Source organism: Paroedura picta, chromosome 4 (genome assembly GCF_049243985.1).
Source record: "Paroedura picta isolate Pp20150507F chromosome 4, Ppicta_v3.0, whole genome shotgun sequence".
Lineage (NCBI taxonomy): Eukaryota > Metazoa > Chordata > Lepidosauria > Squamata > Gekkonidae > Paroedura > Paroedura picta.
In genome coordinates, this window is record NC_135372.1 from 24,733,852 (window position 1) to 24,805,940 (window position 72,089).

Below are 72,089 nucleotides of genomic sequence, written 5' to 3' on the forward strand. Positions count from 1 at the left end.
GATAAAAAATATTTCTACATCCCATGGCCTTTCCCAACCATTTAAAGTTTTCTCTTACAGGTCTAATACTTCTGAAAAACCAATACAACGCCCAGCCGGAACAATATATAAAGCTAAACGAACCGTTCACTTGGTACTTATCCGTAAGAAAATCCCTATTAATTTATCTGTTTTTACAAGGAAGTAAAATGTCAAAAAAAATATTTCTACATCCTATGGCCTTTCCCAACCATTTAAATTTTTCTCTTACAGGTCTAACACTTCCGAAAAACCAATACAACGCCCACCCGGAACAATATATAAAGATAAACGAACCGTTCACTGGGGACTTATCCGTACGAAAATCCCTATTGATTTACCTGTTTTTACAAGGAAATAAAATGTGAAAAAAATATTTCCACATCCCATGGCGTTTCCCAACCATTTAAATTTTTCTCTTACAGGTCTAACACTTCCAAAAAACCAATACAACGCCCACCCGGAACAATATATAAAGCTAAATGAACCGTTCACTGGGCACTTATCCGTACGAAAATCCCTATTGTTTTACCTGTTTTTACAAGGAAATAAAATGTGAAAAAAATATTTCTACATCCCATGGCCTTTCCCAACCATTTAAATTTTTCTCTTACAATTCTAACACTTCCGAAAAACCAATACAACGCCCACCCGGAACAATATATAAAGCTAAACGAACCGTTCACTGGGCACTTATCCTTACGAAAATCCCTATTAATTTACCTGTTTTTACAAGGAAATAAAATGTGAAAAAATATTTCTACGTCCCATGGCCTTTCCCAACCATTTAAATTTTTCTCTTACAGGTCTAACACTTCTGAAAAACCAATACAACGCCCACCCGGAACAATATATAAAGCTAAACGAACCGTTCACTGGGTACATATCTGTAAGAAAATCCCTATTGATTTACCAGTTTTTACAAGGAAATAAAATGTGAAAAAATATTTCTACATCCCATGGCCTTTCCCAACCATTTAAATTTTTCTCTTACAGGTCTAATACTTCCGAAAAACCAATACAACGACCACCCGGAACAACATCTAAAGCTAAACTAACCGTTCACTGGGTACATATCTGTAAGAAAATCCCTATTGATTTACCAGTTTTTACAAGGAAATAAAATGTGAAAAAAATATTTCTACATCCCATGGCCTTTCCCAAACATTTAAATTTTTCTCTTACAGGTCTAATACTTCTGAAAAACCAATACAACGCCCACCCGGAACAATATCTAAAACTAAACAAACCGTTCACTGGGTACTTATCCGTAAGAAAATCCCTATTGATTTACCTGTTTTTACAAGGAAATAAAATGAGAAAAAATATTTCTACATCCCATGGCCTTTCCCAACCATTTAAACTTTTCTCTTACAGGTCTAATACTTCCGAAAAACCAATACAACGCCCACCCGGAACAATATATAAAGCTAAATGAACCGTTCACTTGGCACTTATCCGTACGAAAATCCCTATTGTTTTACCTGTTTTTACAAGGAAATAAAATGTGAAAAAAATATTTCTACATCCCATGGCCTTTCCCAACCATTTAAATTTTTCTCTTACAGGTCTAACACTTCCGAAAAACCAATACAACGCCCACCCGGAACAATATATAAAGCTAAACGAACCGTTCACTGGGCACTTATCCTTACGAAAATCCCTTTTAATTTACCTGTTTTTACAAGGAAATAAAATGTGAAAAAATATTTCTACATCCCATGGCCTTTCCCAACCATTTAAATTTTTCTCTTACAGGTCTAACACTTCCGAAAAACCAATACAACGCCCACCCGGAACAATATATAAAGCTAAACGAACCGTTCACTGGGTACTTACACGTACGAAAATCCCTATTGATTTACCTGATTTTACAAGGAAATAAAATGTGAAAAAATATTTCTACATCCCATGGCCTTTCCCAACCATTTAAATTTTTCTCTTACAGGTCTAACACTTCCGAAAAACCAATACAACGCCCACCCGGAACAATATCTAAAGCTAAACTAACCGTTCACTGGGCACTTATCCGTACGAAAATCCCTATTGTTTTACCTGTTTTTACAAGGAAATAAAATGTGAAAAAAATATTTCTACTTCCCATGGCCTTTCCCAACCATTTAAATTTTTCTCTTACAATTCTAACACTTCCGAAAAACCAATACAACGCCCACCCGGAACAATATATAAAGCTAAACGAACCGTTCACTGGGCACTTATCCTTACGAAAATCCCTATTAATTTACCTGTTTTTACAAGGAAATAAAATGTGAAAAAATATTTCTACATCCCATGGCCTTTCCCAACCATTTAAATTTTTCTCTTACAGGTCTAACACTTCTGAAAAACCAATACAACGCCCACCCGGAACAATATATAAAGCTAAACGAACCGTTCACTGGGTACTTACACGTACGAAAATCCCTATTGATTTACCTGATTTTACAAGGAAATAAAATGTGAAAAAAATATTTCTACATCCCATGGCCTTTCCCAACCATTTAAACTTTTCTCTTACAGGTCTAATACTTCCGAAAAACCAATACAACGACCACCCGGAACAATATCTAAAGCTAAACTAACCGTTCACTGGGTACATATCTGTAAGAAAATCCCTATTGATTTACCAGTTTTTACAAGGAAATAAAATGTGAAAAAATATTTCTACATCCCATGGCCTTTCCCAACCATTTAAATTTTTCTCTTACAGGTCTAATACTTCCGAAAAACCAATACAACGACCACCCGGAACAACATCTAAAGCTAAACTAACCGTTCACTGGGTACATATCTGTAAGAAAATCCCTATTGATTTACCAGTTTTTACAAGGAAATAAAATGTGAAAAAAATATTTCTACATCCCATGGCCTTTCCCAACCATTTAAATTTTTCTCTTACAGGTCTAATACTTCCGAAAAACCAATACAACGCCCACCCGGAACAATATCTAAAACTAAACAAACCGTTCACTGGGTACTTATCCGTAAGAAAATCCCTATTGATTTACCTGTTTTTACAAGGAAATAAAATGAGAAAAAATATTTCTACATCCCATGGCCTTTCCCAACCATTTAAACTTTTCTCTTACAGGTCTAATACTTCCGAAAAACCAATACAACGACCACCCGGAACAATATCTAAAGCTAAACGAACCGTTCACTGGGTACTTACACGTACGAAAATCCCTATTGATTTACCTGATTTTACAAGGAAATAAAATGTGAAAAAAATATTTCTACATCCCATGGCCTTTCCCAACCATTTAAATTTTTCTCTTACAGGTCTAACACTTCCGAAAAACCAATACAAAGCCCACCCGGAACAATATATAAAGCTAAACGAACCGTTCACTGGGCACTTATCCTTACGAAAATCCCTATTAATTTACCTGTTTTTACAAGGAAATAAAATGTGAAAAAATATTTCTACATCCCATGGCCTTTCCCAACCATTTAAATTTTTCTCTTACAGGTCTAACACTTCCGAAAAACCAATACAACGCCCACCCGGAACAATATATAAAGCTAAACGAACCGTTCACTGGGTACTTACACGTACGAAAATCCCTATTGATTTACCTGATTTTACAAGGAAATAAAATGTGAAAAAATATTTCTACATCCCATGGCCTTTCCCAACCATTTAAATTTTTCTCTTACAGGTCTAACACTTCCGAAAAACCAATACCACGCCCACCCGGAACAATATCTAAAGCTAAACTAACCGTTCACTGGGTACATATCTGTAAGAAAATCCCTATTGATTTACCAGTTTTTACAAGGAAATAAAATGTGAAAAAATATTTCTACATCCCATGGCCTTTCCCAACCATTTAAATTTTTCTCTTACAGGTCTAATACTTCCGAAAAACCAATACAACGACCACCCGGAACAATATCTAAAGCTAAACGAACCGTTCACTGGATACTTATGCGTACGAAAATCCCTATTGTTTTACCTGTTTTTACAAGGAAATAAAATGTGAAAAAAAAATTTCTACATCCCATGGCCTTTCCCAACCGTTTAAATTTTTCTCTTACAGGTCTAACAATACCAAAAAACCAATACAACGCCCACCTGGAACAATATATAAAGCTAAACGAACCGTTCACTGGGCACTTATCCTTATGAAAATTCCTATTGATTTACCTGTTTTTACAAGGAAATAAAATGTGAAAAAAATATTTCTACATCCCATGGCCTTTCCCAACCATTTAAATTTTTCTCTTACAGGTTTAACACTTCCGAAAAACCCATACAACGCCCACCCGGAACAATATATAAAGCTAAACGAACCGTTCACTGGGTACTTACACGTACGAAAATCCCTATTGATTTACCTGATTTTACAAGGAAATAAAATGTGAAAAAAATATTTCTACATCCCATGGCCTTTCCCAACCATTTAAATTTTTCTCTTACAGGTCTAACACTTCCGAAAAACCAATACAACGACCACCCGGAACAATATCTAAAGCTAAACGAACCGTTCACTGGGTACTTATCCGTAAGAAAATCCCTATTGATTTACCTGATTTTACAAGGAAATAAAATGTGAAAAAAATATTTCTACATCCCATGGCCTTTCCCAACCATTTAAATTTTTCTCTTACAGGTCTAACACTTCCGAAAAACCAATACAACGACCACCCGGAACAATATCTAAAGCTAAACGAACCGTTCACTGGGTACTTATCCGTACGAAAATCCCTATTGATTTACCAGTTTTTACAAGGAAATAAAATGTGAAAAAATATTTCTACATCCCATGGCCTTTCCCAACCATTTAAATTTTTTTCTTACAGGTCTAATACTTCCGAAAAACCAATACAACGCCCACCCGGAACAATATATAAAGCTAAACGAACCGTTCACTGGGTACTTACACGTACGAATATCCCTATTGATTTACCTGATTTTACAAGGAAATAAAATGTGAAAAAAATATTTCTACATCCCATGGCCTTTCCCAACCATTTAAATTTTTCTCTTACAGGTCTAACACTTCCGAAAAACCAATACAATGCCCTCCCGGAACAATATATAAAGCTAAACGAACCGTTCACTGGGCACTTATCCATACGAAAATCCCTATTGATTTACCTGATTTTACAAGAAAATAAAATGTAAAAAAATATTTCTACATCCCATGGCCTTTCCCAACCATTTAATTTTTTCTCTTACAGGTCTAACACTTCTGAAAAACCAATACAACGACGACCCGGAACAATATCTAAAACTAAACAAACCGTTCACTGGGTACTTACACGTACGAAAATCCCTATTGATTTACCTGATTTTACAAGGAAATAAAATGTGAAAAAAATATTTCTACATTCCATGGCCTTTCCCAACCATTTAAATTTTTCTCTTACAGGTCTAACACTTCCGAAAAACCAATACAATGCCCTCCCGGAACAATATATAAAGCTAAACGAACCGTTCACTGGGCACTTATCCATACGAAAATCCCTATTGATTTACCTGATTTTACAAGGAAATAAAATGTAAAAAAAATATTTCTACATCCCATGGCCTTTCCCAACCATTTAATTTTTTCTCTTACAGGTCTAACACTTCTGAAAAACCAATACAACGACAACCCGGAACAATATCTAAAACTAAACAAACCGTTCACTGGGTACTTATCCGTAAGAAAATCCCTATTGATCTACCTGTTTTTACAAGGAAATAAAATGAGAAAAAATATTTCTACATCCCATGGCCTTTCCCAACCATTTAAAGTTTTCTCTTACAGGTCTAATACTTCCGAAAAACCAATACGACCACCCGGAACCAAACGACCACCCGGAACAATATCTAAAGCTAAACGAACCGTTCACTGGGTACTTACACGTACGAAAATCCCTATTGATTTACCTGATTTTACAAGGAAATAAAATGTGAAAAAATATTTCTACATCCCATGGCCTTTCCCAACCATTTAAATTTTTCTCTTACAGGGCTAACTCTTCCGAAAAACCAATACAACGCCCAGCCGGAACAATATATAAAGCTAAACGAACCGTTCACTTGGTACTTATCCGTAAGAAAATCCCTATTGATTTATCTGTTTTTACAAGGAAGTAAAATGTCAAAAAAAATATTTCTACATCCCATGGCCTTTCCCAACCATTTAAATTTTTCTCTTACAGGTCTAACACTTCCGAAAACCCAGTACAACGCCCCCGCGGAACAATATATAAAGCTAAACGAACTGTTCACTGGGTACTTAACCGTACGAAAATCCCTATTGATTTACCTGTTTTAACTAGGAAATAAAATGTGAAAAAAAAATTTCTACATCCCATGGCCTTTCCCAACCGTTTAAATTTTTCTCTTACAGGTCTAACAATACCAAAAAACCAATACAACGCCCACCTGGAACAATATATAAAGCTAAACGAACCGTTCACTGGGCACTTATCCTTATGAAAATTCCTATTGATTTACCTGATTTTACAAGGAAATAAAATGTGAAAAAAATATTTCTACATCCCATGGCCTTTCCCAACCATTAAAATTTTTCTCTTACAGGTTTAACACTTCCGAAAAACCCATACAACGCCCACCCGGAACAATATATAAAGCTAAACGAACCGTTCACTGGGTACTTACACGTACGAAAATCCCTATTGATTTACCTGATTTTACAAGGAAATAAAATGTGAAAAAAATATTTCTACATCCCATGGCCTTTCCCAACCATTTAAATTTTTCTCTTACAGGTCTAACACTTCCGAAAAACCAATACAACGACCACCCGGAACAATATCTAAAGCTAAACGAACCGTTCACTGGGTACTTATCCGTAAGAAAATCCCTATTGATTTACCTGATTTTACAAGGAAATAAAATGTGAAAAAAATATTTCTACATCCCATGGCCTTTCCCAACCATTTAAATTTTTCTCTTACAGGTCTAACACTTCCGAAAAACCAATACAACGACCACCCGGAACAATATCTAAAGCTAAACGAACCGTTCACTGGGTACTTATCCGTACGAAAATCCCTATTGATTTACCAGTTTTTACAAGGAAATAAAATGTGAAAAAATATTTCTACATCCCATGGCCTTTCCCAACCATTTAAATTTTTTTCTTACAGGTCTAATACTTCCGAAAAACCAATACAACGCCCACCCGGAACAATATATAAAGCTAAACGAACCGTTCACTGGGTACTTACACGTACGAAAATCCCTATTGATTTACCTGATTTTACAAGGAAATAAAATGTGAAAAAAATATTTCTACATCCCATGGCCTTTCCCAACCGTTTAAATTTTTCTCTTACAGGTCTAACAATACCAAAAAACCAATACAACGCCCACCTGGAACAATATATAAAGCTAAACGAACCGTTCACTGGGCACTTATCCTTATGAAAATTCCTATTGATTTACCTGTTTTTACAAGGAAATAAAATGTGAAAAAAATATTTCTACATCCCATGGCCTTTCCCAACCATTAAAATTTTTCTCTTACAGGTTTAACACTTCCGAAAAACCCATACAACGCCCACCCGGAACAATATATAAAGCTAAACGAACCGTTCACTGGGTACTTACACGTACGAAAATCCCTATTGATTTACCTGATTTTACAAGGAAATAAAATGTGAAAAAAATATTTCTACATCCCATGGCCTTTCCCAACCATTTAAATTTTTCTCTTACAGGTCTAACACTTCCGAAAAACCAATACAACGACCACCCGGAACAATATCTAAAGCTAAACGAACCGTTCACTGGGTACTTATCCGTAAGAAAATCCCTATTGATTTACCTGATTTTACAAGGAAATAAAATGTGAAAAAAATATTTCTACATCCCATGGCCTTTCCCAACCATTTAAATTTTTCTCTTACAGGTCTAACACTTCCGAAAAACCAATACAACGACCACCCGGAACAATATCTAAAGCTAAACGAACCGTTCACTGGGTACTTATCCGTACGAAAATCCCTATTGATTTACCAGTTTTTACAAGGAAATAAAATGTGAAAAAATATTTCTACATCCCATGGCCTTTCCCAACCATTTAAATTTTTTTCTTACAGGTCTAATACTTCCGAAAAACCAATACAACGCCCACCCGGAACAATATATAAAGCTAAACGAACCGTTCACTGGGTACTTACACGTACGAAAATCCCTATTGATTTACCTGATTTTACAAGGAAATAAAATGTGAAAAAAATATTTCTACATCCCATGGCCTTTCCCAACCATTTAAATTTTTCTCTTACAGGTCTAACACTTCCGAAAAACCAATACAATGCCCTCCCGGAACAATATATAAAGCTAAACGAACCGTTCACTGGGCACTTATCCATACGAAAATCCCTATTGATTTACCTGATTTTACAAGGAAATAAAATGTAAAAAAAATATTTCTACATCCCATGGCCTTTCCCAACCATTTAATTTTTTCTCTTACAGGTCTAACACTTCTGAAAAACCAATACAACGACGACCCGGAACAATATCTAAAACTAAACAAACCGTTCACTGGGTACTTACACGTACGAAAATCCCTATTGATTTACCTGATTTTACAAGGAAATAAAATGTGAAAAAAATATTTCTACATTCCATGGCCTTTCCCAACCATTTAAATTTTTCTCTTACAGGTCTAACACTTCCGAAAAACCAATACAATGCCCTCCCGGAACAATATATAAAGCTAAACGAACCGTTCACTGGGCACTTATCCATACGAAAATCCCTATTGATTTACCTGATTTTACAAGGAAATAAAATGTAAAAAAAATATTTCTACATCCCATGGCCTTTCCCAACCATTTAATTTTTTCTCTTACAGGTCTAACACTTCTGAAAAACCAATACAACGACAACCCGGAACAATATCTAAAACTAAACAAACCGTTCACTGGGTACTTATCCGTAAGAAAATCCCTATTGATTTACCTGTTTTTACAAGGAAATAAAATGAGAAAAAATATTTCTACATCCCATGGCCTTTCCCAACCATTTAAAATTTTCTCTTACAGGTCTAATACTTCCGAAAAACCAATACGACCACCCGGAACCAAACGACCACCCGGAACAATATCTAAAGCTAAACGAACCGTTCACTGGGTACTTACACGTACGAAAATCCCTATTGATTTACCTGATTTTACAAGGAAATAAAATGTGAAAAAATATTTCTACATACCATGGCCTTTCCCAACCATTTAAATTTTTCTCTTACAGGGCTAACTCTTCCGAAAAACCAATACAACGCCCAGCCGGAACAATATATAAAGCTAAACGAACCGTTCACTTGGTACTTATCCGTAAGAAAATCCCTATTGATTTATCTGTTTTTACAAGGAAGTAAAATGTCAAAAAAAATATTTCTACATCCCATGGCCTTTCCCAACCATTTAAATTTTTCTCTTACAGGTCTAACACTTCCGAAAACCCAGTACAACGCCCCCGCGGAACAATATATAAAGCTAAACGAACCGTTCACTGGGTACTTAACCGTACGAAAATCCCTATTGATTTACCTGTTTTAACTAGGAAATAAAATGTGAAAAAAATATTTCTACATCCCATGGCCTTTCCCAACCATTTAAATTTTTCTCTTACAGGTCTAACACTTCCGAAAAACCAATACAACGCCCACCCGGAACAATATATAAAGCTAAACGAACCGTTCACTGGGCACTTATCCTTACGAAAATCCCTATTAATTTACCTGTTTTTACAAGGAAATAAAATGTGAAAAAATATTTCTACATCCCATGGCCTTTCCCAACCATTTAAATTTTTCTCTTACAGGTCTAACACTTCCGAAAAACCAATACAACGCCCACCCGGAACAATATATAAAGCTAAACGAACCGTTCACTGGGTACTTACACGTACGAAAATCCCTATTGATTTACCTGATTTTACAAGGAAATAAAATGTGAAAAAAATATTTCTACATCCCATGGCCTTTCCCAACCATTTAAACGTTTCTCTTACAGTTCTAATACTTCCGAAAAACCAATACAACGACCACCCGGAACAATATCTAAAGCTAAACTAACCGTTCACTGGGTACATATCTGTAAGAAAATCCCTATTGATTTACCAGTTTTTACAAGGAAATAAAATGTGAAAAAATATTTCTACATCCCATGGCCTTTCCCAAACATTTAAATTTTTCTCTTACAGGTCTAATACTTCCGAAAAACCAATACAACGACCACCCGGAACAATATCTAAAGCTAAACTAACCGTTCACTGGGTACATATCTGTAAGAAAATCCCTATTGATTTACCAGTTTTTACAAGGAAATAAAATGTGAAAAAAATATTTCTACATCCCATGGCCTTTCCCAACCATTTAAATTTTTCTCTTACAGGTCTAATACTTCCGAAAAACCAATACAACGCCCACCCGGAACAATATCTAAAACTAAACAAACCGTTCACTGGGTACTTATCCGTAAGAAAATCCCTATTGATTTACCTGTTTTTACAAGGAAATAAAATGAGAAAAAATATTTCTACATCCCATGGCCTTTCCCAACCATTTAAATTTTTCTCTTACAGGTCTAACACTTCCGAAAAACCAATACAACGCCCACCCGGAACAATATATAAAGCTAAACGAACCGTTCACTGGATACTTATGCGTACGAAAATCCCTATTGTTTTACCTGTTTTTACAAGGAAATAAAATGTGAAAAAAAAATTTCTACATCCCATGGCCTTTCCCAACCATTTAAATTTTTCTCTTACAGGTCTAACAATACCAAAAAACCAATACAACGCCCACCTGGAACAATATATAAAGCTAAACGAACCGTTCACTGGGCACTTATCCTTATGAAAATTCCTATTGATTTACCTGTTTTTACAAGGAAATAAAATGTGAAAAAAATATTTCTACATCCCATGGCCTTTCCCAACCATTAAAATTTTTCTCTTACAGGTTTAACACTTCCGAAAAACCCATACAACGCCCACCCGGAACAATATATAAAGCTAAACGAACCGTTCACTGGGTACTTACACGTACGAAAATCCCTATTGATTTACCTGATTTTACAAGGAAATAAAATGTGAAAAAAATATTTCTACATCCCATGGCCTTTCCCAACCATTTAAATTTTTCTCTTACAGGTCTAACACTTCCGAAAAACCAATACAACGACCACCCGGAACAATATCTAAAGCTAAACGAACCGTTCACTGGGTACTTATCCGTAAGAAAATCCCTATTGATTTACCTGATTTTACAAGGAAATAAAATGTGAAAAAAATATTTCTACATCCCATGGCCTTTCCCAACCATTTAAATTTTTCTCTTACAGGTCTAACACTACCGAAAAACCAATACAACGACCACCCGGAACAATATCTAAAGCTAAACGAACCGTTCACTGGGTACTTATCCGTACGAAAATCCCTATTGATTTACCAGTTTTTACAAGGAAATAAAATGTGAAAAAATATTTCTACATCCCATGGCCTTTCCCAACCATTTAAATTGTTCTCTTACAGGTCTAATACTTCTGAAAAACCAATACAACGCCACCCGGAACAATATATAAAGCTAAACGAACCGTTCACTGGGTACTTACACGTACGAAAATCCCTATTGATTTACCTGATTTTACAAGGAAATAAAATGTGAAAAAAATATTTCTACATCCCATGGCCTTTCCCAACCATTTAAATTTTTCTCTTACAGGTCTAACTCTTCCGAAAAACCAATACAATGCCCTCCCGGAACAATATATAAAGCTAAACGAACCGTTCACTGGGCACTTATCCATACGAAAATCCCTATTGATTTACCTGATTTTACAAGGAAATAAAATGTAAAAAAAATATTTCTACATCCCATGGCCTTTCCCAACCATTTAATTTTTTCTCTTACAGGTCTAACACTTCTGAAAAACCAATACAACGATGACCCGGAACCATATCTAAAACTAAACAAACCGTTCACTGGGTACTTATCCGTAAGAAAATCCCTATTGATTTACCTGTTTTTACAAGGAAATAAAATGAGAAAAAATATTTCTACATCCCATGGCCTTTCCCAACCATTTAAAGTTTTCTCTTACAGGTCTAATACTTCCGAAAAACCAATACAACGCCCAGCTGGAACAATATATAAAGCTAAACGAACCGTACACTTGGTACTTATCCGTAAGAAAATCCCTATTGATTTATCTGTTTTTACAAGGAAGTAAAATGTAAAAAAAAATATTTCTACATCCTATGGCCTTTCCCAACCATTTAAATTTTTCTCTTACAGGTCTAACACTTCCGAAAAACCAATACAACGCCCACCCGGAACAATATATAAAGCTAAACGAACCGTTCACTGGAGACTTATCCGTACGAAAATCCCTATTGATTTACCTGTTTTTACAAGGAAATAAAATGTGAAAAAAATATTTCTACATCCCATGGCCTTTCCCAACCATTTAAATTTTTCTCTTACAGGTCTAACACTTCCAAAAAACCAATACAACGCCCACCCGGAACAATATATAAAACTAAATGAACCGTTCACTGGGCACTTATCCGTACGAAAATCCCTATTGTTTTACCTGTTTTTACAAGGAAATAAAATGTGAAAAAAATATTTCTACATCCCATGGCCTTTCCCAACCATTTAAATTTTTCTCTTACAGGTCTAACACTTCCGAAAAACCAATACAACGCCCACCCGGAACAATATATAAAGCTAAACGAACCGTTCACTGGGCACTTATCCTTACGAAAATCCCTATTAATTTACCTGTTTTTACAAGGAAATAAAATGTGAAAAAATATTTCTACATCCCATGGCCTTTCCCAACCATTTAAATTTTTCTCTTACAGGTCTAACACTTCCGAAAAACCAATACAACGCCCACCCGGAACAATATATAAAGCTAAACGAACCGTTCACTCGGTACTTACACGTACGAAAATCCCTATTGATTTACCTGATTTTACAAGGAAATAAAATGTGAAAAAAATATTTCTACATCCCATGGCCTTTCCCAACCATTTAAACTTTTCTCTTACAGGTCTAATACTTCCGAAAAACCAATACAACGACCACCCGGAACAATATCTAAAGCTAAACTAACCGTTCACTGGGTATATATCTGTAAGAAAATCCCTATTTATTTACCAGTTTTTACAAGGAAATAAAATGTGAAAAAATATTTCTACATCCCATGGCCTTTCCCAACCATTTAAATTTTTCTCTTACAGGTCTAATACTTCCGAAAAACCAATACAACGCCCACCCGGAACAATATCTAAAACTAAACAAACGGTTCACTGGGTACTTATCCGTAAGAAAATCCCTATTGATTTACCTGTTTTTACAAGGAAATAAAATGAGAAAAAATATTTCTACATCCCATGGCCTTTCCCAACCATTTAAATTTTTCTCTTACAGGTTTAACACTTCCGAAAAACCCATACAACGCCCACCCAGAACAATATATAAAGCTAAACGAACCGTTCACTGGGTACTTACACGTACGAAAATCCCTATTGATTTACCTGATTTTACAAGGAAATAAAATGTGAAAAAAATATTTCTACATCCCATGGCCTTTCCCAACCATTTAAATTTTTCTCTTACAGGTCTAACACTTCCGAAAAACCAATACAACGACCACCCGGAACAATATCTAAAGCTAAACGAACCGTTCACTGGGTACTTATCCGTAAGAAAATCCCTATTGATTTACCTGATTTTACAAGGAAATAAAATGTGAAAAAAATATTTCTACATCCCATGGCCTTTCCCAACCATTTAAATTTTTCTCTTACAGGTCTAACACTTTCGAAAAACCAATACAACGACCACCCGGAACAATATCTAAATCTAAACGAACCGTTCACTGGGTACTTATCCGTACGAAAATCCCTATTGATTTACCAGTTTTTACAAGGAAATAAAATGTGAAAAAATATTTCTACATCCCATGGCCTTTCCCAACCATTTAAATTTTTCTCTTACAGGTCTAATACTTCCGAAAAACCAATACAACGCCCACCCGGAACAATATATAAAGCTAAACGAACCGTTCACTGGGTACTTACACGTACGAAAATCCCTATTGATTTACCTGATTTTACAAGGAAATAAAATGTGAAAAAAATATTTCTACATCCCATGGCCTTTCCCAACCATTTAAATTTTTCTCTTACAGGTCTAATACTTCCGAAAAACCAATACAACGCCCACCCGGAACAATATCTAAAACTAAACAAACTGTTCACTGGGTACTTATCCGTAAGAAAATCCCTATTGATTTACCTGTTTTTACAAGGAAATAAAATGAGAAAAAATATTTCTACATCCCATGGCCTTTCCCAACCATTTAAATTTTTCTCTTACAGGTTTAACACTTCCGAAAAACCCATACAACGCCCACCCGGAACAATATATAAAGCTAAACGAACCGTTCACTGGGTACTTACACGTACGAAAATCCCTATTGATTTACCTGATTTTACAAGGAAATAAAATGTGAAAAAAATATTTCTACATCCCATGGCCTTTCCCAACCATTTAAATTTTTCTCTTACAGGTCTAACACTTCCGAAAAACCAATACAACGACCACCCGGAACAATATCTAAAGCTAAACGAACCGTTCACTGGGTACTTATCCGTAAGAAAATCCCTATTGATTTACCTGATTTTACAAGGAAATAAAATGTGAAAAAAATATTTCTACATCCCATGGCCTTTCCCAACCATTTAAATTTTTCTCTTACAGGTCTAACACTTCCGAAAAACCAATACAACGACCACCCGGAACAATATCTAAAGCTAAACGAACCGTTCACTGGGTACTTATCCGTACGAAAATCCCTATTGATTTACCAGTTTTTACAAGGAAATAAAATGTGAAAAAATATTTCTACATCCCATGGCCTTTCCCAACCATTTAAATTTTTCTCTTACAGGTCTAATACTTCCGAAAAACCAATACAACGCCCACCCGGAACAATATATAAAGCTAAACGAACCGTTCACTGGGTACTTACACGTACGAAAATCCCTATTGATTTACCTGATTTTACAAGGAAATAAAATGTGAAAAAAATATTTCTACATCCCATGGCCTTTCCCAACCATTTAAATTTTTCTCTTACAGGTCTAACACTTCCGAAAAACCAATACAATGCCCTCCCGGAACAATATATAAAGCTAAACGAACCGTTCACTGGGCACTTATCCATACGAAAATCCCTATTGATTTACCTGATTTTACAAGGAAATAAAATGTAAAAAAAATATTTCTACATCCCATGGCCTTTCCCAACCATTTAATTTTTTCTCTTACAGGTCTAACACTTCTGAAAAACCAATACAACGACGACCCGGAACAATATCTAAAACTAAACAAACCGTTCACTGGGTACTTATCCGTAAGAAAATCCCTATTGATTTACCTGTTTTTACAAGGAAATAAAATGAGAAAAAATATTTCTACATCCCATGGCCTTTCCCAACCATTTAAAGTTTTCTCTTACAGGTCTAATACTTCCGAAAAACCAATACAACGCCCAGCTGGAACAATATATAAAGCTAAACGAACCGTACACTTGGTACTTATCCGTAAGAAAATCCCTATTGATTTATCTGTTTTTACAAGGAAGTAAAATGTCAAAAAAAATATTTCTACATCCTATGGACTTTCCCAACCATTTAAATTTTTCTCTTACAGGTCTAACACTTCCGAAAAACCAATACAACGCCCACCCGGAACAATATATAAAGCTAAACGAACCGTTCACTGGGGACTTATCCGTACGAAAATCCCTATTGATTTACCTGTTTTTACAAGGAAATAAAATGTGAAAAAAATATTTCTACATCCCATGGCCTTTCCCAACCATTTAAATTTTTCTCTTACAGGTCTAACACTTCCAAAAAACCAATACAACGCCCACCCGGAACAATATATAAAGCTAAACGAACCGTTCACTGGGCACTTATCCGTACGAAAATCCCTATTGTTTTACCTGTTTTTACAAGGAAATAAAATGTGAAAAAAATATTTCTACATCCCATGGCCTTTCCCAACCATTTAAATTTTTCTCTTACAGGTCTAACACTTCCGAAAAACCAATACAACGCCCACCCGGAACAATATATAAAGCTAAACGAACCGTTCACTGGGCACTTATCCTTACGAAAATCCCTATTAATTTACCTGTTTTTACAAGGAAATAAAATGTGAAAAAATATTTCTATATCCCATGGCCTTTCCCAACCATTTAAATTTTTCTCTTACAGGTCTAACACTTCCGAAAAACCAATACAACGCCCACCCGGAACAATATATAAAGCTAAACGAACCGTTCACTGGGTACTTACACGTACGAAAATCCCTATTGATTTACCTGATTTTACAAGGAAATAAAATGTGAAAAAAATATTTCTACATCCCATGGCCTTTCCCAACCATTTAAACTTTTCTCTTACAGGTCTAATACTTCCGAAAAACCAATACAACGACCACCCGGAACAATATCTAAAGCTAAACTAACCGTTCACTGGGTATATATCTGTAAGAAAATCCCTATTGATTTACCAGTTTTTACAAGGAAATAAAATGAGAAAATATATTTCTACATCCCATGGCCTTTCCCAACCATTTAAATTTTTCTCTTACAGGTTTAACACTTCCGAAAAACCCATACAACGCCCACCCGGAACAATATATAAAGCTAAACGAACCGTTCACTGGGTACTTACACGTACGAAAATCCCTATTGATTTACCTGATTTTACAAGGAAATAAAATGTGAAAAAAATATTTCTACATCCCATGGCCTTTCCCAACCATTTAAATTTTTCTCTTACAGGTCTAACACTTCCGAAAAACCAATACAACGACCACCCGGAACAATATCTAAAGCTAAACGAACCGTTCACTGGGTACTTATCCGTAAGAAAATCCCTATTGATTTACCTGATTTTACAAGGAAATAAAATGTGAAAAAAATATTTCTACATCCCATGGCCTTTCCCAACCATTTAAATTTTTCTCTTACAGGTCTAACACTTCCGAAAAACCAATACAACGACCACCCGGAACAATATCTAAAGCTAAACGAACCGTTCACTGGGTACTTATCCGTACGAAAATCCCTATTGATTTACCAGTTTTTACAAGGAAATAAAATGTGAAAAAATATTTCTACATCCCATGGCCTTTCCCAACCATTTAAATTTTTCTCTTACAGGTCTAATACTTCCGAAAAACCAATACAACGCCCACCCGGAACAATATATAAAGCTAAACGAACCGTTCACTGGGTACTTACACGTACGAAAATCCCTATTGATTTACCTGATTTTACAAGGAAATAAAATGTGAAAAAAATATTTCTACATCCCATGGCCTTTCCCAACCATTTAAATTTTTCTCTTACAGGTCTAACACTTCCGAAAAACCAATACAATGCCCTCCCGGAACAATATATAAAGCTAAACGAACCGTTCACTGGGCACTTATCCATACGAAAATCCCTATTGATTTACCTGATTTTACAAGGAAATAAAATGTAAAAAAAATATTTCTACATCCCATGGCCTTTCCCAACCATTTAATTTTTTCTCTTACAGGTCTAACACTTCTGAAAAACCAATACAACGACGACCCGGAACAATATCTAAAACTAAACAAACCGTTCACTGGGTACTTATCCGTAAGAAAATCCCTATTGATTTACCTGTTTTTACAAGGAAATAAAATGAGAAAAAATATTTCTACATCCCATGGCCTTTCCCAACCATTTAAAGTTTTCTCTTACAGGTCTAATACTTCCGAAAAACCAATACAACGCCCAGCTGGAACAATATATAAAGCTAAACGAACCGTACACTTGGTACTTATCCGTAAGAAAATCCCTATTGATTTATCTGTTTTTACAAGGAAGTAAAATGTCAAAAAAAATATTTCTACATCCTATGGACTTTCCCAACCATTTAAATTTTTCTCTTACAGGTCTAACACTTCCGAAAAACCAATACAACGCCCACCCGGAACAATATATAAAGCTAAACGAACCGTTCACTGGGGACTTATCCGTACGAAAATCCCTATTGATTTACCTGTTTTTACAAGGAAATAAAATGTGAAAAAAATATTTCTACATCCCATGGCCTTTCCCAACCATTTAAATTTTTCTCTTACAGGTCTAACACTTCCAAAAAACCAATACAACGCCCACCCGGAACAATATATAAAGCTAAACGAACCGTTCACTGGGCACTTATCCGTACGAAAATCCCTATTGTTTTACCTGTTTTTACAAGGAAATAAAATGTGAAAAAAATATTTCTACATCCCATGGCCTTTCCCAACCATTTAAATTTTTCTCTTACAGGTCTAACACTTCCGAAAAACCAATACAACGCCCACCCGGAACAATATATAAAGCTAAACGAACCGTTCACTGGGCACTTATCCTTACGAAAATCCCTATTAATTTACCTGTTTTTACAAGGAAATAAAATGTGAAAAAATATTTCTACATCCCATGGCCTTTCCCAACCATTTAAATTTTTCTCTTACAGGTCTAACACTTCCGAAAAACCAATACAACGCCCACCCGGAACAATATATAAAGCTAAACGAACCGTTCACTGGGTACTTACACGTACGAAAATCCCTATTGATTTACCTGATTTTACAAGGAAATAAAATGTGAAAAAAATATTTCTACATCCCATGGCCTTTCCCAACCATTTAAACTTTTCTCTTACAGGTCTAATACTTCCGAAAAACCAATACAACGACCACCCGGAACAATATCTAAAGCTAAACTAACCGTTCACTGGGTATATATCTGTAAGAAAATCCCTATTGATTTACCAGTTTTTACAAGGAAATAAAATGTGAAAAAATATTTCTACATCCCATGGCCTTTCCCAACCATTTAAATTTTTCTCTTACAGGTCTAATACTTCCGAAAAACCAATACAACGCCCACCCGGAACAATATCTAAAACTAAACAAACCGTTCACTGGGTACTTATCCGTAAGAAAATCACTATTGATTTACCTGTTTTTACAAGGAAATAAAATGAGAAAAAATATTTCTACATCCCATGGCCTTTCCCAACCATTTAAATTTTTCTCTTACAGGTCTAACACTTCCGAGAAACCAATACAACGCCCACCCGGAACAATATATGAAGCTAAACGAACCGTTCACTGGGTACTTAGCCGTACGAAAATCCCTATTGATTTACCTGTTTTTACAAGGAAATAAAATGTGAAAAAAATATTTCTACATCCCATGGCCTTTCCCAACCATTTAAATTTTTCTCTTACAAGTCTAACACTTCCGAAAAACCAATACAACGCCCACCCGGAACAATATATAAAGCTAAACGAACCGTTCACTGGGTACTTACACGTACGAAAATCCCTATTGATTTACCTGATTTTACAAGGAAATAAAATGTGAAAAAAATATTTCTACATCCCATGGCCTTTCCCAACCATTTAAACTTTTCTCTTACAGGTCTAATACTTCCGAAAAACCAATACAACGACCACCCGGAACAATATCTAAAGCTAAACTAACCGTTCACTGGGTATATATCTGTAAGAAAATCCCTATTGATTTACCAGTTTTTACAAGGAAATAAAATGTGAAAAAATATTTCTACATCCCATGGCCTTTCCCAACCATTTAAATTTTTCTCTTACAGGTCTAATACTTCCGAAAAACCAATACAACGCCCACCCGGAACAATATCTAAAACTAAACAAACCGTTCACTGGGTACTTATCCGTAAGAAAATCACTATTGATTTACCTGTTTTTACAAGGAAATAAAATGAGAAAAAATATTTCTACATCCCATGGCCTTTCCCAACCATTTAAATTTTTCTCTTACAGGTCTAACACTTCCGAGAAACCAATACAACGCCCACCCGGAACAATATATGAAGCTAAACGAACCGTTCACTGGGTACTTAGCCGTACGAAAATCCCTATTGATTTACCTGTTTTTACAAGGAAATAAAATGTGAAAAAAATATTTCTACATCCCATGGCCTTTCCCAACCATTTAAATTTTTCTCTTACAAGTCTAACACTTCCGAAAAACCAATACAACGCCCACCCGGAACAATATATAAAGCTAAACGAACCGTTCACTGGGCACTTATCCGTACGAAAATCCCTATCGATTTACTTGATTTTACAAGGAAATAAAATGTGAAAAAAATATTTCTACATCCCATGGCCTTTCCCAACCATTTAAACTTTTCTCTTACAGGTCTAATACTTCCGAAAAACCAATACAACGACCACCCGGAACAATATCTAAAGCTAAACTAACCGTTCACTGGGTATATATCTGTAAGAAAATCCCTATTGATTTACCAGTTTTTACAAGGAAATAAAATGTGAAAAAATATTTCTACATCCCATGGCCTTTCCCAACCATTTAAATTTTTCTCTTACAGGTCTAATACTTCCGAAAAACCAATACAATGCCCACCCGGAACAATATCTAAAACTAAACAAACCGTTCACTGGGTACTTATCCGTAAGAAAATCCCTATTGATTTACCTGTTTTTACAAGGAAATAAAATGAGAAAAAATATTTCTACATCCCATGGCCTTTCCCAACCATTTAAATTTTTCTCTTACAGGTCTAACACTTCCGAGAAACCAATACAACGCCCACCCGGAACAATATATGAAGCTAAACGAACCGTTCACTGGGTACTTAGCCGTACGAAAATCCCTATTGATTTACCTGTTTTTACAAGGAAATAAAATGTGAAAAAAATATTTCTACATCCCATGGCCTTTCCCAACCATTTAAATTTTTCTTTTACAAGTCTAACACTTCCGAAAAACCAATACAACGCCCACCCGGAACAATATATAAAGCTAAACGAACCATTCACTGGGCACTTATCCGTACGAAAATCCCTATCGATTTACTTGATTTTACAAGGAAATAAAATGTGAAAAAAATATTTCTACATCCCATGGCCTTTCCCAACCATTTAAATTTTTCTCTTACAGGTCTAACACTTCCGAAAAACCAATACAACGCCCACCCGGAACAATATATAAAGCTAAACGAACCGTTCACTGGGTACTTATCCGTACGAAAATCCCTATTGTTTTACCTGTTTTTACAAGGAAATAAAATGTGAAAAAAATATTTCTACATCCCATGGCCTTTCCAAACCATTTAAATTTTTCTCTTATAGGTCTGACACTTCCGAAAAACCAATACAACGCCCTCCCAGAACAATTTATAAAGCTAAACGAACCGTTCACAGGGCACTTATCCGTACGAAAATCCCTATTGATTTACCTGATTTTACAAGGAAATAAAATGTGAAAAAATATTTCTACATCCCATGGCCTTTCCCAACCATTTAAAGTTTTCTCTTACAGGTCTAATACTTCCGAAAAACCAATACAACGCCCAGCTGGAACAATATATAAAGCTAAACGAACCGTACACTTGGTACTTATCCGTAAGAAAATCCCTTTTGATTTATCTGTTTTTACAAGGAAGTAAAATGTCAAAAAAAATATTTCTACATCCTATGGCCTTTCCCAACCATTTAAATTTTTCTCTTACAGGTCTAACACTTCTGAAAAACCAATACAACGCCCACACGGAACAATATATAAAGCTAAACGAACCGTTCACTGGGGACTTATCCGTACGAAAATCCCTATTGATTTACCTGTTTTTACAAGGAAATAAAATGTGAAAAAAATATTTCTACATCCCATGGCCTTTCCCAACCATTTAAATTTTTCTCTTACAGGTCTAACACTTCCAAAAAACCAATACAACGCCCACCCGGAACAATATATAAAGCTAAACGAACCGTTCACTGGGCACTTATCCGTACGAAAATCCCTATTGTTTTACCTGTTTTTACAAGGAAATAAAATGTGAAAAAAATATTTCTACATCCCATGGCCTTTCCCAACCATTTAAATTTTTCTCTTACAGGTCTAACACTTCCGAAAAACCAATACAACGACCACCCGGAACAATATCTAAAGCTAAACTAACCGTTCACTGGGTATATATCTGTAAGAAAATCCCTATTGATTTACCAGTTTTTACAAGGAAATAAAATGTGAAAAAATATTTCTACATCCCATGGCCTTTCCCAACCATTTAAATTTTTCTCTTACAGGTCTAACACTTCCGAAAAACCAATACAACGACCACCCGGAACAATATCTAAAGCTAAACTAACCGTTCACTGGGTATATATCTGTAAGAAAATCCCTATTGATTTACCAGTTTTTACAAGGAAATAAAATGTGAAAAAATATTTCTACATCCCATGGCCTTTCCCAACCATTTAAATTTTTCTCTTACAGGTCTAATACTTCCGAAAAACCATTACAACGCCCACCCGGAACAATATCTAAAACTAAACAAACCGTTCACTGGGTACTTATCCGTAAGAAAATCCCTATTGATTTACCTGTTTTTACAAGGAAATAAAATGAGAAAAAATATTTCTACATCCCATGGCCTTTCCCAACCATTTAAATTTTTCTCTTACAGGTCTAACACTTCCGAGAAACCAATACAACGCCCACCCGGAACAATATATGAAGCTAAACGAACCGTTCACTGGGTACTTAGCCGTACGAAAATCCCTATTGATTTACCTGTTTTTACAAGGAAATAAAATGTGAAAAAAATATTTCTACATCCCATGGCCTTTCCCAACCATTTAAATTTTTCTCTTACAAGTCTAACACTTCCGAAAAACCAATACAACGCCCACCCGGAACAATATACAAAGCTAAACGAACCGTTCACTGGGCACTTATCCGTACGAAAATCCCTATCGATTTACTTGATTTTACAAGGAAATAAAATGTGAAAAAAATATTTCTACATCCCATGGCCTTTCCCAACCATTTAAATTTTTCTCTTACAGGTCTAACACTTCCGAAAAACCAATACAACGCCCACCCGGAACAATATATAAAGCTAAACGAACCGTTCACTGGGTACTTATCCGTACGAAAATCCCTATTGTTTTACCTGTTTTTACAAGGAAATAAAATGTGAAAAAAATATTTCTACATCCCATGGCCTTTCCAAACCATTTAAATTTTTCTCTTATAGGTCTAACACTTCCGAAAAACCAATACAACGCCCTCCCAGAACAATTTATAAAGCTAAACGAACCGTTCACTGGGCACTTATCCGTACGAAAATCCCTATTGATTTACCTGATTTTACAAGGAAATAAAATGTGAAAAAAATATTTCTACATCCCATGGCCTTTCCCAACCATTTAAATTTTTCTTTTACAGGTCTAACACTTCCGAAAAACCAATACAACGACCACCCGGAACAATATCTAAAGCTAAACGAACCGTTCACTGGGTACTTATCCGTAAGAAAATCCCTATTGATTTACCAGTTTTTACAAGGAAATAAAATGTGAAAAAATATTTCTACATCCCATGGCCTTTCCCAACCATTTAAATTTTTCTCTTACAGGTCTAATACTTCCGAAAAACCAATACAACGCCCACCCGGAACAATATATAAATCTAAACGAACCGTTCACTGGGTACTTACACGTACGAAAATCCCTATTGATTTACCTGATTTTACAAGGAAATAAAATTTGAAAAAAATATTTCTACATCCCATGGCCTTTCCCAACCATTTAAATTTTTCTCTTACAGGTCTAACACTTCCGAAAAACCAATACAATGCCCTCCCGGAACAATATATAAAGCTAAACGAACCGTTCACTGGGCACTTATCCATACGAAAATCCCTATTGATTTACCTGATTTTACAAGGAAATAAAATGTGAAAAAAATATTTCTACATCCCATGGCCTTTCCCAACCATTTAATTTTTTCTCTTACAGGTCTAACACTTCTGAAAAACCAATACAAGGACGACCCGGAACAATATCTAAAACTAAACAAACCGTTCACTGGGTACTTATCCGTAAGAATATCCCTATTGATTTACCTGTTTTTACAAGGAAATAAAATGAGAAAAAATATTTCTACATCCCATGGCCTTTCCCAACCATTTAAAGTTTTCTCTTACAGGTCTAATACTTCCGAAAAACCAATACAACGCCCACCCGGAACAATATATAAAGCTAAACGAAACGTTCACTGGGTACTTACACGTACGAAAATCCCTATTGATTTACCTGTTTTTACAAGGAAATAAAATGTGAAAAAAATATTTCTACATCCCATGGCCTTTCCCAACCATTTAAATTTTTCTCTTACAGGTCTAACACTTCCGAAAAACCAATACAACGCCCACCCGGAACAATATATAAAGCTAAACGAACCGTTCACTGGGCACTTATCCTTACGAATATCCCTATTAATTTACCTGTTTTTACAAGGAAATAAAATGTGAAAAAAATATTTCTACATCCCATGGCCTTTCCCAACCATTTAAATTTTTCTCTTACAGGTCTAACACTTCCGAAAAACCAATACAACGCCCACCCGGAACAATATATAAAGCTAAACGAACCGTTCACTGGGTACTTACACGTACGAAAATCCCTATTGATTTACCTGATTTTACAAGGAAATAAAATGTGAAAAAAATATTTCTACATCCCATGGCCTTTCCCAACCATTTAAACTTTTCTCTTACAGGTCTAATACTTCCGAAAAACCAATACAACGCCCACCCGGAACAATATATAAAGCTAAATGAACCGTTCACTGGGCACTTATCCGTACGAAAATCCCTATTGATTTACCTGATTTTACAAGGAAATAAAATGTGAAAAAAATATTTCTACATCCCATGGCCTTTCCCAACCATTTAAATTTTTCTCTTACAGGTCTAACACTTCCGAAAAACCAATACAACGACCACCCGGAACAATATCTAAAGCTAAACGAACCGTTCACTGGGTACTTATCCGTAAGAAAATCCCTATTGATTTACCAGTTTTTACAAGGAAATAAAATGTGAAAAAATATTTCTACATCCCATGGCCTTTCCCAACCATTTAAATTTTTCTCTTACAGGTCTAATACTTCCGAAAAACCAATACAACGCCCACCCGTAACAATATATTAAGCTAAACGAACCGTTCACTGGGTACTTACACGTACGAAAATCCCTATTGATTTACCTGATTTTACAAGGAAATAAAATGTGAAAAAAATATTTCTACATCCCATGGCCTTTCCCAACCATTTAAATTTTTCTCTTACAGGTCTAACACTTCCGAAAAACCAAAACAACGCCCACCTGGAACAATATATAAAGCTAAACGAACCGTTCACTGGGTACTTACACGTACGAAAATCCCTATTGATTTACCTGTTTTAACAAGGAAATAAAATGTGAAAAAAATATTTCTACATCCCATGGCCTTTCCCAACCATTTAATTTTTTCTCTTACAGGTCTAACACTTCTGAAAAACCAATACAACGACGACCCGGAACAATATCTAAAACTAAACAAACCGTTCACTGGGTACTTATCCGTAAGAATATCCCTATTGATTTACCTGTTTTTACAAGGAAATAAAATGAGAAAAAATATTTCTACATCCCATGGCCTTTCCCAACCATTTAAAGTTTTCTCTTACAGGTCTAATACTTCCGAAAAACCAATACAACGCCCACCCGGAACAATATATAAAGCTAAACAAACCGTTCACTGGGTACTTACACGTACGAAAATCCCTATTGATTTACCTGTTTTTACAAGGAAATAAAATGTGAAAAAAATATTTCTACATCCCATGGCCTTTCCCAACCATTTAAATTTTTCTCTTACAGGTCTAACACTTCCAAAAAACCAATACAACGCCCACCCTGAACAATATATAAAGCTAAACAAACCGTTCACTGGGCACTTATCCGTACGAAAATCCCTATTGATTTACCTGTTTTTACAAGGAAATAAAATGTGAAAAAAATATTTCTACATCCCATGGCCTTTCCCAACCATTTAAATTTTTCTCTTACAATTCTAACACTTCTGAAAAACCAATACAACGCCCACCCGGAACAATATATAAAGCTAAACGAACCGTTCACTTGGTACTTATCCGTAAGAAAATCCCTATTGATTTACCTGATTTTACAAGGAAATAAAATGTGAAAAAAATATTTCTACATCCCATGGCCTTTCCCAACCATTTAAATTTTTCTCTTACAGGTCTAACACTTCCGAAAAACCAATACAACGCCCACCCGGAACAATATATAAAGCTAAACGAACCGTTCACTGGGGACTTATCCGTACGAAAATCCCTATTGATTTACCTGTTTTTACAAGGAAATAAAATGTGAAAAAAATATTTCTACATCCCATGGCTTTTCCCAACCGTTTAAATTTTTCTCTTACATGTCTAACACTTCTGAAAAACCAATACAACGCCCACCCGGAACAATATATAAAGCTAAACGAACCGTTCACTGGGTACTTGCACGTACGAAAATCCCTATTGATTTACCTGTTTTTACAAGGAAATAAAATGAGAAAAAATATTTCTACATCCCATGGCCTTTCCCAACCATTTAAATTTTTCTCTTACAGGTCTAACACTTCCGAAAAACCAATACAACGCCCACCCGGAACAATATATAAAGCTAAACGAACCGTTCACTGGGGACTTATCCGTACGAAAATCCCTATTGATTTACGTGTTTTTACAAGGAAATAAAATGTGAAAAAAATATTTCTACATCCCATGGCTTTTCCCAACCGTTTAAATTTTTCTCTTACAGGTCTAACACTTCCGAAAAACCAATACAACGCCCACCCTGAACAATATATAAAGCTAAACAAACCGTTCACTGGGCACTTATCCTTACGAAAATCCCTATTGATTTACCTGTTTTTACAAGGAAATAAAATGTGAAAAAAATATTTCTACATCCCATGGCCTTTCCCAACCATTTAAATTTTTCTCTTACAAGTCTAACACTTCCGAAAAACCAATACAACGCCCACCCGGAACAATATATAAAGCTAAACGAACCGTTCACTGGGCACTTATCCGTACGAAAATCCCTATTGATTTACCTGATTTTACAAGGAAATAAAATGTGAAAAAAATATTTCTACATCCCATGGCCTTTCCCAACCATTTAAATTTTTCTCTTACAGGTCTAATACTTCCGAAAAACCAATACAACGCCCACCCGGAACAATATATAAAGCTAAACGGACCGTTCACTGGGCACTTATCCGTACGAAAATCCCTATTGATTTACCTGATTTTACAAGGAAATAAAATGTGAAAAAAATATTTCTACATCCCATGGCCTTTCCCAACCATTTAAATTTTTCTCTTACAGGTCTAACACTTCCAAAAAACCAATACAACGCCCACCCGAAACAATATATAAAGATAAACAAACCGTTCACTGGGCACTTATCCGTACGAAAATCCCTATTGATTTACCTGTTTTTACAAGGAAATAAAATGTGAAAAAAATATTTCTATATCCCATGGCCTTTCCCAACCATTTAAATTTTTCTCTTACAGGTCTAACACTTCCAAAAAACCAATACAACGCCCACCCGGAACAATATATAAAGCTAAATGAACCGTTCACTGGGCACTTATCCGTAAGAAAATCCCTATTGATTTATCTGTTTTTACAAGGAAGTAAAATGTGAAAATAATATTTCTACATTCCATGGCCTTTCCCAACCATTTAAATTTTTCTCTTACAGGTCTAACACTTCCGAAAAACCAATACAACGCCCACCCGGAACAATATATAAAGCTAAACGAACCGTTCACTGGGCACTTATCCGTAAGAAAATCCCTATTGATTTATCTGTTTTTACAAGGAAGTAAAATGTGAAAATAATATTTCTACATTCCATGGCCTTTCCCAACCATTTAAATTTTTCTCTTACAGGTCTAACACTTCCGAAAAACCAATACAACGCCCACCCGGAACAATATATAAAGCTAAACGAACCGTTCACTGGGGACTTATCCGTACGAAAATCCCTATTGATTTACCTGTTTTTACAAGGAAATAAAATGTGAAAAAAATATTTCTACATCCCATGGCTTTTCCCAACCGTTTAAATTTTTCTCTTACAGGTCTAACACTTCCGAAAAACCAATACAACGCCCACCCGGAACAATATATAAAGCTAAACGAACCGTTCACTGGGTACTTACACGTACGAAAATCCCTATTGATTTACCTGTTTTTACAAGGAAATAAAATGAGAAAAAATATTTCTACATCCCATGGCCTTTCCCAACCATTTAAATTTTTCTCTTACAGGTCTAACACTTCCGAAAAACCAATACAACGCCCACCCGGAACAATATATAAAGCTAAACGAACCGTTCACTGGGGACTTATCCGTACGAAAATCCCTATTGATTTACCTGTTTTTACAAGGAAATAAAATGTGAAAAAATATTTCTACATCCCATGGCCTTTCCCAACCATTTAAATTTTTCTCTTACAGGTCTAATACCTCCGAAAAACTAATACAACGCCCACCCGGAACAATATCTAAAACTAAACAAACCGTTCACTGGGTACTTATCCGTAAGAAAATCCCTATTGATTTACCTGTTTTTACAAGGAAATAAAATGAAAAAAATATTTCTACATCCCATGGCCTTTCCCAACCATTTAAATTTTTCTCTTACAGGTCTAACACTTCCGAAAAACCAAAACAACGCCCACCCGGAACAATATATAAAGCTAAACGAACCGTTCACTGGGCACTTATCCGTACGAAAATCCCTATTGATTTACCTGTTTTAACAAGGAAATAAAATGTGAAAAAAATATTTCTACATCCCATGGCCTTTCCCAACCATTTAAATTTTTCTCTTACAGGGCTAACACTTCCGAAAAACCAATACAACACCCACCCGGAACAATATATAAAGCTAAACGAACCGTTCACTTGGTACTTATCCGTAAGAAAATCCCTATTGATTTACCTGTTTTTACAAGGAAATAAAATGTGAAAAAAATATTTCTACATCCCATGGCTTTTCCCAACCGTTTAAATTTTTCTCTTACAGGTCTAACACTTCCGAAAAACCAATACAACGCCCACCCGGAACAATATATAAAGCTAAACGAACCGTTCACTGGGCACTTATCCGTACGAAAATCCCTATTGATTTACCTGATTTTACAAGGAAATAAAATGTGAAAAAAATATTTCTACATCCCATGGCCTTTCCCAACCATTTAAATTTTTCTCTTACAATTCTAACACTTCTGAAAAACCAATACAACGCCCACCCGGAACAATATATAAAGCTAAACGAACCGTTCACTGGGCACTTATCCGTACGAAAATCCCTATTGATTTACCTGATTTTACAAGGAAATAAAATGTGAAAAAAATATTTCTACATCCCATGGCCTTTCCCAACCATTTAAATTTTTCTCTTACAGGTCTAATACTTCCGAAAAACCAATACAACGCCCACCCGGAACAATATATAAAGCTAAACGAACCGTTCACTGGGTACTTATCCGTACGAAAATCCCTATTTATTTACCTGATTTTACAAGGAAATAAAATGTGAAAAAAATATTTCTACATCCCTTGGCCTTTCCCAACCATATAAATGTTTCTCTTACAGGTCTAACCCTTCCAAAAAACCAATACAACGCCCACCCTGAAAAATATATAAAGCTAAACAAACCGTTCACTGGGCACTTATCCGTACGAAAATCCCTATTGATTTACCTGTTTTTACAAGGAAATAAAATGTGAAAAAAATATTTCTACATCCCATGGCCTTTCCCAACCATTTAAATTTTTCTCTTACAATTCTAACACTTCTGAAAAACCAATACAACGCCCACCCGGAACAATATATAAAGCTAAACGAACCGTTCACTGGGCACTTATCCGTACGAAAATCCCTATTGATTTACCTGATTTTACAAGGAAATAAAATGTGAAAAAAATATTTCTACATCCCATGGCCTTTCCCAACCATTTAAATTTTTCTCTTACAGGTCTAACACTTCCGAAAAACCAATACAACGCCCACCCGGAACAATATATAAAGCTAAACGAACCGTTCACTGGGTACTTATCCGTACGAAAATCCCTATTGTTTTACCTGTTTTTACAAGGAAATAAAATGTGAAAAAAATATTTCTACATCCCATGGCCTTTCCCAACCATTTAAATTTTTCTCTTACAGGGCTAACACTTCCGAAAAACCAATACAACACCCACCCGGAACAATATATAAAGCTAAACGAACCGTTCACTTGGTACTTATCCGTAAGAAAATCCCTATTGATTTATCTGTTTTTACAAGGAAGTAAAATGTGAAAATAATATTTCTACATTCCATGGCCTTTCCCAACCATTTAAATTTTTCTCTTACAGGTCTAACACTTCCGAAAAACCAATACAACGCCCACCCGGAACAATATATAAAGCTAAACGAACCGTTCACTGGGGACTTATCCGTACGAAAATCCCTATTGATTTACCTGTTTTTACAAGGAAATAAAATGTGAAAAAAATATTTCTACATCCCATGGCTTTTCCCAACCGTTTAAATTTTTCTCTTACAGGTCTAACACTTCCGAAAAACCAATACAACGCCCACCCGGAACAATATATAAAGCTAAACGAACCGTTCACTGGGTACTTACACGTACGAAAATCCCTATTGATTTACCTGTTTTAACAAGGAAATAAAATGAGAAAAAATATTTCTACATCCCATGGCCTTTCCCAACCATTTAAATTTTTCTCTTACAGGTCTAACACTTCCGAAAAACCAATACAACGCCCACCCGGAACAATATATAAAGCTAAACGAACCGTTCACTGGGGACTTATCCGTACGAAAATCCCTATTGATTTACCTGTTTTTACAAGGAAATAAAATGAGAAAAAATATTTCTACATCCCATGGCCTTTCCCAACCATTTAAATTTTTCTCTTACAGGTCTAACACTTCCGAAAAACCAATACAACGCCCACCCGGAACAATATATAAAGCTAAACGAACCGTTCACTGGGGACTTATCCGTACGAAAATCCCTATTGATTTACGTGTTTTTACAAGGAAATAAAATGTGAAAAAAATATTTCTACATCCCATGGCTTTTCCCAACCGTTTAAATTTTTCTCTTACAGGTCTAACACTTCCGAAAAACCAATACAACGCCCACCCTGAACAATATATAAAGCTAAACGAACCGTTCACTGGGCACTTATCCGTACGAAAATCCCTATTGATTTACCTGTTTTTACAAGGAAATAAAATGTGAAAAAAATATTTCTACATCCCATGGCCTTTCCCAACCATTTAAATTTTTCTCTTACAAGTCTAACACTTCCGAAAAACCAATACAACGCCCACCCGGAACAATATATAAATCTAAACGAACCGTTCACTGGGCACTTATCCGTACGAAAATCCCTATTGATTTACCTGATTTTACAAGGAAATAAAATGTGAAAAAAATATTTCTACATCCCATGGCCTTTCCCAACCATTTAAATTTTTCTCTTACAGGTCTAACACTTCCGAAAAACCAATACAACGCCCTCCCAGAACAATATATAAAGCTAAACGAACCGTTCACTGGGCACTTATCCGTACGAAAATCCCTATTGATTTACCTGATTTTACAAGGAAATAAAATGTGAAAAAAATATTTCTACATCCCATGGCCTTTCCCAACCATTTAAATTTTTCTCTTACAGGTCTAACACTTCCAAAAAACCAATACAACGCCCACCCGAAACAATATATAAAGATAAACAAACCGTTCACTGGGCACTTATCCGTACGAAAATCCCTATTGATTTACCTGTTTTTACAAGGAAATAAAATGTGAAAAAAATATTTCTACATCCCATGGCCTTTCCCAACCATTTAAATTTTTCTCTTACAGGTCTAACACTTCCAAAAAACCAATACAACGCCCACCCGGAACAATATATAAAGCTAAATGAACCGTTCACTGGGCACTTATCCGTACGAAAATCCCTATTGTTTTACCTGTTTTTACAAGGAAATAAAATGTGAAAAAAATATTTCTACATCCCATGGCCTTTCCCAACCGTTTAAATTTTTCTCTTACAGGTCTAACACTTCCGAAAAACCAATACAACGCCCACCCGGAACAATATATAAAGCTAAACGAACCGTTCACTGGGCACTTATCCTTACGAAAATCCCTATTAATTTACCTGTTTTTACAAGGAAATAAAATGTGAAAAAAATATTTCTACATCCCATGGCCTTTCCCAACCATTTAAATTTTTCTCTTACAGGTCTAACACTTCCGAAAAACCAATACAACGCCCACCCGGAACAATATCTAAAGCTAAACGAACCGTTCACTGGGTACATATCTGTAAGAAAATCCCTATTGATTTACCAGTTTTTACAAGGAAATAAAATGTGAAAAAATATTTCTACATCCCATGGCCTTTCCCAACCATTTAAATTTTTCTCTTACAGGTCTAATACTTCCGAAAAACTAATACAACGCCCACCCGGAACAATATCTAAAACTAAACAAACCGTTCACTGGGTACTTATCCGTAAGAAAATCCCTATTGATTTACCTGTTTTTACAAGGAAATAAAATGAAAAAAATATTTCTACATCCCATGGCCTTTCCCAACCATTTAAATTTTTCTCTTACAGGTCTAACACTTCCGAAAAACCAATACAACGCCCACCCGGAACAATATATAAAGCTAAACGAACCGTTCACTGGGTACTTATCCGTACGAAAATCCCTATTGTTTTACCTGTTTTTACAAGGAAATAAAATGTGAAAAAAATATTTCTACATCCCATGGCCTTTCCCAACCATTTAAATTTTTCTCTTACAGGGCTAACACTTCCGAAAAACCAATACAACACCCACCCGGAACAATATATAAAGCTAAACGAACCGTTCACTTGGTACTTATCCGTAAGAAAATCCCTATTGATTTATCTGTTTTTACAAGGAAGTAAAATGTGAAAATAATATTTCTACATTCCATGGCCTTTCCCAACCATTTAAATTTTTCTCTTACAGGTCTAACACTTCCGAAAAACCAATACAACGCCCACCCGGAACAATATATAAAGCTAAACGAACCGTTCACTGGGGACTTATCCGTACGAAAATCCCTATTGATTTACCTGTTTTTACAAGGAAATAAAATGTGAAAAAAATATTTCTACATCCCATGGCTTTTCCCAACCGTTTAAATTTTTCTCTTACAGGTCTAACACTTCCGAAAAACCAATACAACGCCCACCCGGAACAATATATAAAGCTAAACGAACCGTTCACTGGGTACTTACACGTACGAAAATCCCTATTGATTTACCTGTTTTTACAAGGAAATAAAATGAGAAAAAATATTTCTACATCCCATGGCCTTTCCCAACCATTTAAATTTTTCTCTTACAGGTCTAACACTTCCGAAAAACCAATACAACGCCCACCCGGAACAATATATAAAGCTAAACGAACCGTTCACTGGGGACTTATCCGTACGAAAATCCCTATTGATTTACCTGTTTTTACAAGGAAATAAAATGAGAAAAAATATTTCTACATCCCATGGCCTTTCCCAACCATTTAAATTTTTCTCTTACAGGTCTAACACTTCCGAAAAACCAATACAACGCCCACCCGGAACAATATATAAAGCTAAACGAACCGTTCACTGGGGACTTATCCGTACGAAAATCCCTATTGATTTACGTGTTTTTACAAGGAAATAAAATGTGAAAAAAATATTTCTACATCCCATGGCCTTTCCCAACCATTTAAATTTTTCTCTTACAAGTCTAACACTTCCGAAAAACCAATACAACGCCCACCCGGAACAATATATAAAGCTAAACGAACCGTTCACTGGGCACTTATCCGTACGAAAATCCCTATTGATTTACCTGATTTTACAAGGAAATAAAATGTGAAAAAAATATTTCTACATCCCATGGCCTTTCCCAACCATTTAAATTTTTCTCTTACAGGTCTAACACTTCCGAAAAACCAATACAACGCCCTCCCAGAACAATATATAAAGCTAAACGAACCGTTCACTGGGCACTTATCCGTACGAAAATCCCTATTGATTTACCTGATTTTACAAGGAAATAAAATGTGAAAAAAATATTTCTACATCCCATGGCCTTTCCCAACCATTTAAATTTTTCTCTTACAGGTCTAACACTTCCAAAAAACCAATACAACGCCCACCCGAAACAATATATAAAGATAAACAAACCGTTCACTGGGCACTTATCCGTACGAAAATCCCTATTGATTTACCTGTTTTTACAAGGAAATAAAATGTGAAAAAAATATTTCTACATCCCATGGCCTTTCCCAACCATTTAAATTTTTCTCTTACAGGTCTAACACTTCCAAAAAACCAATACAACGCCCACCCGGAACAATATATAAAGCTAAATGAACCGTTCACTGGGCACTTATCCGTACGAAAATCCCTATTGTTTTACCTGTTTTTACAAGGAAATAAAATGTGAAAAAAATATTTCTACATCCCATGGCCTTTCCCAACCATTTAAATTTTTCTCTTACAGGTCTAACACTTCCGAAAAACCAATACAACGCCCACCCGGAACAATATATAAAGCTAAACGAACCGTTCACTGGGCACTTATCCTTACGAAAATCCCTATTAATTTACCTGTTTTTACAAGGAAATAAAATGTGAAAAAAATATTTCTACATCCCATGGCCTTTCCCAACCATTTAAATTTTTCTCTTACAGGTCTAACACTTCCGAAAAACCAATACAACGCCCACCCGGAACAATATCTAAAGCTAAACGAACCGTTCACTGGGTACATATCTGTAAGAAAATCCCTATTGATTTACCAGTTTTTACAAGGAAATAAAATGTGAAAAAATATTTCTACATCCCATGGCCTTTCCCAACCATTTAAATTTTTCTCTTACAGGTCTAATACTTCCGAAAAACTAATACAACGCCCACCCGGAACAATATCTAAAACTAAACAAACCGTTCACTGGGTACTTATCCGTAAGAAAATCCCTATTGATTTACCTGTTTTTACAAGGAAATAAAATGAAAAAAATATTTCTACATCCCATGGCCTTTCCCAACCATTTAAATTTTTCTCTTACAGGTCTAACACTTCCGAAAAACCAAAACAACGCCCACCCGGAACAATATATAAAGCTAAACGAACCGTTCACTGGGCACTTATCCGTACGAAAATCCCTATTGATTTACCTGTTTTAACAAGGAAATAAAATGTGAAAAAAATATTTCTACATCCCATGGCCTTTCCCAACCATTTAAATTTTTCTCTTACAGGGCTAACACTTCCGAAAAACCAATACAACACCCACCCGGAACAATATATAAAGCTAAACGAACCGTTCACTTGGTACTTATCCGTAAGAAAATCCCTATTGATTTATCTGTTTTTACAAGGAAGTAAAATGTGAAAATAATATTTCTACATTCCATGGCCTTTCCCAACCATTTAAATTTTTCTCTTACAGGTCTAACACTTCCGAAAAACCAATACAACGCCCACCCGGAACAATATATAAAGCTAAACGAACCGTTCACTGGGGACTTATCCGTACGAAAATCCCTATTGATTTACCTGTTTTTACAAGGAAATAAAATGTGAAAAAAATATTTCTACATCCCATGGCTTTTCCCAACCGTTTAAATTTTTCTCTTACAGGTCTAACACTTCCGAAAAACCAATACAACGCCCACCCGGAACAATATATAAAGCTAAACGAACCGTTCACTGGGCACTTATCCGTACGAAAATCCCTATTGTTTTACCTGTTTTTACAAGGAAATAAAATGTGAAAAAAATATTTCTACATCCCATGGCCTTTCCAAACCATTTAAATTTTTCTCTTATAGGTCTAACACTTCCGAAAAACCAATACAACGCCCTCCCAGAACAATTTATAAAGCTAAACGAACCGTTCACTGGGCACTTATCCGTACGAAAATCCCTATTGATTTACCTGATTTTACAAGGAAATAAAATGTGAAAAAAATATTTCTACATCCCGTGGCCTTTCCCAACCATATAAATGTTTCTCTTACAGGTCTAACCCTTCCAAAAAACCAATACAACGCCCACCCTGAACAATATATAAAGCTAAACAAACCGTTCACTGGGCACTTATCCGTACGAAAATCCCTATTGATTTACCTGTTTTTACAAGGAAATAAAATGTGAAAAAAATATTTCTACATCCCATGGCCTTTCCCAACCATTTAAATTTTTCTCTTACAATTCTAACACTTCTGAAAAACCAATACAACGCCCACCCGGAACAATATATAAAGCTAAACGAACCGTTCACTGGGCACTTATCCGTACGAAAATCCCTATTGATTTACCTGATTTTACAAGGAAATAAAATGTGAAAAAAATATTTCTACATCCCATGGCCTTTCCCAACCATTTAAATTTTTCTCTTACAGGGCTAACACTTCCGAAAAACCAATACAACGCCCACCCGGAACAATATATAAAGCTAAACGAACCGTTCACTGGGTACTTATCCGTACGAAAATCCCTATTGTTTTACCTGTTTTTACAAGGAAATAAAATGTGAAAAAAATATTTCTACATCCCATGGCCTTTCCAAACCATTTAAATTTTTCTCTTATAGGTCTAACACTTCCGAAAAACCAATACAACGCCCTCCCAGAACAATTTATAAAGCTAAACGAACCGTTCACTGGGCACTTATCCGTACGAAAATCCCTATTGTTTTACCTGTTTTTACAAGGAAATAAAATGTGAAAAAAATATTTCTACATCCCATGGCCTTTCCCAACCATTTAAATTTTTCTCTTACAGGTCTAATACTTCCGAAAAACCTATACAACGCCCACCCGGAACAATATATAAAGCTAAACGAACCGTTCACTGGGTACTTATCCGTACGAAAATCCCTATTTATTTACCTGATTTTACAAGGAAATAAAATGTGAAAAAAATATTTCTACATCCCTTGGCCTTTCCCAACCATATAAATGTTTCTCTTACAGGTCTAACCCTTCCAAAAAACCAATACAACGCCCACCCTGAAAAATATATAAAGCTAAACAAACCGTTCACTGGGCACTTATCCGTACGAAAATCCCTATTGATTTACCTGTTTTTACAAGGAAATAAAATGTGAAAAAAATATTTCTACATCCCATGGCCTTTCCCAACCATTTAAATTTTTCTCTTACAGGTCTAACACTTCCGAAAAACCAATACAACGCCCACCCGGAACAATATATAAAGCTAAACGAACCGTTCACTGGGTACTTATCCGTACGAAAATCCCTATTGTTTTACCTGTTTTTACAAGGAAATAAAATGTGAAAAAAATATTTCTACATCCCATGGCCTTTCCAAACCATTTAAATTTTTCTCTTATAGGTCTAACACTTCCGAAAAACCAATACAACGCCCTCCCAGAACAATTTATAAAGCTAAACGAACCGTTCACTGGGCACTTATCCGTACGAAAATCCCTATTGTTTTACCTGTTTTTACAAGGAAATAAAATGTGAAAAAAATATTTCTACATCCCATGGCCTTTCCCAACCATTTAAATTTTTCTCTTACAGGTCTAATACTTCCGAAAAACCAATACAACGCCCACCCGGAACAATATATAAAGCTAAACGAACCGTTCACTGGGTACTTATCCGTACGAAAATCCCTATTGATTTACCTGTTTTAACTAGGAAATAAAATGTGAACAAAATATTTCTACATCCCATGGCCTTTCCCAACCATTTAAATTTTTCTCTTACAGGTCTAACACTTCCGAAAAACCAATACAATGCCCACCCGGAACAACATATAAAGCTAAACGAACCGTTCACTTGGCACTTATCCGTACGAAAATCCCTATTGTTTTACCTGTTTTTACAAGGAAATAAAATGTGAAAAAAATATTTCTACATCCCATGGCCTTTCCCAACCATTTAAATTTTTCTCTTACAGGTCTAACACTTCCGAAAAACGAATACAACGCCCACCCGGAACAATATATAAAGCTAAACGAACCGTTCACTGGATACTTATGCGTACGAAAATCCCTATTGATTTACCTCTTTTTACAAGGAAATAAAATATGAAAAAAATATTTCTACATCCCATGGCCTTTCCCAACCATTTAAATTTTTCTCTTACAGGTCTAACACTTCTTGAAAACCAATACAACGCCCACCCGGAACAATATATAAAGCTAAACGAACCGTTCACTGGGCACTTATCCGTACGAAAATCCCTATAGTTTTACCTGTTTTTACAAGGAAATAAAATGTGAAAAAAATATTTCTACATCCCATGGCCTTTCCCAACCATTTAAATTTTTCTCTTACAGGTCTAAAATACCGAAAAACCAATACAACGACCACCCGGAACAATATATGAAGCTAAACGAACCGTTCACTGGGTACTTAGCAGTACGAAAATCCCTATTGATTTACCTGATTTTACAAGGAAATAAAATGTGAAAAAATATTTCTACATCCCATGGCCTTTCCCAACCATTTAAATTTTTCTCTTACAGGGCTAACACTTCCGAAAAAACAATACAACGCCCACCCGGAACAACATATAAAGCTAAACGAACCGTTCACTTGGCACTTATCCGTACGAAAATCCCTATTGTTTTACCTGTTTTTACAAGGAAATAAAATATGAAAAAAATATTTCTACATCCCATGGCCTTTCCCAACCATTTAAATTTTTCTCTTACAGGTCTAACACTTCTTGAAAACCAATACAACGCCCACCCGGAACAATATATAAAGCTAAACGAACCGTTCACTGGGCACTTATCCGTACGAAAATCCCTATAGTTTTACCTGTTTTTACAAGGAAATAAAATGTGAAAAAAATATTTCTACATCCCATGGCCTTTCCCAACCATTAAAATTTTTCTCTTACAGGTCTAAAATACCGAAAAACCAATACAACGACCACCCGGAACAATATATGAAGCTAAACGAACCGTTCACTGGGTACTTAGCAGTACGAAAATCCCTATTGATTTACCTGATTTTACAAGGAAATAAAATGTGAAAAAATATTTCTACATCCCATGGCCTTTCCCAACCATTTAAATTTTTCTCTTACAGGGCTAACACTTCCGAAAAAACAATACAACGCCCACCCGGAACAACATATAAAGCTAAACGAACCGTTCACTTGGCACTTATCCGTACGAAAATCCCTATTGTTTTACCTGTTTTTACAAGGAAATAAAATGTGAAAAAAATATTTCTACATCCCATGGCCTTTCCCAACCATTTAAATTTTTCTCTTACAGGTCTAACACTTCCGAAAAACGAATACAACGCCCACCCGGAACAATATATAAAGCTAAACGAACCGTTCACTGGATACTTATGCGTACGAAAATCCCTATTGATTTACCTCTTTTTACAAGGAAATAAAATATGAAAAAAATATTTCTACATCCCATGGCCTTTCCCAACCATTTAAATTTTTCTCTTACAGGTCTAACACTTCTGAAAAACCAATACAACGCCCACCCGGAACAATATATAAAGCTAAACGAACCGTTCACTGGGCACTTATCCGTACGAAAATCCCTATAGTTTTACCTGTTTTTACAAGGAAATAAAATGTGAAAAAATATTTCTACATCCCATGGCCTTTCCCAACCATTTAAATTTTTCTCTTACAGGTCTAACACTTCCGAAAAACCAATACAATGCCCACCCGGAACAATATATAAAGCTAAACGAACCGTTCACTGGGCACTTATCCGTACGAAAATCCCTATAGTTTTACCTGTTTTTACAAGGAAATAAAATGTGAAAAAAATATTTCTACATCCCATGGCCTTTCCCAACCATTTAAATTTTTCTCTTACAGGTCTAACACTACCGAAAAACCAATACAACGCCCACCTGGAACAATATATAAAGCTACACGAACCGTTCACTGGGCACTTATCCTTACGAAAATTCCTATTGATTTACCTGTTTTTACAAGGAAATAAAATGTGAAAAAAATATTTCTACATCCCATGGCCTTTCCCAACCATTTAAATTTTTCTCTTACAGGTCTAACACTTCCGAAAAACCAATACAACGACCACCCGGAACAATATCTAAAGCTAAACGAACCGTTCACTGGGTACTTACACGTACGAAAATCCCTATTGATTTACCTGTTTTTACAAGGAAATAAAATGTGAAAAAAATATTTCTACATCCCATGGCCTTTCCCAACCATTTAAATTTTTCTCTTACAGGTTTAACACTTCCGAAAAACCAATACAACGCCCACCCGGAACAATATATAAAGCTAAACGAACCGTTCACTGGGTACTTACACGTACGAAAATCCCTATTGATTTACCTGTTTTTACAAGGAAATAAAATGTGAAAAAAATATTTCTACATCCAATGGCCTTTCCCAACCATATAAATTTTTCTCTTACAGGTCTAACACTTCCGAGAAACCAATACAATGCCCACCCGGAACAATATATGAAGCTAAACGAACCGTTCACTGGGTACTTAGCCGTACGAAAATCCCTATTGATTTACCTGTTTTTACAAGGAAATAAAATGTGAAAAAAATATTTCTACATCCCATGGCCTTTCCCAACCATTTAAATTTTTCTCTTACAGGTCTAACACTTCCGAAAAACCAATACAACGCCCACCCGGAACAACATATAAAGCTAAACGAACCGTTCACTTGGCACTTATCCGTACGAAAATCCCTATTGTTTTACCTGTTTTTACAAGGAAATAAAATGTGAAAAAAATATTTCTACATCCCATGGCCTTTCCCAACCATTTAAATTTTTCTCTTACAGGTCTAACACTTCCGAAAAACGAATACAACGCCCACCCGGAACAATATATAAAGCTAAACGAACCGTTCACTGGATTCTTATGCGTACGAAAATCCCTATAGTTTTACCTGTTTTTACAAGGAAAAAAAATGTGAAAAAAATATTTCTACATCCCATGGCCTTTCCCAACCATTTAAATTTTTCTCTTACAGGTCTAACACTTCCGAAAAACCAATACAACGCCCACCCGGAACAACATATAAAGCTAAACGAACCGTTCACTGGGCACTTATCCGTACGAAAATCCCTATTGTTTTACCTGTTTTTACAAGGAAATAAAATGTGAAAAAAATATTTCTACATCCCATGGCCTTTCCCAACCATTTAAATTTTTCTCTTACAGGTCTAACACTTCCGAAAACACAATACAACACCCACCCGGAACAATATATAAAGCTAAACGAACCGTTCACTGGATACTTATGCGTACGAAAATCCCTATTGATTTACCTCTTTTTACAAGGAAATAAAATATGAAAAAAATATTTCTACATCCCATGGCCTTTCCCAACAATTTAAATTTTTCTCTTACAGGTCTAACACTTCTGAAAAACCAATACAACGCCCACCCGGAACAATATATAAAGCTAAACGAACCGTTCACTGGGCACTTATCCGTACGAAAATCCCTATTGTTTTACCTGTTTTTACAAGGAAATAAAATGTGAAAAAAATATTTCTACATCCCATGGCCTTTCCCAACCATTTAAATTTTTCTCTTACAGGTCTAACACTTCCGAAAAACCAATACAACGACCACCCGGAACAATATATAAAGCTAAACGAACCGTTCACTGGATACTTATGCGTACGAAAATCCCTATTGATTTACCTCTTTTTACAAGGAAATAAAATATGAAAAAAATATTTCTACATCCCATGGCCTTTCCCAACCATTTAAATTTTTCTCTTACAGGTCTAACACTTCCGAAAAACCAATACAATGCCCACCCGGAACAATATATAAAGCTAAACGAACCGTTCACTGGGCACTTATCCGTACGAAAATCCCTATTGTTTTACCTCTTTTTACAAGGAAATAAAATGTGAAAAAAATATTTCTACATCCCATGGCCTTTCCCAACCATTTAAATTTTTCTCTTACAGGTCTAACACTACCGTAAAACCAATACAATGCCCAACTGGAACAATATATAAAGCTACACGAACCGTTCACTGGGCACTTATCCTTACGAAAATTCCTATTGATTTACCTGTTTTTACAAGGAAATAAAATGTGAAAAAAATATTTCTACATCCCATGGCCTTTCCCAACCATTTAAATTTTTCTCTTACAGGTTTAACACTTCCGAAAAACCAATACAACGCCCACCCGGAACAATATATAAAGCTAAACGAACCGTTCACTGAGTACTTACACGTACGAAAATCCCTATTGATTTACCTGTTTTTACAAGGAAATAAAATGTGAAAAAAATATTTCTACATCCCATGGCCTTTCCCAACCATTTAAATTTTTCTCTTACAGGTCTAACACTTCCGAAAAACCAATACAACGCCCCCCCCGGAACTATATATAAAGCTAAACGAACCGTTCACTGGGCACTTATCCGTACGAAAATCCCTATAGTTTTACCTGTTTTTACAAGGAAATAAAATGGGAAAAAAATATTTCTACATCCCATGGCCTTTCCCAACCATTTAAATTTTTCTCTTACAGGTCTAACACTACCGAAAAACCAATACAACACCCACCTGGAACAATATATAAAGCTAAACGAACCGTTCACTGGATACTTATGCGTACGAAAATCCCTATTGTTTTACCTGTTTTTACAAGGAAATAAAATGTGAAAAAAATATTTCTACATCCCATTGCCTTTCCCAACCATTTAAATTTTTCTCTTACAGGTCTAACACTTCTGAGAAACCAATACAACGTCCACCCGGAACAATATATGAAGCTAAACGAACCGTTCACTGGGTGCTTAGCCGTACGAAAATCCCTATTGATTTACCTGTTTTTACAAGGAAATAAAATGTGAAAAAAATATTTCTACATCCCATGGCCTTTACCAACCATTTAAATTTTTCTCTTACAGGTCTAACACTTCCGAAAAACCAATAAAACGCCCACCCGGAACAATATCTAAAGCTAAACGAACCGTTCACTGGGTACTTATCCGTACTAAAATCCCTATTGATTTACCTGTTTTTACAACGAAATAAAATGTGAAAATAATATTTCTACATCCCATGGCCTTTACAACCATTTAAATTTTTCTCTTACAGGTCTAACACTTCCGAAAAACCAATACAATGCCCACCCGGAACAATATATAAAGCTAAACGAACCGTTCACTGGGTACTTACACGTACGAAAATCCCTATTGATTTACCTGTTTTTACAAGGAAATAAAATGTGAACGCCCACCCAGAACAATATATAAAGCTAAACGAACCGTTCACTGGGTACTTACACGTACGAAAATCCCTATTGATTTACCTCTTTTTACAAGGAAATAAAATATGAAAAAAATATTTCTACATCCCATGGCCTTTCCCAACCATTTAAATTTTTCTCTTACAGGTGTAACACTTCTGAAAAACCAATACAACGCACACCCGGAACAATATATAAAGCTAAACGAACCGTTCACTGGGCACTTACACGTACGAAAATCCCTATTGATTTACCTGTTTTTACAACGAAATAAAATGTGAAAAAAAGTATTTCTACATCCCATGGCCTTTCCCAACCATTTAAATTTTTCTCTTACAGGTCTAACACTTCCGAAAAACCAATACAACGCCCACCCGGAACAATATATAAAGCTAAACGAACCGTTCACTGGGTACTTACACGTACGAAAATCCCTATTGATTTACCTGATACTACAAGGAAATAAAATGTGAAAAAATATTTCTACATCCCATGGCCTTTCCCAACCATTTAAATTTTTCTCTTACAGGTCTAACACTTCCAAAAAACCAATACAACGCCCACCCGGAACAATATATAAAGCTAAACGAACCGTTCACTGGGCACTTATCCGTACGAAAATCCCTATTGATTTACCTGTTTTAACAAGGAAATAAAATTTGAAAAAAATATTTCTACATCCCATGGCCTTTCCCAACCATTTAAATTTTTCTCTTACAGGTGTAACACTTCTGAAAAACCAATACAACGCACACCCGGAACAATATATAAAGCTAAACGAACCGTTCACTGGGCACTTACACGTACGAAAATCCCTATTGATTTACCTGTTTTTACAACGAAATAAAATGTGAAAAAAGTATTTCTACATCCCATGGCCTTTCCCAACCATTTAAATTTTTCTCTTACAGGTCTAACACTTCCGAAAAACCAATACAACGCCCACCCGGAACAATATATAAAGCTAAACGAACCGTTCACTGGGTACTTACACGTACGAAAATCCCTATTGATTTACCTGATACTACAAGGAAATAAAATGTGAAAAAATATTTCTACATCCCATGGCCTTTCCCAACCATTTAAATTTTTCTCTTACAGGTCTAACACTTCCGAAAAACCAATACAACGCCCACCCGGAACAATATATAAAGCTAAACGAACCGTTCACTGGGCACTTATCCGTACGAAAATCCCTATTGATTTACCTGTTTTAACAAGGAAATAAAATTTGAAAAAAATATTTCTACATCCCATGGCCTTTCCCAACCATTTAAATTTTTCTCTTACAGGGCTAACACTTCCGAAAAACCAATACAACGCCCACCCGGAACAACATATAAAGCTAAACGAACCGTTCACTTGGTACTTATCCGTAAGAAAATCCCTATTGATTTATCTGTTTTTACAAGGAAGTAAAATGTGAAAAAAATATTTCTACATCCCATGGCCTTTCCCAACCATTTAAATTTTTCTCTTACAGGTCTAACACTTCCGAAAAACCAATACAACGCCCACCCGGAACAACATATAAAGCTAAACGAACCGTTCACTGGGCACTTATCCGTACGAAAATCCCTATTGTTTTACCTGTTTTTACAAGGAAATAAAATGTGAAAAAAATATTTCTACATCCCATGGCCTTTCCCAACCATTTAAATTTTTCTCTTACAGGTCTAACACATCCGAAAATCCAATACAACGCCCACCCGGAACAATATATAAAGCTAAACGAACCGTTCACTGGATACATATCCGTACGAAAATCCCTATTGATTTACCTGTTTTAACAAGGAAATAAAATGTGAAAAAAATATTTTTACATCCCATGGCCTTTCCCAACCATTTAAATTTTTCTCTTACAGTTCTAACACTTCCAAAAAACCAATACAACACCCACCCGGAACAATATATAAAGCTAAACGAACCGTTCACTGGGTACTTATCTGTAAGAAAATCCCTATTGATTTATCTGTTTTTACAAGGAAGTAAAATGTGAAAAAAAATATTTCTACATCCCATGGCCTTTCCCAACCATTTAAATTTTTCTCTTACAGGTCTAACACTTCTGAAAAACCAATAAAACGCCCACCCGGAACAATATATAAAGCTAAACGAACCGTTCACTGGGTACTTATCCGTACTAAAATCCCTATTGATTTACCTGTTTTTACAACGAAATAAAATGTGAAAAAAATATTTCTACATCCCATGGCATTTCCCAACCATTTAAATTTTTCTCTTACAGGTCTAACACTTCCGAAAAACCAATACAACGCCCACCCGGAACAATATATAAAGCTAAACGAACCGTTCACTGGGTACTTACACGTACGAAAATCCCTATTGATTTACCTGATATTACAAGGAAATAAAATGTGAAAAAATATTTCTACATCCCATGGCCTTTCCCAACCATTTAAATTTTTCTCTTACAGGTCTAACACTTCCGAAAAACCAATACAACGCCCACCCGGAACAATATATAAAGCTAAACGAACCGTTCACTTGGTACTTATCCGTAAGAAAATCCCTATTGATTTATCTGTTTTTACAAGGAAGTAAAATGTGAAAAAAATATTTCTACATCCCATGGCCTTTCCCAACCATTTAAATTTTTCTCTTACAGGTCTAACACTTCCGAAAAACCAATACAACGCCCACCCGGAACAACATATAAAGCTAAACGAACCGTTCACTGGGCACTTATCCGTACGAAAATCCCTATTGATTTATCTGTTTTTACAAGTAAATAAAATGTGAAAAAAATATTTCTACATCCCATGGCCTTTCCCAACCATTTAAATTTTTCTCTTACAGGTCTAACACTTCCGAGAAACCAATACAACGCCCACCCGGAACAATATATGAAGCTAAACGAACCGTTCACTGGATACTTATCCGTACGAAAATCCCTATTGATTTACCTGTTTTTACAAGGAAATAAAATGTGAAAAAAATATTTTTACATCCCATGGCCTTTCCCAACCATTTAAATTTTTCTCTTACAGGTCTAACACTTCCAAAAAACCAATACAACACCCACCCGGAACAATATATAAAGCTAAACGAACCGTTCACTGGGTACTTATCTGTAAGAAAATCCCTATTGATTTATCTGTTTTTACAAGGAAGTAAAATGTGAAAAAAAATATTTCTACATCCCATGGCCTTTCCCAACCATTTAAATTTTTCTCTTACAGGTCTAACACTTCCGAGAAACCAATACAACGCCCACCCGGAACAATATATGAAGCTAAACGAACCGTTCACTGGATACTTATCCGTACGAAAATCCCTATTGATTTACCTGTTTTTACAAGGAAATAAAATGTGAAAAAAATATTTTTACATCCCATGGCCTTTCCCAACCATTTAAATTTTTCTCTTACAGGTCTAACACTTCCAAAAAACCAATACAACACCCACCCGGAACAATATATAAAGCTAAACGAACCGTTCACTGGGTACTTATCTGTAAGAAAATCCCTATTGATTTATCTGTTTTTACAAGGAAGTAAAATGTGAAAAAAAATATTTCTACATCCCATGGCCTTTCCCAACCATTTAAATTTTTCTCTTACAGGTCTAACACTTCCGAAAAACCAATAAAACGCCCACCCGGAACAATATATAAAGCTAAACGAACCGTTCACTGGGTACTTATCTGTAAGAAAATCCCTATTGATTTATCTGTTTTTACAAGGAAGTAAAATGTGAAAAAAAATATTTCTACATCCCATGGCCTTTCCCAACCATTTAAATTTTTCTCTTACAGGTCTAACACTTCCGAAAAACCAATAAAACGCCTACCCGGAACAATATATAAAGCTAAACGAACCGTTCACTGGGTACTTATCCGTACTAAAATCCCTATTGATTTACCTGATATTACAAGGAAATATGGTCAAACAAGAAATGTCAAGACTGAACATCGACATTTTAGGAATCAGTGAACTAAAATGGACAGGAATGGGTGAATTTAATTCAGATGACCATCAGGTATACTACTGTTGACAAGAATCTCGCAGAAGAAATGGAGTAGCCTTCATAATCAATAAGAGAGTAGGAAAAGCAGTCTTGGGATACAATCCCCAAAATGACAGAATGATCTCAGTTCGAATCCAAGGCAAACCATTAAACATCACAGTGATCCATGTCTATGCCCCAACCACTGCTGCTGAAAAGGATGAAGTTGATCAGTTCTATGAAGCCCTACAACACCTTCTAGAAGCAACGCCAAAAAATGATGTGCTTATCATCATGGGGGATTGGAATGCTAAAGTAGGAAGCCAAAAGATAACCGGGATAACAGGCAAGTTTGGCCTTGGAGTACAAAATGAAGCAGGGCACAGGCTGGTAGAATTTTGTCAAGAGAATACAATGGTCATAGCAAACACTCTTTTCCAACAACCCAAGAGACGACTCTACACATGGACATCACCAGACGGTCAACACAGAAATCAGATTGACTATGTGCTCTGCAGCCAAAGATGGAAAAGTTCTATCCAGTCAATAAAAACAAGACCAGGAGCTGATTGTGGTTCAGATCATGAGCTTCTTGTTGCAAAATTTAGGCTTAAATTGAAGAAAATAGGGAAAAGCACTAGGCCACTCAGGTATGAACTAAATCATATCCCCGACGAATACACAGTAGAGGTGACAAATAGATTTAAGGAATTAGATCTGATAGACAGAGTGCCTGAAGAACTATGGACTGAGGTTCGCAACATTATACAAGAGGTAGCAACTAAAACCATCCCAAAGAAAAAGAAATGCAAGAAATCAAAATGGCTGTCTGAGGAAGCTTTACAAATAGCTAAGGAGAGAAGGGAAGTGAAAGGCAAGGGAGAAAGAGAAAGATACACCCAATTGAATGCAGAATTTCAGAGAAAAGCTAGAAGAGATAAGAATGCCTTCTTAAATGAACAGTGCAAACAAATAGAAGAAAACAATAGAATGGGGAGGACCAGAGATCTTTTCAAGAAAATTGGAGATATGAAGAGAACGTTTCATGCAAAATTGGGTATGATAAGGGACCAAAATGGTAGGGACCTCACAGAAGCAGAAGAGATTAAACAAAGGTGGCAAAATTATACAGAACAACTATACAAGAGCGAGCTTAACATCCCTGATGACCACAGTGGGGTAGTTACTGACCTGGAGCCAGACATCCTGGAATGTGAAGTCAAATGGGCCTTAGGAAGTCTGAGCAACAATAAAGCTAGTGGTGGTGACAGCATTCCAGTTGAACTATTGAAAATCTTAAAAGACGATGCAGTAAAAGTGCTACACTCAATATGCCAGCAAATTTGGAAAACTCAACAATGGCCACAGGATTGGAAAAGGTCAGTTTACATTCCAATCCCAAAGAAGGGCAATGCCAAAGAATGTTCAAACTACCGCACCATTGCACTAATTTCTCATGCTAGCAAAGTTATGCTCAAAATCCTACAAGCTAGGCTCCAGCAATATGTGGACCGAGAACTTCCAGAAGTACAGGCAGGATTTCGAAGAGGCAGAGGAACTAGAGATCAAATTGCCAACATACACTGGATCATGGAGAAAGCTAGGGAGTACCAGAAGAACGTCTACTTCTGCTTCATTGACTATGCTAAAGCCTTTGATTGTGTGGAGCACAACAAATTGTGGCAAGTTCTTAAAGAGATGGGAATACCAGAGCATCTTATTTGTCTCTTGAGAAATTTATATGCAGGTCAAGAAGCAACAGTGAGAACTGAACATGGAATCACTGACTGGTTCAAAATTGAGAAAGGAGTTCGGCAAGGCTGTATACTGTCGCCTTGCCTATTTAACTTGTATGCAGAGCACATCATGAGAAATGCGGGATTAGAGGAGTCACAAATTGGGATCAAGATTGCAGGGAGAAATATCAACAACCTCAGATATGCAGATGATACCACTCTAATGGCAGAAAGTGAAGAGGAACTAAAGAGCCTGTTGATGCGGGTGAAGGAGGAGAGTGCAAAAGTTGGCTTGAAACTCAACATCAAGAAAACAAAGATCATGGCATCCGGCCCTCTCAATTCATGTCAAATAGATGGGGAAGAAATGGAGATAGTGACAGATTTTATTTTCCTGGGCTCCAAGATCACTGCAGATGGGGACTGCAGCAAAGAAATTAAAAGACGCTTGCTCCGGGGGAGGAAAGCTATGGCAAGTCTAGACAGCATCCTAAAAAGCAGAGACATCACCCTGCCAACAAAAGTGCGTTTAGTCAAGGCTATGGTATTCCCAGTTGCAATGTATGGCTGCGAAAGTTGGACCATAAGGAAGGCCGAGCGTCAAAGAATTGAGGCTTTTGAACTCTGGTGCTGGAGAAGACTCTTGCGAGTCCCTTGGACTGCAAGGCGAACAAACCGGTCAGTCCTAGAGGAGATCAACCCTGACTGCTCTTTAGAAGGCCAGATCCTGAAGATGAAACTCAAATACTTTGGCCACCTCATGAGAAGGAAGGACTCCCTGGAGAAGAGCCTAATGCTGGGAGCGATTGAGGGCAAAAGAAGAAGGGGACGACAGAGAATGAGGTGGCTGGATGGAGTCACTGAAGCAGTCGGTGCAAATTTAAATGGACTCCGGGGAATGGTAGAGGACAGGAAGGCCTGGAGGATCATTGTCCATGGGGTCGCGATGGGTCGGACACGACTTCGCACATAACAACAACAACAAGGAAATAAAATGTGAAAAAATATTTCTACATCCCATGGCCTTTCCCAACCATTTAAATTTTTCTCTTACAGGTCTAACACTTCCGAAAAACCAATACAACACCCACCCGGAACAATATATAAAGCTAAACGAACCGTTCACTGGGCACTTATCCGTACGAAAATCCCTATTGATTTACCTGTTTTAACAAGGAAATAAAATTTGAAAAAAATATTTCTACATCCCATGGCCTTTCCCAACCATTTAAATTTTTCTCTTACAGGGCTAACACTTCCGAAAAACCAATACAACGCCCACCCGGAACAATATATAAAGCTAAACGAACCGTTCACTGGGCACTTATCCGTACGAAAATCCCTATTGATTTATCTGTTTTTACAAGGAAATAAAATGTGAAAAAAATATTTCTACATCCCATGGCCTTTCCCAACCATTTAAATTTTTCTCTTACAGGTCTAACACTTCCGAGAAACCAATACAACGCCCACCCGGAACAATATATGAAGCTAAACGAACCGTTCACTGGGTACTTAGCCGTACGAAAATCCCTATTGATTTACCTGTTTTTACAAGGAAATAAAATGTGAAAAAAATATTTCTACATCCCATGGCCTTTCCCAACCATTTAAATTTTTCTCTTACAGGTCTAACACTTCCAAAAAACCAATACAACACCCACCCGGAACAATATATAAAGCTAAACGAACCGTTCACTGGGTACTTATCTGTAAGAAAATCCCTATTGATTTATCTGTTTTTACAAGGAAGTAAAATGTGAAAAAAAATATTTCTACATCCCATGGCCTTTCCCAACCATTTAAATATTTCTCTTACAGGTCTAACACTTCCGAAAAACCAATAAAACGCCCACCCGGAACAATATATAAAGCTAAACGAACCGTTCACTGGGTACTTATCCGTACTAAAATCCCTATTGATTTACCTGTTTTTACAACGAACTAAAATGTGAAAAAAATATTTCTACATCCCATGGCATTTCCCAACCATTTAAATTTTTCTCTTACAGGTCTAACACTTCCGAAAAACCAATACAACGCCCACCCGGAACAATATATAAAGCTAAATGAACCGTTCACTGGGCACTTATCGGTACGAAAATCCCTATTGATTTACCTGTTTTAACAAGGAAATAAAATTTGAAAAAAATATTTCTACATCCCATGGCCTTTCCCAACCATTTAAATTTTTCTCTTACAGGGCTAACACTTCCGAAAAACCAATACAACGCCCACCCGGAACAATATATAAAGCTAAACGAACCGTTCACTGGGCACTTATCCGTACGAAAATCCCTATTGATTTATCTGTTTTTACAAGGAAATAAAATGTGAAAAAAATATTTCTACATCCCATGGCCTTTCCCAACCATTTAAAATTTTCTCTTACAGGTCTAACACTTCCGAGAAACCAATACAACGCCCACCCGGAACAATATATGAAGCTAAACGAACCGTTCACTGGGTACTTAGCCGTACGAAAATCCCTATTGATTTACCTGTTTTTACAAGGAAATAAAATGTGAAAAAAATATTTTTACATCCCATGGCCTTTCCCAACCATTTAAATTTTTCTCTTACAGGTCTAACACTTCCAAAAAACCAATACAACACCCACCCGGAACAATATATAAAGCTAAACGAACCGTTCACTGGGTACTTAACCGTAAGAAAATCCCTATTGATTTATCTGTTTTTACAAGGAAGTAAAATGTGAAAAAAAATATTTCTACATCCCATGGCATTTCCCAACCATTTAAATTTTTCTCTTACAGGTCTAACACTTCCGAAAAACCAATACAACGCCCACCCGGAACAATATATAAAGCTAAATGAACCGTTCACTGGGCACTTATCGGTACGAAAATCCCTATTGATTTACCTGTTTTAACAAGGAAATAAAATTTGAAAAAAATATTTCTACATCCCATGGCCTTTCCCAACCATTTAAATTTTTCTCTTACAGGGCTAACACTTCCGAAAAACCAATACAACGCCCACCCGGAACAATATATAAAGCTAAACGAACCGTTCACTGGGCACTTATCCGTACGAAAATCCCTATTGATTTATCTGTTTTTACAAGGAAATAAAATGTGAAAAAAATATTTCTACATCCCATGGCCTTTCCCAACCATTTAAAATTTTCTCTTACAGGTCTAACACTTCCGAGAAACCAATACAACGCCCACCCGGAACAATATATGAAGCTAAACGAACCGTTCACTGGGTACTTAGCCGTACGAAAATCCCTATTGATTTACCTGTTTTTACAAGGAAATAAAATGTGAAAAAAATATTTTTACATCCCATGGCCTTTCCCAACCATTTAAATTTTTCTCTTACAGGTCTAACACTTCCAAAAAACCAATACAACACCCACCCGGAACAATATATAAAGCTAAACGAACCGTTCACTGGGTACTTATCCGTAAGAAAATCCCTATTGATTTATCTGTTTTTACAAGGAAGTAAAATGTGAAAAAAAATATTTCTACATCCCATCGCCTTTCCCAACCATTTAAATTTTTCTCTTACAGGTCTAACACTTCCGAAAAACCAATAAAACGCCCACCCGGAACAATATATAAAGCTAAACGAACCGTTCACTGGGTACTTATCCGTACTAAAATCCCTATTGATTTACCTGTTTTTACAACGAACTAAAATGTGAAAAAAATATTTCTACATCCCATGGCATTTCCCAACCATTTAAATTTTTCTCTTACAGGTCTAACACTTCCGAAAAACCAATACAACGCCCACCCGGAACAATATATAAAGCTAAACGAACCGTTCACTTGGTACTTATCCGTAAGAAAATCCCTATTGATTTATCTGTTTTTACAAGGAAGTAAAATGTGAAAAAAATATTTCTACATCCCATGGCCTTTCCCAACCATTTAAATTTTTCTCTTACAGGTCTAACACTTCCGAAAAACCAATACAACGCCCACCCGGAACAACATATAAAGCTAAACGAACCGTTCACTGGGCACTTATCCGTACGAAAATCCCTATTGTTTTACCTGTTTTTACAAGGAAATAAAATGTGAAAAAAATATTTCTACATCCCATGGCCTTTCCCAACCATTTAAATTTTTCTCTTACAGGTCTAACACTTCCGAAAAACCAATACAACGCCCACCCGGAACAATATATAAAGCTAAACGAACCGTTCACTGGGCACTTATCCGTACGAAAATCCCTATTGATTTATCTGTTTTTACAAGGAAATAAAATGTGAAAAAAATATTTCTACATCCCATGGCCTTTCCCAACCATTTAAAATTTTCTCTTACAGGTCTAACACTTCTGAGAAACCAATACAACGCCCACCCGGAACAATATATGAAGCTAAACGAACCGTTCACTGGGTACTTAGCCGTACGAAAATCCCTATTGATTTACCTGTTTTTACAAGGAAATAAAATGTGAAAAAAATATTTTTACATCCCATGGCCTTTCCCAACCATTTAAATTTTTCTCTTACAGGTCTAACACTTCCAAAAAACCAATACAACACCCACCCGGAACAATATATAAAGCTAAACGAACCGTTCACTGGGTACTTATCCGTAAGAAAATCCCTATTGATTTATCTGTTTTTACAAGGAAGTAAAATGTGAAAAAAAATATTTCTACATCCCATGGCCTTTCCCAACCATTTAAATTTTTCTCTTACAGGTCTAACACTTCCGAAAAACCAATAAAACGCCCACCCGGAACAATATATAAAGCTAAACGAACCGTTCACTGGGTACTTATCCGTACTAAAATCCCTATTGATTTACCTGTTTTTACAACGAACTAAAATGTGAAAAAAATATTTCTACATCCCATGGCATTTCCCAACCATTTAAATTTTTCTCTTACAGGTCTAACACTTCCGAAAAACCAATACAACGCCCACCCGGAACAATATATAAAGCTAAACGAACCGTTCACTGGATACTTATGCGTACGAAAATCCCTATTGATTTACCTCTTTTTACAAGGAAATAAAATATGAAAAAAATATTTCTACATCCCATGGCCTTTCCCAACCATTTAAATTTTTCTCTTACAGGTCTAACACTTCTGAAAAACCAATACAACGCACACCCGGAACAATATATAAAGCTAAACGAACCGTTCACTGGGCACTTACACGTACGAAAATCCCTATTGATTTACCTGTTTTTACAAGGAAATAAAATGTGAAAAAAATATTTCTACATCCAATGGCCTTTCCCAACCATATAAATTTTTCTCTTACAGGTCTAACACTACCGAAAAACCAATACAACGCCAACCTGGAACAATATATAAAGCTAAACGAACCGTTCACTGGGCACTTATTCTTACCAAAATTCCTATTGATTTACCTGTTTTAACAAGGAAATAAAATGTGAAAAAATTATTTCTACATCCCATGGCCTTTCCCAACCATTTAAATTTTTCTCTTACAGGTTTAACACTTCTGAAAAACCAATACAACGCCCACCCGGAACAAAATATAAAGCTAAACGAACCGTTCATTGGGTACTTAAACGTACGAAAATCCCTATTGATTTACCTGTTTTTACAAGGAACTAAAATGTGAAAAAAATATTTCTACATTCCATGGCCTTTCCCAACCATTTAAATTTTTCTCTTACAGGTCTAACACTTCCGAGAAACCAATACAACGCCCACCCGGAACAATATATGAAGCTAAACGAACCGTTCACTGGGTACTTAGCCGTACGAAAATCCCTATTGATTTACCTGTTTTTACAAGGAAATAAAATGTGAAAAAAATATTTCTACATCCCATGGCCTTTCCCAACCATTTAAATATTTCTCTTACAGGTCTAACACTTCCGAAAAACCAATAAAACGCCCACCCGGAACAATATATAAAGCTAAACGAACCGTTCACTGGGTACTTATCCGTACTAAAATCCCTATTGATTTACCTGTTTTTACAACGAACTAAAATGTGAAAAAAATATTTCTACATCCCATGGCATTTCCCAACCATTTAAATTTTTCTCTTACAGGTCTAACACTTCCGAAAAACCAATACAATGCCCACCCGGAACAATATATAAAGCTAAACGAACCGTTCACTGGGTACTTACACGTACGAAAATCCCTATTGATTTACCTGATATTACAAGGAAATAAAATGTGAAAAAATATTTCTACATCCCATGGCCTTTCCCAACCATTTAAATTTTTCTCTTACAGGTCTAACACTTCCGAAAAACCAATACAACGCCCACCCGGAACAATATATAAAGCTAAATGAACCGTTCACTGGGCACTTATCGGTACGAAAATCCCTATTGATTTACCTGTTTTAACAAGGAAATAAAATTTGAAAAAAATATTTCTACATCCCATGGCCTTTCCCAACCATTTAAATTTTTCTCTTACAGGTCTAACACTTCCAAAAAACCAATACAACACCCACCCGGAACAATATATAAAGCTAAACGAACCGTTCACTGGGTACTTACACGTACGAAAATCCCTATTGATTTACCTGATATTACAAGGAAATAAAATGTGAAAAAATATTTCTACATCCCATGGCCTTTCCCAACCATTTAAATTTTTCTCTTACAGGTCTAACACTTCCGAAAAACCAATACAACGCCCACCCGGAACAATATATAAAGCTAAACGAACCGTTCACTGGGCACTTATCCGTACGAAAATCCCTATTGATTTACCTGTTTTAACAAGGAAATAAAATTTGAAAAAAATATTTCTACATCCCATGGCCTTTCCCAACCATTTAAATTTTTCTCTTACAGGGCTAACACTTCCGAAAAACCAATACAACGCCCACCCGGAACAATATATAAAGCTAAACGAACCGTTCACTGGGCACTTATCCGTACGAAAATCCCTATTGATTTATCTGTTTTTACAAGGAAGTAAAATGTGAAAAAAATATTTCTACATCCCATGGCCTTTCCCAACCATTTAAATTTTTCTCTTACAGGGCTAACACTTCCGAAAAACGAATACAACGCCCACCCGGAACAATATATAAAGCTAAACGAACCGTTCACTTGGTACTTATCCGTAAGAAAATCCCTATTGATTTATCTGTTTTTACAAGGAAGTAAAATGTGAAAAAAATATTTCTACATCCCATGGCCTTTCCCAACCATTTAAATTTTTCTCTTACAGGTCTAACACTTCCGAAAAACCAATACAACGCCCACCCGGAACAACATATAAAGCTAAACGAACCGTTCACTGGGCACTTATCCGTACGAAAATCCCTATTCTTTTACCTGTTTTTACAAGGAAATAAAATGTGAAAAAAATATTTCTACATTCCATGGCCTTTCCCAACCATTTAAATTTTTCTCTTACAGGTCTAACACTTCCGAAAAACCAATACAACGCCCACCTGGAACAATATATAAAGCTAAACGAACCGTTCACTGGATACTTATGCGTACGAAAATCCCTATTGATTTACCTCTTTTTACAAGGAAATAAAATATGAAAAAAATATTTCTACATCCCATGGCCTTTCCCAACCATTTAAATTTTTCTCTTACAGGTCTAACACTTCTGAAAAACCAATACAACGCACACCCGGAACAATATATAAAGCTAAACGAACCGTTCACTGGGCACTTACACGTACGAAAATCCCTATTGATTTACCTGTTTTTACAAGGAAATAAAATGTGAAAAAAATATTTCTACATCCAATGGCCTTTCCCAACCATATAAATTTTTCTCTTACAGGTCTAACACTACCGAAAAACCAATACAACGCCAACCTGGAACAATATATAAAGCTAAACGAACCGTTCACTGGGCACTTATTCTTACGAAAATTCCTATTGATTTACCTGTTTTAACAAGGAAATAAAATGTGAAAAAATTATTTCTACATCCCATGGCCTTTCCCAACCATTTAAATTTTTCTCTTACAGGTTTAACACTTCTGAAAAACCAATACAACGCCCACCCGGAACAATATATAAAGCTAAACGAACCGTTCATTGGGTACTTAAACGTACGAAAATCCCTATTGATTTACCTGTTTTTACAAGGAACTAAAATGTGAAAAAAATATTTCTACATTCCATGGCCTTTCCCAACCATTTAAATTTTTCTCTTACAGGTCTAACACTTCCGAGAAACCAATACAACGCCCACCCGGAACAATATATGAAGCTAAACGAACCGTTCACTGGGTACTTAGCCGTACGAAAATCCCTATTGATTTACCTGTTTTTACAAGGAAATAAAATGTGAAAAAAATATTTTTACATCCCATGGCCTTTCCCAACCATTTAAATTTTTCTCTTACAGGTCTAACACTTCCAAAAAACCAATACAACACCCACCCGGAACAATATATAAAGCTAAACGAACCGTTCACTGGGTACTTATCTGTAAGAAAATCCCTATTGATTTATCTGTTTTTACAAGGAAGTAAAATGTGAAAAAAAATATTTCTACATCCCATGGCCTTTCCCAACCATTTAAATATTTCTCTTACAGGTCTAACACTTCCGAAAAACCAATAAAACGCCCACCCGGAACAATATATAAAGCTAAACGAACCGTTCACTGGGTACTTATCCGTACTAAAATCCCTATTGATTTACCTGTTTTTACAACGAACTAAAATGTGAAAAAAATATTTCTACATCCCATGGCATTTCCCAACCATTTAAATTTTTCTCTTACAGGTCTAACACTTCCGAAAAACCAATACAATGCCCACCCGGAACAATATATAAAGCTAAACGAACCGTTCACTGGGTACTTACACGTACGAAAATCCCTATTGATTTACCTGATATTACAAGGAAATAAAATGTGAAAAAATATTTCTACATCCCATGGCCTTTCCTAACCATTTAAATTTTTCTCTTACAGGTCTAACACTTCCGAAAAACCAATACAACGCCCACCCGGAACAATATATAAAGCTAAATGAACCGTTCACTGGGCACTTATCGGTACGAAAATCCCTATTGATTTACCTGTTTTAACAAGGAAATAAAATTTGAAAAAAATATTTCTACATCCCATGGCCTTTCCCAACCATTTAAATTTTTCTCTTACAGGGCTAACACTTTCGAAAAACCAATACAACGCCCACCCGGAACAATATATAAAGCTAAACGAACCGTTCATTGGGTACTTACACGTACGAAAATCCCTATTGATTTACCTGTTTTTACAAGGAAATAAAATGTGAAAAAAATATTTCTACATTCCATGGCCTTTCCCAACCATTTAAATTTTTCTCTTACAGGTCTAACACTTCTGAGAAACCAATACAACGCCTACCCGGAACTATATATGAAGCTAAATGAACCGTTCACTGGGAACTTAGCCGTACGAAAATCCCTATTGATTTACCTGTTTTTACAAGGAAATAAAATGTGAAAAAAATATTTCTACATCCCATGGCCTTTCCCAACCATTTAAATTTTTCTCTTACAGGTCTAACACTTCCGAAAAACCAATACAACACTCACCCGGAACAATATATAAAGCTAAACGAACCGTTCACTGGGTACTTATCTGTAAGAAAATCCCTATTGATTTATCTGTTTTTACAAGGAAGTAAAATGTGAAAAAAAATATTTCTACATCCCATGGCCTTTCCCAACCATTTAAATTTTTCTCTTACAGGTCTAACACTTCCGAAAAACCAATACAATGCCCACCCGGAACAATATATAAAGCTAAACGAACCGTTCACTGGGTACTTACACGTACGAAAATCCCTATTGATTTACCTGATATTACAAGGAAATAAAATGTGAAAAAATATTTCTACATCCCATGGCCTTTCCCAACCATTTAAATTTTTCTCTTACAGGTCTAACACTTCCGAAAAACCAATACAACGCCCACCCGGAACAATATATAAAGCTAAATGAACCGTTCACTGGGCACTTATCCGTACGAAAATCCCTATTGATTTATCTGTTTTTACAAGGAAATAAAATGTGAAAAAAATATTTCTACATCCCATGGCCTTTCCCAACCATTTAAATTTTTCTCTTACAGGTCTAACACTTCTGAGAAACCTATACAACGCCCACCCGGAACAATATATGAAGCTAAACGAACCGTTCACTGGGTACTTAGCCGTACGAAAATCCCTATTGATTTACCTGTTTTTACAAGGAAATAAAATGTGAAAAAAATATTTTTACATCCCATGGCCTTTCCCAACCATTTAAATTTTTCTCTTACAGGTCTAACACTTCCAAAAAACCAATACAACACCCACCCGGAACAATATATAAAGCTAAACGAACCGTTCACTGGGTACTTATCTGTAAGAAAATCCCTATTGATTTATCTGTTTTTACAAGGAAGTAAAATGTGAAAAAAATATTTCTACATCCCATGGCCTTTCCCAACCATTTAAATTTTTCTCTTACAGGTCTAACACTTCCGAAAAACCAATAAAACGCCCACCCGGAACAATATATAAAGCTAAACGAACCGTTCACTGGGTACTTATCCGTACTAAAATCCCTATTGATTTACCTGTTTTTACAACGAACTAAAATGTGAAAAAAATATTTCTACATCCCATGGCATTTCCCAACCATTTAAATTTTTCTCTTACAGGTCTAACACTTCCGAAAAACCAATACAATGCCCACCCGGAACAATATATAAAGCTAAACGAACCGTTCACTGGGTACTTACACGTACGAAAATCCCTATTGATTTACCTGATATTACAAGGAAATAAAATGTGAAAAAATATTTCTACATCCCATGGCCTTTCCCAACCATTTAAATTTTTCTCTTACAGGTCTAACACTTCCGAAAAACCAATACAACGCCCACCCGGAACAATATATAAAGCTAAACGAACCGTTCACTGGGCACTTATCCGTACGAAAATCCCTATTGATTTACCTGTTTTAACAAGGAAATAAAATTTGAAAAAAATATTTCTACATCCCATGGCCTTTCCCAACCATTTAAATTTTTCTCTTACAGGGCTAACACTTCCGAAAAACCAATACAACGCCCACCCGGAACAATATATAAAGCTAAACGAACCGTTCACTGGGCACTTATCCGTACGAAAATCCCTATTGATTTATCTGTTTTTACAAGGAAGTAAAATGTGAAAAAAATATTTCTACATCCCATGGCCTTTCCCAACCATTTAAATTTTTCTCTTACAGGGCTAACACTTCCGAAAAACGAATACAACGCCCACCCGGAACAATATATAAAGCTAAACGAACCGTTCACTTGGTACTTATCCGTAAGAAAATCCCTATTGATTTATCTGTTTTTACAAGGAAGTAAAATGTGAAAAAAATATTTCTACATCCCATGGCCTTTCCCAACCATTTAAATTTTTCTCTTACAGGTCTAACACTTCTGAAAAACCAATACAACGCCCACCCGGAACAACATATAAAGCTAAACGAACCGTTCACTGGGCACTTATCCGTACGAAAATCCCTATTGTTTTACCTGTTTTTACAAGGAAATAAAATGTGAAAAAAATATTTCTACATCCCATGGCCTTTCCCAACCATTTAAATTTTTCTCTTACACGTCTAACACTTCCGAAAAACCAATACAACGCCCACCCGGAACAATATATAAAGCTAAACGAACCGTTCACTGGATACTTATGCGTACGAAAATCCCTATTGATTTACCTCTTTTTACAAGGAAATAAAATATGAAAAAAATATTTCTACATCCCATGGCCTTTCCCAACCATTTAAATTTTTCTCTTACAGGTCTAACACTTCTGAAAAACCAATACAACGCACACCCGGAACAATATATAAAGCTAAACGAACCGTTCACTGGGCACTTACACGTACGAAAATCCCTATTGATTTACCTGTTTTTACAAGGAAATAAAATGTGAAAAAAATATTTCTACATCCAATGGCCTTTCCCAACCATATAAATTTTTCTCTTACAGGTCTAACACTACCGAAAAACCAATACAACGCCAACCTGGAACAATATATAAAGCTAAACGAACCGTTCACTGGGCACTTATTCTTACGAAAATTCCTATTGATTTACCTGTTTTAACAAGGAAATAAAATGTGAAAAAATTATTTCTGCATCCCATGGCCTTTCCCAACCATTTAAATTTTTCTCTTACAGGTTTAACACTTCTGAAAAACCAATACAACGCCCACCCGGAACAATATATAAAGCTAAACGAACCGTTCATTGGGTACTTAAACGTACGAAAATCCCTATTGATTTACCTGTTTTTACAAGGAACTAAAATGTGAAAAAAATATTTCTACATTCCATGGCCTTTCCCAACCATTTAAATTTTTCTCTTACAGGTCTAACACTTCCGAGAAACCAATACAACGCCCACCCGGAACAATATATGAAGCTAAACGAACCGTTCACTGGGTACTTAGCCGTACGAAAATCCCTATTGATTTACCTGTTTTTACAAGGAAATAAAATGTGAAAAAAATATTTTTACATCCCATGGCCTTTCCCAACCATTTAAATTTTTCTCTTACAGGTCTAACACTTCCAAAAAACCAATACAACACCCACCCGGAACAATATATAAAGCTAAACGAACCGTTCACTGGGTACTTATCTGTAAGAAAATCCCTATTGATTTACCTGTTTTAACAAGGAAATAAAATTTGAAAAAAATATTTCTACATCCCATGGCCTTTCCCAACCATTTAAATTTTTCTCTTACAGGGCTAACACTTCCGAAAAACCAATACAACGCCCACCCGGAACAATATATAAAGCTAAACGAACCGTTCACTGGGCACTTATCCGTACGAAAATCCCTATTGATTTATCTGTTTTTACAAGGAAGTAAAATGTGAAAAAAATATTTCTACATCCCATGGCCTTTCCCAACCATTTAAATTTTTCTCTTACAGGGCTAACACTTCCGAAAAACGAATACAACGCCCACCCGGAACAATATATAAAGCTAAACGAACCGTTCACTTGGTACTTATCCGTAAGAAAATCCCTATTGATTTATCTGTTTTTACAAGGAAGTAAAATGTGAAAAAAATATTTCTACATCCCATGGCCTTTCCCAACCATTTAAATTTTTCTCTTACAGGTCTAACACTTCTGAAAAACCAATACAACGCCCACCCGGAACAACATATAAAGCTAAACGAACCGTTCACTGGGCACTTATCCGTTCGAAAATCCCTATTGTTTTACCTGTTTTTACAAGGAAATAAAATGTGAAAAAAATATTTCTACATCCCATGGCCTTTCCCAACCATTTAAATTTTTCTCTTACAGGTCTAACACTTCCGAAAAACCAATACAACGCCCACCCGGAACAATATATAAAGCTAAACGAACCGTTCACTGGATACTTATGCGTACGAAAATCCCTATTGATTTACCTCTTTTTACAAGGAAATAAAATATGAAAAAAATATTTCTACATCCCATGGCCTTTCCCAACCATTTAAATTTTTCTCTTACAGGTCTAACACTTCTGAAAAACCAATACAACGCACACCCGGAACAATATATAAAGCTAAACGAACCGTTCACTGGGCACTTACACGTACGAAAATCCCTATTGATTTACCTGTTTTTACAAGGAAATAAAATGTGAAAAAAATATTTCTACATCCAATGGCCTTTCCCAACCATATAAATTTTTCTCTTACAGGTCTAACACTACCGAAAAACCAATACAACGCCAACCTGGAACAATATATAAAGCTAAACGAACCGTTCACTGGGCACTTATTCTTACGAAAATTCCTATTGATTTACCTGTTTTAACAAGGAAATAAAATGTGAAAAAATTATTTCTACATCCCATGGCCTTTCCCAACCATTTAAATTTTTCTCTTACAGGTTTAACACTTCTGAAAAACCAATACAACGCCCACCCGGAACAATATATAAAGCTAAACGAACCGTTCATTGGGTACTTAAACGTACGAAAATCCCTATTGATTTACCTGTTTTTACAAGGAACTAAAATGTGAAAAAAATATTTCTACATTCCATGGCCTTTCCCAACCATTTAAATTTTTCTCTTACAGGTCTAACACTTCCGAGAAACCAATACAACGCCCACCCGGAACAATATATGAAGCTAAACGAACCGTTCACTGGGTACTTAGCCGTACGAAAATCCCTATTGATTTACCTGTTTTTACAAGGAAATAAAATGTGAAAAAAATATTTTTACATCCCATGGCCTTTCCCAACCATTTAAATTTTTCTCTTACAGGTCTAACACTTCCAAAAAACCAATACAACACCCACCCGGAACAATATATAAAGCTAAACGAACCGTTCACTGGGTACTTATCTGTAAGAAAATCCCTATTGATTTACCTGTTTTAACAAGGAAATAAAATTTGAAAAAAATATTTCTACATCCCATGGCCTTTCCCAACCATTTAAATTTTTCTCTTACAGGGCTAACACTTCCGAAAAACCAATACAACGCCCACCCGGAACAATATATAAAGCTAAACGAACCGTTCACTGGGCACTTATCCGTACGAAAATCCCTATTGATTTATCTGTTTTTACAAGGAAGTAAAATGTGAAAAAAATATTTCTACATCCCATGGCCTTTCCCAACCATTTAAATTTTTCTCTTACAGGGCTAACACTTCCGAAAAACTAATACAACGCCCACCCGGAACAATATATAAAGCTAAACGAACCGTTCACTTGGTACTTATCCGTAAGAAAATCCCTATTGATTTATCTGTTTTTACAAGGAAGTAAAATGTGAAAAAAATATTTCTACATCCCATGGCCTTTCCCAACCATTTAAATTTTTCTCTTACAGGTCTAACACTTCTGAAAAACCAATACAACGCCCACCCGGAACAACATATAAAGCTAAACGAACCGTTCACTGGGCACTTATCCGTTCGAAAATCCCTATTGTTTTACCTGTTTTTACAAGGAAATAAAATGTGAAAAAAATATTTCTACATCCCATGGCCTTTCCCAACCATTTAAATTTTTCTCTTACAGGTCTAACACTTCCGAAAAACCAATACAACGCCCACCCGGAACAATATATAAAGCTAAACGAACCGTTCACTGGATACTTATGCGTACGAAAATCCCTATTGATTTACCTCTTTTTACAAGGAAATAAAATATGAAAAAAATATTTCTACATCCCATGGCCTTTCCCAACCATTTAAATTTTTCTCTTACAGGTCTAACACTTCTGAAAAACCAATACAACGCACACCCGGAACAATATATAAAGCTAAACGAACCGTTCACTGGGCACTTACACGTACGAAAATCCCTATTGATTTACCTGTTTTTACAAGGAAATAAAATGTGAAAAAAATATTTCTACATCCAATGGCCTTTCCCAACCATATAAATTTTTCTCTTACAGGTCTAACACTACCGAAAAACCAATACAACGCCAACCTGGAACAATATATAAAGCTAAACGAACCGTTCACTGGGCACTTATTCTTACGAAAATTCCTATTGATTTACCTGTTTTAACAAGGAAATAAAATGTGAAAAAATTATTTCTACATCCCATGGCCTTTCCCAACCATTTAAATTTTTCTCTTACAGGTTTAACACTTCTGAAAAACCAATACAACGCCCACCCGGAACAATATATAAAGCTAAACGAACCGTTCATTGGGTACTTAAACGTACGAAAATCCCTATTGATTTACCTGTTTTTACAAGGAACTAAAATGTGAAAAAAAAAATTTCTACATTCCATGGCCTTTCCCAACCATTTAAATTTTTCTCTTACAGGTCTAACACTTCCGAGAAACCAATACAACGCCCACCCGGAACAATATATGAAGCTAAACGAACCGTTCACTGGGTACTTAGCCGTACGAAAATCCCTATTGATTTACCTGTTTTTACAAGGAAATAAAATGTGAAAAAAATATTTTTACATCCCATGGCCTTTCCCAACCATTTAAATTTTTCTCTTACAGGTCTAACACTTCCAAAAAACCAATACAACACCCACCCGGAACAATATATAAAGCTAAACGAACCGTTCACTGGGTACTTATCTGTAAGAAAATCCCTATTGATTTATCTGTTTTTACAAGGAAGTAAAATGTGAAAAAAAATATTTCTACATCCCATGGCCTTTCCCAACCATTTAAATATTTCTCTTACAGGTCTAACACTTCCGAAAAACCAATAAAACGCCCACCCGGAACAATATATAAAGCTAAACGAACCGTTCACTGGGTACTTATCCGTACTAAAATCCCTATTGATTTACCTGTTTTTACAACGAACTAAAATGTGAAAAAAATATTTCTACATCCCATGGCCTTTCCCAACCATTTAAATTTTTCTCTTACAGGGCTAACACTTCCGAAAAACCAATACAACGCCCACCCGGAACAATATATAAAGCTAAACGAACCGTTCACTTGGTACTTATCCGTAAGAAAATCCCTATTGATTTATCTGTTTTTACAAGGAAGTAAAATGTGAAAAAAATATTTCTACATCCCATGGCCTTTCCCAACCATTTAAATTTTTCTCTTACAGGTCTAACACTTCCGAAAAACCAATACAACGCCCACCCGGAACAACATATAAAGCTAAACGAACCGTTCACTGGGCACTTATCCGTACGAAAATCCCTATTGTTTTACCTGTTTTTACAAGGAAATAAAATGTGAAAAAAATATTTCTACATCCCATGGCCTTTCCCAACCATTTAAATTTTTCTCTTACAGGTCTTACACATCCGAAAATCCAATACAACGCCCACCCGGAACAATATATAAAGCTAAACGAACCGTTCACTGGATACTTATGCGTACGAAAATCCCTATTGATTTACCTCTTTTTACAAGGAAATAAAATATGAAAAAAATATTTCTACATCCCATGGCCTTTCCCAACCATTTAAATTTTTCTCTTACAGGTCTAACACTTCTGAAAAACCAATACAACGCCCACCCGGAACAATATATAAAGCTAAACGAACCGTTCACTGGGCACTTATCCGTACGAAAATCCCTATTGTTTTACCTGTTTTTACAAGGAAATAAAATGTGAAAAAAATGTTTCTACATCCCATGGCCTTTCCCAACCATTTAAATTTTTCTCTTACAGGTCTAACACTTCCGAAAAACCAATACAACGCCCACCCGGAACAATATATAAAGCTAAACGAACCGTTCACTGGGCACTTATCCGTACGAAAATCCCTATTGATTTACCTGTTTTTACAAGGAAATAAAATGTGAAAAAATATTTCTACATCCCATGGCCTTTCCCAACCATTTAAATTTTTCTCTTACAGGTCTAATACATCTGAAAAAGCAATAGAACGCCCACCCGGAACAATATATAAAGCTAAACGAACCGTTCACTGGGTACTTACACGTACGAAAATCCCTATTGTTTTACATTATTTTACAAGGAAATAAAATGTGAAAGAAATATTTCTACATCCCATGGCCTTTCCCAACCATTTAAATTTTTCTCTTACAGGTCTAACACTTCCGAAAAACCAATACAACGCCCACCTGGAACAATATATAAAGCTAAACGAACCGTTCACTTGGTACTTATCCGTAAGAAAATCCCTATTGATTTATCTGTTTTTACAAGGAAGTAAAATGTGAAAAAAATATTTCTACATCCCATGGCCTTTCCCAACCATTTAAATTTTTCTCTTACAGGTCTAACACTTCCGAAAAACCAATACAACGCCCACCCGGAACAACATATAAAGCTAAACGAACCGTTCACTGGGCACTTATCCGTACGAAAATCCCTATTGTTTTACCTGTTTTTACAAGGAAATAAAATGTGAAAAAAATATTTCTACATCCCATGGCCTTTCCCAACCATTTAAATTTTTCTCTTACAGGTCTTACACATCCGAAAATCCAATACAACGCCCACCCGGAACAATATATAAAGCTAAACGAACCGTTCACTGGATACTTATGCGTACGAAAATCCCTATTGATTTACCTCTTTTTACAAGGAAATAAAATATGAAAAAAATATTTCTACATCCCATGGCCTTTCCCAACCATTTAAATTTTTCTCTTACAGGTCTAACACTTCTGAAAAACCAATACAACGCCCACCCGGAACAATATATAAAGCTAAACGAACCGTTCACTGGGCACTTATCCGTACGAAAATCCCTATTGTTTTACCTGTTTTTACAAGGAAATAAAATGTGAAAAAAATGTTTCTACATCCCATGGCCTTTCCCAACCATTTAAATTTTTCTCTTACAGGTCTAACACTTCCGAAAAACCAATACAACGCCCACCCGGAACAATATATAAAGCTAAACGAACCGTTCACTGGGCACTTATCCGTACGAAAATCCCTATTGATTTACCTGTTTTTACAAGGAAATAAAATGTGAAAAAATATTTCTACATCCCATGGCCTTTCCCAACCATTTAAATTTTTCTCTTACAGGTCTAATACATCTGAAAAAGCAATAGAACGCCCACCCGGAACAATATATAAAGCTAAACGAACCGTTCACTGGGTACTTACACGTACGAAAATCCCTATTGTTTTACATTATTTTACAAGGAAATAAAATGTGAAAGAAATATTTCTACATCCCATGGCCTTTCCCAACCATTTAAATTTTTCTCTTACAGGTCTAACACTTCCGAAAAACCAATACAACGCCCACCTGGAACAATATATAAAGCTAAACGAACCGTTCACTGGGCACTTATCCTTACGAAAATTCCTATTGATTTACCTGTTTTTACAAGGAAATAAAATGTGAAAAAATTATTTCTACATCCCATGGCCTTTCCCAACCATTTAAATTTTTCTCTTACAGGTTTAACACTTTCGAAAAACCAATAAAACGCCCACCCGGAACAATATATAAAGCTAAACGAACCGTTCACTGGGTACTTATCCGTAGTAAAATCCCTATTGATTTACCTGTTTTTACAACGAACTAAAATGTGAAAAAAATATTTCTACATCCCATGGCATTTCCCAACCATTTAAATTTTTCTCTTACAGGTCTAACACTTCCGAAAAACCAATACAATGCCCACCCGGAACAATATATAAAGCTAAACGAACCGTTCACTGGGTACTTACATGTACGAAAATCCCTATTGATTTACCTGATATTACAAGGAAATAAAATGTGAAAAAATATTTCTACATCCCATGGCCTTTCCTAACCATTTAAATTTTTCTCTTACAGGTCTAACACTTCCGAAAAACCAATACAACGCCCACCCGGAACAATATATAAAGCTAAATGAACCGTTCACTGGGCACTTATCGGTACGAAAATCCCTATTGATTTACCTGTTTTAACAAGGAAATAAAATTTGAAAAAAATATTTCTACATCCCATGGCCTTTCCCAACCATTTAAATTTTTCTCTTACAGGGCTAACACTTTCGAAAAACCAATACAACGCCCACCCGGAACAATATATAAAGCTAAACGAACCGTTCATTGGGTACTTACACGTACGAAAATCCCTATTGATTTACCTGTTTTTACAAGGAAATAAAATGTGAAAAAAATATTTCTACATTCCATGGCCTTTCCCAACCATTTAAATTTTTCTCTTACAGGTCTAACACTTCTGAGAAACCAATACAACGCCTACCCGGAACTATATATGAAGCTAAATGAACCGTTCACTGGGTACTTAGCCGTACGAAAATCCCTATTGATTTACCTGTTTTTACAAGGAAATAAAATGTGAAAAAAATATTTCTACATCCCATGGCCTTTCCCAACCATTTAAATTTTTCTCTTACAGGTCTAACACTTCCGAAAAACCAATACAACACTCACCCGGAACAATATATAAAGCTAAACGAACCGTTCACTGGGTACTTATCTGTAAGAAAATCCCTATTGATTTATCTGTTTTTACAAGGAAGTAAAATGTGAAAAAAAATATTTCTACATCCCATGGCCTTTCCCAACCATTTAAATTTTTCTCTTACAGGTCTAACACTTCCGAAAAACCAATACAATGCCCACCCGGAACAATATATAAAGCTAAACGAACCGTTCACTGGGTACTTACACGTACGAAAATCCCTATTGATTTACCTGATATTACAAGGAAATAAAATGTGAAAAAATATTTCTACATCCCATGGCCTTTCCCAACCATTTAAATTTTTCTCTTACAGGGCTAACACTTCCGAAAAACCAATACAACGCCCACCCGGAACAATATATAAAGCTAAACGAACTGTTCACTTGGTACTTATCCGTAAGAAAATCCCTATTGATTTATCTGTTTTTACAAGGAAGTAAAATGTGAAAAAAATATTTCTACATCCCATGGCCTTTCCCAACCATTTAAATTTTTCTCTTACAGGTCTAACACTTCCGAAAAACCAATACAACGCCCACCCGGAACAACATATAAAGCTAAACGAACCGTTCACTGGGCACTTATCCGTACGAAAATCCCTATTGTTTTACCTGTTTTTACAAGGAAATAAAATGTGAAAAAAATATTTCTACATCCCATGGCCTTTCCCAACCATTTAAATTTTTCTCTTACAGGTCTTACACATCCGAAAATCCAATACAACGCCCACCCGGAACAATATATAAAGCTAAACGAACCGTTCACTGGATACTTATGCGTACGAAAATCCCTATTGATTTACCTCTTTTTACAAGGAAATAAAATATGAAAAAAATATTTCTACATCCCATGGCCTTTCCCAACCATTTAAATTTTTCTCTTACAGGTCTAACACTTCTGAAAAACCAATACAACGCCCACCCGGAACAATATATAAAGCTAAACAAACCGTTCACTGGGCACTTATCCGTACGAAAATCCCTATTGTTTTACCTGTTTTTACAAGGAAATAAAATGTGAAAAAAATGTTTCTACATCCCATGGCCTTTCCCAACCATTTAAATTTTTCTCTTACAGGTCTAACACTTCCGAAAAACCAATACAACGCCCACCCGGAACAATATATAAAGCTAAACGAACCGTTCACTGGGCACTTATCCGTACGAAAATCCCTATTGATTTACCTGTTTTTACAAGGAAATAAAATGTGAAAAAATATTTCTACATCCCATGGCCTTCCCCAACCATTTAAATTTTTCTCTTACAGGTCTAATACATCTGAAAAAGCAATAGAACGCCCACCCGGAACAATATATAAAGCTAAACGAACCGTTCACTGGGTACTTACACGTACGAAAATCCCTATTGATTTACATTATTTTACAAGGAAATAAAATGTGAAAGAAATATTTCTACATCCCATGGCCTTTCCCAACCATTTAAATTTTTCTCTTACAGGTCTAACACTTCCGAAAAACCAATACAACGCCCACCTGGAACAATATATAAAGCTAAACGAACCGTTCACTGGGCACTTATCCTTACGAAAATTCCTATTGATTTACCTGTTTTTACAAGGAAATAAAATGTGAAAAAATTATTTCTACATCCCATGGCCTTTCCCAACCATTTAAATTTTTCTCTTACAGGTTTAACACTTTCGAAAAACCAATAAAACGCCCACCCGGAACAATATATAAAGCTAAACGAACCGTTCACTGGGTACTTATCCGTAGTAAAATCCCTATTGATTTACCTGTTTTTACAACGAACTAAAATGTGAAAAAAATATTTCTACATCCCATGGCATTTCCCAACCATTTAAATTTTTCTCTTACAGGTCTAACACTTCCGAAAAACCAATACAATGCCCACCCGGAACAATATATAAAGCTAAACGAACCGTTCACTGGGTACTTACACGTACGAAAATCCCTATTGATTTACCTGATATTACAAGGAAATAAAATGTGAAAAAATATTTCTACATCCCATGGCCTTTCCTAACCATTTAAATTTTTCTCTTACAGGTCTAACACTTCCGAAAAACCAATACAACGCCCACCCGGAACAATATATAAAGCTAAATGAACCGTTCACTGGGCACTTATCGGTACGAAAATCCCTATTGATTTACCTGTTTTAACAAGGAAATAAAATTTGAAAAAAATATTTCTACATCCCATGGCCTTTCCCAACCATTTAAATTTTTCTCTTACAGGGCTAACACTTTCGAAAAACCAATACAACGCCCACCCGGAACAATATATAAAGCTAAACGAACCGTTCATTGGGTACTTACACGTACGAAAATCCCTATTGATTTACCTGTTTTTACAAGGAAATAAAATGTGAAAAAAATATTTCTACATTCCATGGCCTTTCCCAACCATTTAAATTTTTCTCTTACAGGTCTAACACTTCTGAGAAACCAATACAACGCCTACCCGGAACTATATATGAAGCTAAACGAACCGTTCACTGGGTACTTAGCCGTACGAAAATCCCTATTGATTTACCTGTTTTTACAAGGAAATAAAATGTGAAAAAAATATTTCTACATCCCATGGCCTTTCCCAACCATTTAAATTTTTCTCTTACAGGTCTAACACTTCCGAAAAACCAATACAACACCCACCCGGAACAATATATAAAGCTAAACGAACCGTTCACTGGGTACTTATCTGTAAGAAAATCCCTATTGATTTATCTGTTTTTACAAGGAAGTAAAATGTGAAAAAAAATATTTCTACATCCCATGGCCTTTCCCAACCATTTAAATTTTTCTCTTACAGGTCTAACACTTCCGAAAAACCAATACAATGCCCACCCGGAACAATATATAAAGCTAAACGAACCGTTCACTGGGTACTTACACGTACGAAAATCCCTATTGATTTACCTGATATTACAAGGAAATAAAATGTGAAAAAATATTTCTACATCCCATGGCCTTTCCCAACCATTTAAATTTTTCTCTTACAGGGCTAACACTTCCGAAAAACCAATACAACGCCCACCCGGAACAATATATAAAGCTAAACGAACCGTTCACTTGGTACTTATCCGTAAGAAAATCCCTATTGATTTATCTGTTTTTACAAGGAAGTAAAATGTGAAAAAAATATTTCTACATCCCATGGCCTTTCCCAACCATTTAAATTTTTCTCTTACAGGTCTAACACTTCCGAAAAACCA